We start from the raw sequence: 72,089 nt of genomic DNA on the forward strand, positions 1-72,089 counted from the left end.
CAAATAAGGCTGGGAACCGAACCCACGTCGTCGAACGTAGCAGCGCGGTGACTTACGTGCTTAGCTACCAAGGTGGGAGAATTCGATCGCAGACAGTAGTAGCGCACTATATCGATTCCAAAGCGGGGGATTGATCGAGGGCTCGTTTCTAATGGAACCAACAGAATGAAGCTAAGGAGGGTATAGGGGACTAAAATTGTATGTTTTAACTGTGGTATAGTAATTATGAAGTAAAAGGAAATGAACGAAAGTGATGGAGAAATCAACTGCCGCAGCTAGGGATCGAACCTTCAGCCTTCGGATGACGCGTCCCATGCTCTACCAATTGAACTACAGCGGCGGTCGCTTTCCCATTCACTTTATCTATTAGGTATGTCACTGTAATCGTCGGAGTGTTAGCCAGAGCTGTTCGCAGCCAATACGGCGAACGATGTGCGGCAGAACTTCGACAGCTTCGGCCACGTGCGTCACTAAGAATGGCATGTGGAATATAAACGCTTGGTCACTACAAAAAGCTTGGAAAGTGGAGGTTGTGAAAACGTGTTAAGTGTGAAGACGTTTGCAATAGAGTGTTGCAAATGAAAACCTACCTGGCCTGCTGGCACAGGGTGTTCAGGATGGTATCCCGCCAGCAGGCCGGTCGCCTCGTGCCACACGTACAGCAAATCTGCGTTTTTTTACAGAAAACAGCAGTTGTCAAGCTTGTGAACACCAAGGCACTGGCTGGTCAGCACTGCAAATATATACCCCTCAGAGTGCATCCAAACGACAGAGCAAAACGTGTAGTGGTAGAATGCCTACTTAGGGCTACAATGCCGTTGATTTGCTTTTACCAGCAAAGAGCCTGTGTTTTGTGACTTGAGTAAAAAGTGCGGTTCCAATAGTCACCAGAAGATATTTTCGCTGACAAGCACATTGCGAATTTAAAAAAATTGTAACAGTTTTATGTAGCTGGTTGAGACATACTAGCGCAAGGAATAAAACGACGGACACAAGAAAGAAGACAAAGACAAGCGCTTTCATTGTGTTCGTCGTTTCATTCCTTGTGCTCTTATATCTCAGCCAGTTATGTCTAATATGTCTCAGCCAACTAGCCCAACATTTAATTCTTTTATAGTAATATGTACCTCTGGGCAAACAGTCTTAAAAGCTTTTCTTTACTAGCGGGTACTTGGCTACCAACAACTGACGACCGTCTAGACAAAGACAACTGGCACACCAATCCGCCTTTGTCACGATGCCACAGCGCACGCGCCCTTCCCCTAGCGGTAAAGTCGCGAAACGCCTCTTGATCTGGGAGGCTTTCGTTCTGGTGATACCAGTTGTCCCGGCCCCTAACAAAAGCCTACCAAAACGGCAGAGGGCAGCACAGGGAAACGTAAATGGTGGATCCCACGAAGTCTGTTTTGCTAGTTTTCTTTAAAGTCATGCATACGTCCACCCAATAGATTTTCCGATTTATGGACATGTCTTTTCAGAACGGCTTATTATTTATGACTTAACATGGAACGGTCAAGCTCTGGCATGTTTGCATTTTGCATTTCACACTAAGGACTAATAGAATAGTAAATCTATCTGGGTTTTTTCAATCTGATGCTAGACACTACTGCGACCAAGGCGCATAAGCAAGCTTGCGAATGTTCCTCATCTGGCTTTCAACCTTTCAATTAAAAACCGCGAATGATGGCCACTTATGTTTTCTATGGCTTCATAAGGTTGTTCCTAACAAAGCAGGCGCCTCGAACCATTCCCTTTCTTTAGTTTACCTTATCTTAAGAAGTTAGATATGACCTCGTACTCGTACGCTGCCGTTCTTGCAGCATAGCGAAGCGACGATGACTGGGCATAATTGGCGAGGCCAGGTAATGTTGAAGGTGCGCCAAGATTGTTGCTATTGTAAAGCGAGCGGCTACTGGAAATACATAATTAATCTTTATATATAAGCATACGGATATTTACATATATATGTCACTGCATCCTGAAAGGTCTGCCTATCATACTTCGATTTTCAATATTCCCTTTCGTCAACTCCAATAAAAAAATATTCACAACGCTTGATCAGTTACCAAACCGGACCATTTTATGATGCAATAAAAGTTAATGTTTTATAAAGGCGTTTATTGACGGCACTAGTCGACGAAGCACAACGGCGACAGTCAAGACAGAGCGCGGACTCCGAGCGCGAGGAGCGTGCTGTCAGAGAAGAGCCGAAGGGGACGACCCACTAGAAAGCGCTCGAAGGGCGACCCATTACAATCTTCCAACGCTTCGCTACAGTTTATAAGATACTGGATTTCGCCATATACATTTGAAAATTCATCCTGCGTATATCACAAATTCTGGCACCAATCAACACTGGCTGTCCCACCCACACAGTGTCTTAGAATTACCTACAAGGAAAATTGGTGCGGGACGCTGTTGTCCAACGACAATTCTTCGACACAATCAGCGAAGTGGCACCGTTCTCGGAGAGCGTCAACACCTTAAAAGTATTTAGTCTACCATAGTGGTTTAATCAAGATCTTGAAGTTTGAGTTCCAGCCGTGCCGAGCGTCCGCGAAATTGGCGAAGCGGGTGAGGGCAAAGCGAAGAGAGTGGGAAAGCAGAGCAGAGCAGAGCAAGGCATTACTAAGAGAGGGAGCAGAGGAGCAGCCGAGCAGGGCCGCCTGCCAGTCCTCTCGGGTTGGGTTGGGGTTTGGGGGGGGGTAAAGGATTGAGCTGGCATGCCCATACCATGTGGCAGGTGTCAGCCATCTCACAATACTGGCAGAGATCGGAAAAGGAAGAGTCAAATTGTTTGAGCTCTGCCGGGCACAGTAGCGTATATTGAATAGCCGGAGAATTCTCTCGTCCGCCTTCTTGAACCCTTGCAGGACGCAGGAAAGCGGTGGTGGGTGTCCCAATAATGTGTTGCTACAAATTTAAAAGTGAGGAGAGGAGAGTTTTCTTCTGAATCAGAAAGGTCACCGGTGGGCGAGGCAGGGGCCTGGGGAATGGCGGCAGCGTGCGCTGCCTCTTTGCCTGCCAGGCCCTGATGGCCGGTAGTCCAGATTAGTGTGCGGGGAGAGGGGTAACGTAGCCGCGGACATGGTCGAATAATATTGCTCGAGTGAGTCTCTCTCGAGTTAGTGAGCAGTTCGTTGAAATTAAAACGAGTGTATCTAGAGTGCTGAATGTTAGTTCTGGTGTGCGACAGGGAAATGTGTTGGGGCCACTATTATTCATTATATATGTAAATGATTTGGTACAAGCAATCCCTGACTCAGTGTCTTTTAAACATTTTGCGGATGATTGTGTTGTGTTTAAAAACATAACCTGCTCTATTAGGCCATAATCTATTACAGCAAACTCTACGCAACATTCAATGCTGGTGCGCAGCGTGGGACATGGAATTAAACGCTGATCAAAACAGTGCTCATAAATATAACACAGAAAACTAATCCTAGTGTGTTTACCTACAATATCAATGGCTCCCCCATTCAATCAGTAACACAGTATAAGTATTTAGGGACAAAGGCGTGCGCAGAGGGGGGCGGTAAGAGGGGGGGCGCAAAATCTGCCCCAAACATTGACTTAGTAGGGTGGGGGGGCGCTGTGATGAACCTTTGCCCCCCCCCCCCCCTGTTGGGTAATCGTGCGCATGGCTATGTTTAGGGATCACTCTTTCTAGTGATATGACGTGGCGGGCACAGATTTCGCCCATTTGCACTTAAGCTTTTCGGAAACTGCGCTTTTTTTTAAAAAGGGAAGCTTCCAAAGGCAACTGCGCATGTTAAACGTCCAGTGTATAATGCTATTTTTAGACCTAAATTGGAGTATGCATCCGTTTTCTGAGATCCGTACAATATATATAATACAAAAGATTAGATTCACCGACTAAACTCATGAAAGCTCATAAGACCCCCGCCCCATTGTTCGTTTGCGAAGCAGACAATTTTCATGAAGCCCTTGAACACCATTTGTCGTGTTGAATATTGCATCACTGAAACTTATATTACTTGTCGTGCGAGTGTTGTTGTAAATTATGTGTGCTGTTTTTCCTTTCTTTGTTAAATATCGTACTAGCGAAACGGACGTATTGCATGTAGTGCCGGTATTGTTATAAATTATTTCTGCGCTGTTCTCCTTTCTTTGTAATTCCACTCCTGGCCTGCAGTATTGTGAAATAAATAAAATAAAATAAACACGGGTAGTGGATATTCTAGTTGGCATTAAGCCTGGACCGGAAATGTGATGCGTAGGATAGGCAACCATGCGTTAGAGCAAAGGAATGGTTGCCAGCGAATGGGAGACTCAGCCAAGGGCAGCAGCGAGATAGATGGAGAAGAAATTCGCAGAGATAAACTGCAACAAGCTCGCACTAGGTATGGTAAATAGGAGATCGTGAGGAGAGGCCTTCGTCCTGCAGTGGAGATAAAATGGGCTGAAAAAAAATGGGCTAAAAAAGGCTGTGTGCCAGCTCATACCAACTTACCTATAATATTCCAGGCGATCATTCTCAAACCCAGGAACGCGTATTTTTAATAAACTTCCTCTAAGTAAGATGATGATGATATCTGTTGCCATCCCCTTTGGCGGCGCCATGTAGCGAACTAGCTCGTTTACGCCAGAGGCCCTTGACGAGAACTCTTGTCAGTTTTTCGCCATACACCATGCGCTGACGTGAGGTTAGACATCGTACGTTAAATGCCGCATTCAGCTACACTTCTTTTTTTAAGCAATTAGTTGAATTTTGTAACGCTGTGCCCGAAGTGTAAGAATCAACTCTTTCCAAACAACAATGAAAGCGGTAGTGGAAGCGGCAGCTTACAGGGGCTCGCGAACGCAGTCTCCCAATGGAAGTGCATATGCAGGCAATGGTTGTGCTTGCATCAGCCCCGAGTCTTTGTGCTCGGCCAGCGGTACACACGGCTGTATGTGCTGGGGCAAGTGTGCAGCCTGGTGGCGAGTGATTCCTTCGGCTTGGAGGTCGGCGATTCGCTGCCGGCAGTGGTCTGACAAAGGACTGGCAGGAAGACTTTGTGGAAGCGCCCGCATCTGCTCAGATTCATTATTGGTGGTCGCCAGCAGACGCGGTTTGAAGTAACCGGCACTGTACAAAGGGAGTACTGTCAAATGGCAGTTTTCTGAACTTACCTCTAACTCGCCAAAAGAGCAAATGCAATTTGATGGGGCAAAATGTAGGCTTGGTCCCCGTATCCGTATTCCGGCGGAGTCTTCACCTTGCAGTCCTGCGGCATCCGATTCATTCAGGTTGAGTTGCTGAGAGACCCTTGTATCTTTGTATAAACACATTACCCAAGCTTTACTTTCAGTTACCCTGCATCCCGTGTTCAGTGGCTTTCACAAGTAGCGCTTGGTCGTGAAACCTGCGCGTTCTTTCACGCATGTCCTTCTCGCGCTGTAATAACAATGAAAAGCTGCATATGGTTGAGCACGCATCTTTACAAATGGAATATTATACAATTTACAGCTAATACCCTACATCCTCAGTTTATGCCGAGAAATCTGGAGCCCCCTAGCATGCTTCTGTATGCCGCACAATATTGAAGCGCACGCTTGTAAAAATCTTTCACAGTGATCATGTCTGACTGCATAAAACTCTCGCGTGCTATCATTCGGCACGATCCCCCACTTTCTGTTATTGCAATATTTAGATTGTATTCGACGCTTCTAAAAACACTGAATGCGTGACGCGAATAGCCATCTACATTCCAGAATTATTTACGAGAGCTACAGCGATTACGGTTGAAAGTACACAGTTGACACAGGTATGAAATACAAAGCGTTCCACTATAAAGCAATCATTTATTAATACCCGGAGTTTCAAGTGCCAAAACCACGATATGCTTATGAGGCAAGCCGTAGTCGAAGGTTCCGGAAATTTAGACAATCTGGTGTTCTTTAACGTGCACCTAAATGTAAGGACCTCTAGCAATTCGCCTCCCTCAAAATTCCACCTCCGCGGCTGGGTTCAAAACCAGCCGTATCGTATTTCTGGTCAGCAGCAGAGCACCGTACAACCACTGTACTGCCGCGACAGCCAGCTGTGCGCAAGTTCACCCACCAAATTGTTCAATCTTATAGGTGGTGCCTCGGCTAATGAATTCTGCACCACCACAAGAACGTGACTATCTCCGTAGAACCAACAGTGAATGATGCAAGTTGACAATAAATGTTAAGAGAACAACACAGCCAAGAATCGAGATAGCGAGAATCTTTTCCAGAAAATTATTTGTGCCCTGTGATCACACACAGATAAAACTACCTTAGTTACCAGTCCTGCGAAATACATGCCCATGAACGATGTACATGCTTTTGCATTACACAAATTTCTTAATTTATTCGACGTGTGCGACAAATACTGGCACCAAGCTAAGGGTCCAACAACGGCTTGGCTAGTCGTTGTACCCACACATTTTAATGCAGAATAACCAGTAAAACTAGACGCTAGATGCTGATCTAAATATATTGACTTGACTAGCAACGGTACAGGAGAGCTCGACCACCTTGAAAATATGGAGATAGGACGGATAAATTGGCGTGTTGGCTGAACGTACGTGCTGAGCTGAAAGGCGCGAGGTTGGCAAAAAACAAGGCGCGCGTTTGTGCGCGATTGTATGTGCGTGCGTGTGCGTGTGTGTTCAACTTCATTAATAAATGATTTAGAAGTGACTAAAAACCTTTCAAAATGTGTTATTTTCAGGAAGTTTTATTTGCTGAATGAAATCTTCGTCTTCGTTTAAGCCTTGACCAAAGCCAACCAACACAATAATCGCGGACCGGTATATAGTATATAATCTGACTTTCTTTATGCGGGAACTATGGATGCATTTTTCGATGATGGCATGACACGGTTTCGTAAACTCGCATAGACGGTGGTATCAGAATGCAATATTGCAGCAATTTCTACGATCGCATCAGCGTATTCACAGACATGTGATAATTAATCTCCCGCAAACGCGTTGTCGAATTACAGCAACCTGCGACAGCGTGCTTCTGCTTTGTTCTTCCTGCTTCCGATTAAACGGATTGATAATAGCCGTTGCACGTTAAACGCAAGCACACGTTTGCGAGACGTTGCAGTGGGCTTCACACAAAGACTTAGTTTAATGCACGTCAACGCAAACGTCGACAAGATCGATTAATAGTTGGATGCTATGAGCGTTGCATTAATAATGACGCTGTGACCTGTGAACAACCAAGCTCAATTTCAAATTGCACACAATTCCTTGCCTACCGGCAATAATTATCTGCTCCCACAGAAAAAAAAAATATCTTCAAATAACCCTCTGCATTTTACGGCCGTGCAACCTTGCTTTTACGCTATTTTGCTTTCCCCCTTTCTCCCTACATTTCCGCCACCAACCCGCGCACCGTGCCGTATCGACCTCTATTGAGGTCACGTTTACCTTCCTCGTGCTGTCCTTAAAACCCAGGGTTTCACTTGGGCTTCTGCCAAAACGTACACCTGAGTGGATGTCTTCAGAGTCAAAACATGCTCCGTCGTCTCCATAGCTTTCACACAAGTACAGTCTCAATGGAAAAAGATTAGCACAAGTGACCGGTGGCCGGAGCCACAAAATCGCGACACGCGGCGCTGTTGTTCACGAGCACGCCGATAGCGAGATTGCCAAGCACTTTCCATTTTCCGAAGCAGGGGTGGCCTGTCAACCGGCGGAAAGCAGCCCATCTTGCTGTTGGCCCAGCCGTGTTCATATGCCTAGCCACCATTGCTTATCGGCAGAGGTGACTACGCAGTTGCTTTTTTCGCTGGAGCTGCGAGCAGCCGTATGTCTCTATCGCAGTTGCCCCGAAAATCTGTTTGTTGGAGTGCTGTCTGCCGGCCACCCCTGCTTTCGAAAATGGAATGTGCTTGGCACTCTCGATGTCGGCGTGCTCGGGAAAAACAGCGCCGCGTGTCGCAATCTTGCCGCTCCGGCAACCAGTCACCTGTGTCAGTCTTTTTCCGTTGAGATTGTAGTACATGTGTCGTCTTTTTTATGAACATCGCTTTAAAGAAACGCGTTCTAAGGTAGTCCGTCGTCGTTGGAAATACAATATTGCGCTTCCGTCGAAATTATGTCAATATACATAAAGACAAGCGCCTCCAACAGGTGCATTGTGACAAACATCTCCACGCCTGTACAATTGATCATACCAACCATTCGTAGTTTCTATTACGACATGTATCGTTAGCCCTACGTACGCCGCAATCACAGAACGATCTCGGAATCTGGATGCGCTTATAAGTAACGTTTCGCGCTACAAATGAACAAATTTCAAAATAGAGGCCCCAGATGTTTTGGGGCCCTAAAGGATGTCCACATCACTGTGCGAGCGCGAGACGATATCTGCGTTTGGTTTATGCGTCAGGTATGCTTTAGTTCTCCAATTTAGGGGCGGTATTCAATATCATATATTGAATACAGAAGATAATATTGAAAATTAAAAGACAGAACAAAGAAATAAAGTCTGCTCATGTCCTCGAGCACATAACGCGGTGAGTGACTGCTACCGAGAGACTACAAACTGTCATGCAGAAACAAGCTGTTCCACATGACCTGGCTTCAGGCTCTCTCGCCGGGATGTTACGGCGTTTCCTGCAGTTGAAAGCATGCGCTCATTGGGCTGCCCTTATTTGTCATTTACCCGAAACGTGCACCGCCAGTTACGGCAAGACAAGGAATAATCAGGGACGCTACGGCGAGGAGACAGCTTTATTGCGCGCTTGTTCAGGAGGGTCTTTTTTTTTCAGCTTTTATGGGCGCGGGCGTGTTGATAGAAGAGCCGCCATTCCCAGCAGAGGCACTCCTAACAGCTAACAGAGCGTGGTACGGTAGCTAGCTTTTTTTTGCTTCATGTTGTGCTTCATCGTCATGAGTGCACCGGGCCCAAAAATCTTCGGGCGCTCGTTCACAGCAGCGTTTTAACTGCGTGCCGGAACGATGGGAGTTTCTGAACGAGTGGTGCGGTGCGGCATTGGCGACTGCACGTCGTGAACAAATTTTCACATGTGAAGCCAATCAACGACCGTTTCGCGCGGGCCAGAGTCGGGAAGTTTTACGGCGCTTGTGGCATACGCGACAGAACTACGCAATATCTTCGTGCCTTCGTTTCTAAAGTTTGACAGTTTTCTTATTTCTTTTTTACGTGCAGAAGTGACAATCTCCTTTGAAATAAAACATGCGCTCGCTTTTGAACCAGAATATCGGCGAAAGTTTCAACGAAAGGCCTACTGTAACGATGTCAGCGTTTGATTTACCTAGCCCACCCTAACCAAGTTGCACCATTGGCATTTGTCGCGTTTGAGATTCGCCGGGTCGAATGATTCTAAACATCGATTACGTATTATTCGATTCGAATTCGAAACTCATATATTCGCACATCGCTAATTATTCATCGTAGCGAGCCTTTCCAGTCACCGTAGTGCTGCGAGCGCAGAACGCGAACGGTGAGCGCAAAACCCTATTCTAATTCTTGTGAAAGCAAGCACAAGCAAAGCGTCTTGATGCCCGAAACTTTTAGGACCATTATAAACTCTGATAAAGGAAGGAAAAACGCCGTCACCATAACTGGCGCTGAAGCGGGAGACATAGGCGCCGCCATGTTTAGCAGCGCTAATTATTAGGGTATGTAAACATCACACGTTAAAATACCTAACGCACACACTAACGTAACGTACACACACCAAAGAAACTTGTACACATCAGTGCTTAGGGTATGAAGTCATCCAAGCCGCAGCAATAGCATCGCTCCGAATTGCCACGAAAACGCGTTTCCGCATATTTTTCTTGCGAAGTGTTTTGAACTGGGATCAAAACAAATGATGAAGTACGCAGCCGATTCCATAAAAGCGCTAACTACCCATCGTGCTGTACATACTCATTGCACTCACGTGACGCTCAGCGCGTCAAACAGTTCTGATAGCTCTGATGTGCCAATGCGACAAATGCTCGATAAGACCATTTCCACGATATTCTAACCACGCGACATCCTGTGCTGGTTTTGCACAATCGTGCGCGATACTCGGAACCGCGCGCATGAGCTCTAATAGACGAGGAATCGATTTATTGTGCCACGAGCTACGACAGCCTGCAAAAGCTATACCAATGAACGCTGTCGCCTCATTTATCGCATTAGACGAAAGAAAAATGTGGAACCCACCTTTGTTGTCGTCAGTGATGCCGTCAGTCGGCCCTCTCATGTCGGCAACGGGTACCTGAAGAAGCGTTCGGGCTGCTATGAGCTGTGATCCACGCCTCGCGGCTCGGAATAATCGAATGCCGAATGCGCGCAGGCGCTGGCCCGAGCCGCACCAGCGCATGCGCTCGAGCCAGCGCGTGTCTCCGCGAGCGCTGGCACGAGCGCTGGCCCGAGCCAGCGTGTGGCTCGGGCCAGCGCGTCTCTACTTGACGATGATGATAATGGTCACTCAATACTGCTACGAACAATGGTAGAGGATGTGAAGGGTCCAATAATTATATTACCGACAAATAATTCTTCCATAAACGAAGTGCTAGCTGCCCGCGTCTGCAGTTTGTGCATCGAATGATTCGATGGGTATCAATTAGAACTAACAGACAGCAATGCCAAGCAGTCTTGGGCAGTAACTAGTTACTAGTAACGCGTTACCGGTAACTAGTTACTTTTTTCAGTAACTTTTAACTGTAACTAGTTACTTTTAAGTTAGGGGAACTTGTAACTGTAACACTGTTACTTTTTTCGCAGTAACTGCAACGGAAAATACCGTTACACTTACTTCTGTCTTAATGAAAAATTATCCAACAGCAACACTTTTTCGAACTTTCTTCTTTACCATATATCCTCTCCACCCCTCAACTTTCCAGAATAGGGCTCCCCTCGCAGTTTAGGAGAGGAGGTGACTAAGCGTATTATCTTCCCTGCAGAAGACCGAGGTTGGAGGTCTCTCATTAACGCAACATGTAAATCAATCGTGGTTCAACTGAACAGCCTGCTAAGTTCGCGTCCGTTTTTTTTTTTCAGCATATATATCCTTTTCATCACTTGAGCATCTAGCTATGTTCTTGGTGTACAGGTGGAGGAGCATTAGGATGCCATGTTTATAGTCTCCCTCGTCTGAGGCTCCGAGCTAATCGTGTTTGACAGGTGGCTAGAAAACAGCAGAACGCGAAATGGCTAAGGCCAGAAAATTCCGCGAACTAGCGAAGCGATATTTTAAAACTTCTTTGTAATTGGTTGTAAAATGTTTACTCCGACTTAATGCAACAATTATTAACAAAATGACAGACGTTTCACCCCCAATGCAGGTGGCATCCTAAAAAAGAAAAAAAAAATGAGCCGAGGTCAACCAGTCCACTAGTCACATGTCCTTGTAAATGTCCAGTGGGGGGCCGCGGCTGTTTTTGCAAGCCGCGGCGAATGAACCACGATTCCAGGAGTTGCTTTTCCCCCGCCTTCGTTCACAAACCGGCGTCGTCGCATTGTTTAGGTCAAAGCTATGACCTGTCATCCAGCAGTGCTCAACAAGCTCGGTCTTAGAACGCGTTGCATGGGTTGCTTTAGCGACATTCTGCTTGAGTTCTTTAGGCCTCGTTGATCATTTCCTGCCCGTTTCGCCGATCCCCGCATCGCACTTTTAGATACCGCCATGATCATCCGCAGGTGTGCAGTCTTAGGATTTCGTGAACACACGTTGTCATGTTCCAAGGTATAATAACGGGACTTAAAAACGGTTTGTATGCCCAGCGGACCGGAAGCTCTCCGAACAGAGTCTGACATACATTAAACATATGGAGCAGACACAATGGACGTCGTAACCACTCGTGATGCACTCCCCGCTGCTCTTCGCATGCGCTTCTGGGTATAGTTAATAAACGTCTTAGGATATACTGCCGTCGTTCCAGTACATCAACCACGTTTTCCACTTCAAGTGAGAGACGTTCAAAGTGATTGCTGGTGTTGGGCCCCCTTTTATGTTTCCTTCGTCTAGGATTTTACGGCGTGCAACCCTTATTAAATAAATTCTATAATTTGATTTGTGATCTATTATTTTATACAGTAACGGAAAAGTAACGACGTTACTTTTGCACAGTAACTGTAACTGTAACAAGTTACTTTCGGAAACTCTGTAACTGTAACTGTAACAGAGTTACTTTTTTGGCTTAGGTAACTGTAACTGTAACACTGTTACTTTTTACTGGTAACGTGCCCATGACTGATGCCAAGGAAAGTATAGGGGTGTTATTTGTAGTAATTAGAATACAAATGTGAAGAAAGTAAAGTGGACGAAAAGATAACTTGCCGCCGGCAGGGACCGAACCTGCGACCTTCGAATAACGCGTCCGATGCTCTACCACTGAGTTACGGCGACGGTCATCTCCCCGTCCACTTTATAGGGTATATATGTGGATTGAAACTTAGGAGTGTCAGTCAGCGCCAGTCGCAGCCATGGCGGCGAGTGTCACGTAGCACGTGATCTATTTACGAGCAGGCAGCTGACCAATAATCCTTCGCATACTACCTGAAGGCATCATGTCTGCCAGAACGAGACCCTCGCTAAGAATGAAGGAAAGATTACTTTTAAGGGCTCGTTTTTCTTTGTTAGATACAATATTAATTAGGGGTGTGCGAATATTCGAGTTTCGAATTCGAATCGAATAATACCTAATCGAATAATTCGATTCGATTTTCGAATAGCTAGTATTCGAAGTTTCGAATAATTCGACAGGACGAATATCTAAAACGTGACAAAGGCCAATGGTGCAACTTGGTTAGGGTGGTGTGCCTAAAACTAATGCTAACGTCGTTACAGTAGGCCTTTCGTTAAAACTTTCGCTGGTACCCTGGCTCAAAAGCGAGCGCATATTTATAATAAAGGAGATTATGCAATTTCCACACGTCAAAAAAACATGAGAAAACTGTCAAGCCATTCAGAAATTCACTTCCGAAACGAAGACACGGACTTCTTGCGTAGTTCGGTCGCGTATGCCGCAAGCGCCGTAAAACACTTTTACACAAATCTAAATCTTCCTTCACACCCTGTCTGCACAACCGTCGCCGCGCGCTTATATTGGGTTGCACCTGGGTTCAGGAATCAATATGACCGATCTGCTCACAGCACAGTGAAGGCTTGCGGAAAGGGCGAGTACCTCCTCGCACATTCGTCTGGCCGGCGTCGACGGGCAGACGCGTCCGTGGTAGCCGAGTTGATTTCTGGATATTTCCAGACATTGCACGGGAGTTAGCTGTCTCGGCGGCTACCAGGCCAAGCGAGTTGCTCGAGCAAGTGGGGCCCTGAAAAAGGGGCTCTAGCCACGGGAACCTCAGTTTGCTGTTCTTATAAAATGTTTGTTTCTCCTCAGCTCCGGAGAGGGTGAGGGGGCGTGCTCTCGGCACCTTTTGGTAATTGTTTTTTTTTTTTTCGATGCGCACGTTCTGTCGAGGCAATCCGTTGGCGCCGTGATAACGCGCTGTCGTTTGAAGGCGGTAGCTTGTGTGCGGTTAAGTGCTCATTTGTGACTGCAGCTGTCAGCAGCACGCTTTTAGTCATCAAGCGTTTATGTGCCGCGTTCTGCAACATGGATTGCCGTGGCGAAAAAAGAAGTTTCATTTGGAATTTTTTCGACAAGGCAACTCCGTGCTCTGCTATTTGCAAGAAGTGCGGTTCGACTCTGAGGACACCGTCAAGCACTACAAGCCCGCTCGTGAATCATCTGAGGAGCAAGCATCACATGCAGTATTTGGAACTCCAGAAGTTGACTAAGGAAAAACCGAAGCCTAAGGAGAAAAGCCAGCAAACATTGCTGGATCTGACTAAAGCGAAAGGTGCGCTGTCCGAAAGCGCGAAAAAGGAAACGACGATTTTCATTGCGCGCATGATCGCTCGAGACCTCCAGCCGTACGAGTTCGTGGAGAATAAAGGATTTCAGGACTTGATCCGCGACCTCCAGCCCCAGTACAAGATCCCGCACAGAACTACGTTTTCAAGAACAGTAATTCCTGAGCTGTACCGACGCACAGTCGACTCACTCAAGACACAAATCGCGTCGGACATAGCAAAGGGATTAGAGTCGCTCGCATTCACAACCGACATGTGGACATCCAGGGCAAATCAAGGATACATCTCCTTGACCTGCCACTATATGACCCAAGATTTCGCAGTCAAGGCCTTCACCCTGGCGTGTTGTCACCTGCAAGAAAGCCACACAGCTGTGAATATCCAAGCCTGCTTAACCGAAATCGTCAAGGAGTGGTCTCTTGACCTCAGCACTGTGCCTGTGTATGTGGTGACAGACAATGGTCGGAATATCCGTGCCGCCGTGCGTCAGATGGAATGGATCCCACTTCAGTGCCTGGGACATACGTTGCAACTGGCAATAAAGGACGCAAAAGAAGAAACGCCGGTGGTTTCATCACTGTGCAAGAAGGCACGAGCGTTAGTGGGGCACTATAAACACAGCGCTCAGGCAACTCGCCGGCTCAAGGACTGCCAGAAGCGCATGGAGCTGCCAAGTATAGGTCTCATTCAAGATGTGGACACGCGTTGGAATAGTGAACACGCAATGCTGAGCCGCTTGGTGCAGCTAAGAGACGCTGTCTCACTCGAAATAGCAACATCAGAAACAAGTGTGAGCTGCCCGTCCCCAAGTGAGTGGAATGTTGTTGCAAGCTTAGTGCAGATCCTGCAGCCTATTGCAGATGCGACTGCAGATCTTAGCGGCCAGAAGTATGGAACTATATCATCTATTGTGCCATTTCTTTACGGGACAGAACAGGTCCTTAAAAGGCACGGTAACATTGAAAACGAAGCAGCTTTGTTTGCTAAGAACTTGCTGAAGAGCTTGGAATCACGGTTCCCTCTTTATACAGAACGCAAGGAACTGATGCTCGCAACACTATGCGATCCGAGGTTTAAATCTATTTTCTGCACAAGTTCATGCAGTCAGTCACAGGCTGCTGAGCTGCTGGAAGCCGAAATTACTGCTCGACACGCTCGCATGAACTCTCCATCGCAGAACTTTCAAAATCCGAAGCCATCGACAAGTCATGCCGCAAGCAAAGAAGGCCAGGGAACAGACTGGGAGACTGTCGAACAGCTGGCGTCAGAGAAGAACCAGCACAATGAGCTGACACCTTATAGTCAAGAAGTTCAAAAATATTTCACTGAGCCGCTGATCCCAAGGAAGGAGGACCCTCTGAAATATTGGAAAGTGCACGGAGCTTCACTGTATCCAGGAATCGCCAAGATTGCTTTGCGATACCTACCCATTCCTGCTACGGAGGTGCCAAGTGAGCGCATGTTTTCGACTGCGGGAAACACGGTGACATCGCGGCGAGAGAGCCCGAGGCCAGGTCATGTGGAGCAGCTTGTGTTTCTGCACGACAATTTGTAGCCTTGCGGTAACAGTCACTGACCGCTTTGTGTGCTCAAAGACATGAGCAGAATTTAATTTCTCTGTTCTTTCTTTAAATTTTGAATAAAATCTTTAGTATTCGATATTCGATTCGATATTCGATATTTTTGGCCACTATTCGGCACTATTCGATTCGAATTCGATTCGAGGTAAAATTTCACTATTCGCACACCCCTAATATTAATGAGATCTAACAGACAGCAATGCCAAGGAAAGTATAGGGGTGTTATTTGTAGTAATTAGAATATAAACGTGAAGAAAGTAAAGTGGACGAAAAGGTAACTTGCCGCCCGCAGGGACCGAACCTGCGAACTTCGAATAACGCGTCCGATGCTCTACCACTGAGCTACGGCGGCGGTCATCTCCCCGTCCACTTTACAGGGTATATATGTGGATATATACATGTGGTATATATGTGGAAATCTCTCTCGATAACTCGGAAAATATGCCATGAACAGCGCCACTGTACAACCTTGCAAAGCACGAGGCCACGCGCCCGCGTGATGTAGCTCATACTGAGCGCGATGGTACGTCTGTTTTCCCAGTTTCATGTCATGTATATATTCGCCCAATTAACTCTTTTCATTTGTGGAATGTTCAGCACAGCTTATTCTGCCTTGGCACACAAGGACTGGCAGTTCATAGTCAGGATTAAGAGAATTGTAAAGCTCTCTGAGATTTTCAGTCTGATGCAAGGCACTACTGCGTCCAAGCACCATGAGCAAGCATGTAAATGTTCCTTGATAAGGCTTGTCCAATGTAATTTGTTTCCTTAATATCACAATGACAACCTTTCTAATTTGATATTTTCTATGGGTGCACAAGGGTGTGGCTAAGAAAGAAGTGGGCCCCTCGACGCAGTCTCTTTTAGCCTACCTTATTTTAAGCGAAGTTAAATATGTATTCGCGCTCGTACGTTCGCGCTGTTGTGGTGTTGCAGGTTTTTTTTGTTTTTTAAAGCGACGGTGACTGGGCATGTTTGGCGAGGCAAGCTAATCTCGATGGCGTAAAGCGAGCGACTACTGCAAATACACGATTACACTTTACGTATAAGTATAAGGTTATTTACAGATATATACATGGCTTCATCCTGAAACGCAGGGACATCTTTTTGTATTAAAAAGCCATTTTGCTAACTCCAATATAAAATGTTCACAACGATTGAGCAGTTACCAAAGCTGCGTATTTTATGATCCACTAAAAATTAATGATTGCTTAACCTAAAGGCTTTCGCCATGTACATTTGAAAATTCAATATTCGCGAGTCGCAAATTCTGCAACTAAGCAACACTGGCCGTCGCGCCTAGAGTGTCTTGCAATCACCTAGAAAGAAAATTGGTACTGGCCGCTTTTCTATTATGAAAATACTTCGACGTGGTGACCGAATCGGCAACGTTGTCGGTGAGCCTCAACTTCTTGAAACGCCTAAACACGATACTGACGACCTATCCTGCCGTGAATATTGACTACTTGCACTTGGTGCTTGAATGCACCAGCCAAGGGCATATTTCTAATGTGTTTATGCGACATCTGCTTAATACGATTATTTATACGAGTGAGTGCCAGGCGAAATCCGGTCCTAGCTCCACATAAACGCGACCCAGCCTCGGGACCGCGCGCACGCGATCAAATCATGCAGAGCCTATCTACTAAGCCGGCCGCTATACGACTCCATGCACAAGCTCTGAATAAGCGCTCTCACCTAAATTATCGTACTAAGCAATAGAAGCACTGGGAACTCACCCTTTCTTTTTTCCTTTTCTCAAGTGGCCTTTAATTGACCCGGATAGGTACCTGAAAAAGCGTTCGGTTGCTCTGAGCCTATAGTATAGACAGCATGGGTATGAAGTTAATACAGTGTAATACAGGGGGTGATTGTATGGGTAACTGCGACTAGTGAAGCATGCATAATGGACGCATACTGAACAAGTTGTGTAATGATAAGAAAAAAGACAAAACCTGAGTATGCGTGAGGGCTTTAGGAGACGACGAAGAAGAATCAAGCACGAGAAAACACGGCGCAAGCAATGATTGAAAGGGGGAAAGAATGTTGAGATTCCACCTTAGCCAACAAAGTGCCTTCGCAGTTCCTTCTCGCTATTGTGTTTCTATTCATATTGGAAACAAGTGATATTTAGAAATAGCTTATTGTATTACAAGAAGATATGGTGGCTATCACGTGAGCACTCTAACTGACGATCACTTCACATTTCCATTCATCACTTGGAAGTAAAAAGTATCTCCGCAGTGCCCTATAGGAGCGAAAAGGAACGAGTGATACCACAGTGTACGCGTGAGCGCATAAACCGCACTCCAGGGGAGCTATTTTAACGCGATAGTGTTAAAGAGCTAGTTTCGCAGAAATTCCGGTGTCGGCGTCGGAGTCGCTGGTCGTGAGCGAAAAATCATGTTGTCCGTGACCGAAAAAATCAGAAAGATCCACATAAAATAAATAGAAAAAAAAACTTCAGTCCGAGTGAGAATCGAACCCATGCCGCGTGGCAAGCAGGTGTACTACCAAAGAGCCATGATATTGCTTGAAATAGCTTCGGAAAAAAAAACTATACGAATGTCACGTGTTGCAAGGAGTTTTCTTAAAGCACGTAATATTGCGTGGCAGAAGCGTAGAATCTCGCCAAGCCTCAAAATATGTTAACTGTGAAACGAGTGAGTGTTTTGAAGGCCCACCCACTACAAAGTGTTCAGACATATTTAATCATCAGCTGCAAAAGCATAAACAAAGTGAGCAGCTGCGTAGGTTCGCGTGTTGCCTTACAGACGCGTAGTGGGCTTTTCGCCGATTCGCAAAAGAAAGAATTATGACGTAGTGGGCACTTAACAACTGCATTTGCAGTAGGCATTCTAGGATAGTTTGAAGCAGCCAATGTTAAGGGCACAGTCGCTCGTTTCCTCACGGCACGGTTGAGGCATGCTCCGAAAACCGAAGCCAGAGAGGGCGATGCGCACGGGTCCCGATTACGCTATCGCGTTCTACTCTTGAAGGCGAAGCACAAGCGTCCTCCAAGTTTTTGTACGCGTTCTGTGATAGAACGGAAGGAACGAAACGTAACGAAAGGACGACATGGAGCCGCACGGGATTGATCGAGGCTCGTCTGACGGTCAGACGTGGGAATAGCAAACGGAAACGGCAGTGCTGTCAATCATTTCTAAAGGAACGGGCACAGAACGGACGGAGGCACCGTTCCGTCTGATAGTGACTTGGACTGAATCAAAACGTAAGCGCTAGGATCGGAGAATCGAATTAGCCTGCTTTGTGTTTGGCTTACTCCAATCCCGCGCCAAAAGTTTGCGAAAGTCCCAACCAGCCCCCCACCACCGACTGTGGATGGATGGATGGATGGATGGATGGATGCTATGAACATCCCCTTTATAACGAAGCCGTTATTTCTCGAGCGTGGTGGCGCACATGCCACCACGCTCGGCAAAAAAAAAGAAAAAAAAGCTCGCTTCTTTTTAAGTTGGTCCATTGCCCTGCCAACTTCGATTATATGAATGCTACCATAAAAAAAAAAAAAACATTCACAGCCCAGCTTTCTGCCCCTTCCGGCAGAGGCCATTCTATGGCCACCAATACTCCAACAGTCTCTTACTTATTTCTATTGCGAAAGTGTTCTGCTTACCATGGTTGTGCGTAAAGCCCAAGGTTTTGCGTAGGCTCGTTCCCAAACATACACCTGGGTGGATATCTCCACATTCAATCAAAACATGCTCCGTCGTTTCCTTAGCTTCCTCACAACATATACATTTTCCTTCTTTACTGAATCTCGCTTTATAACTACGCGTGCTAGGCGTTCTAAGGTACGTCTCGTGAGCTTGCCACACCATTTAGCGGCCAGTGAAGACTAACACAAATTGTTAAAGTCACGGCGCTTTTGAATTTCGACCTTTGAAAAACAATTCCTGCTAATATTGATGTTCAGCTATAATACTGCATTTCTTCATGCCTTGAAAACATTTATGAATTCCCTCATCTCGCCTATTGGCTGTTCCCTCACGTCCTCTCGTGACGTTTCGTTCCGTTCTATCACATAACGCGTACAAGATGGCTGCTTAGAACCAATGTCCTACACATGCTGCCTTTGTTATCTTTAAGGCCTCGTTAAAGCTCGCACGTTTCTTTACACGCCCTGTATTTATTTGAAATTCTTAACAACGTTCTGGCATCATAACATTAAAGGGGTCGTGAACCACTTTTCCAAGTAATGATCCAATGACCTCAGTATCGGAGTTTACTGCCCCCCGAATAAATTGCCGCAAAAAATTTTTCGAATCCGTCAAGAATGAGCGGAGTTATGGGGGTTCGGCGCACGCTTTGAGCGCTTTCTCTTTTCTCGTACCGACGAGCGCACTGGAAGCTACGCAGGGATGGATGGCACGGAGTAAAGAAGTTACGTCAGCGCGCGTCATGAAACGCGATCGCTCTCCCGCTGTGATTCGCATGCGCGAGTGCGGCTACCGTGTACTGAGGAGTGCGGCGCTGGCAAGTGGCGGCACCCCGTGGCAAGAAGCGCATCTGACCTGAACGCCGCACTCGACTTACGTCGGCTATCGGCCAATCAGGATGCTATGCCTTTTGGGACGCGGCGATGCAGATCGCGACGTCAACCGGCAGACGCCCCGCCCACTGACGAGAGTGACAACCGGCCTCTGTTTGAAAAGAGGGCACCTGAGGAAACGGCAACTTCGCGCTCCGCTTGTGGCCTTTACGCGGCGCCCACGACTGTAATATTTGGCAGAACAGTTCATAGCCGTGACAGCTTTCCACAGGATGTGTTTTTTCAACAAGCCGAAGGGGTGCTTCATGACCCCTTTAAAGAGACTGTCTACCGTCCGTCATTGCTTTTCTGCTTTGTACAACAATAGAAAGCGTACCGTCTGAAGTGTCCAACCTTGCAGCTGTTGCTCTAAAAAGCGAGTGGAAATTTTTAAAACAGAATTTTTCGATCTACGTTCCGTCTTCTTGCATTGGCGTGAAACATGCCCACAACACTGATTAGTGGACGCGATTATGATTGTAGTGCCGGTAAAAGTTAAAACCAAAAATACATGTGATTTCGATAGGATTACTTCATTTTTGCCGAACCCTATTGTAAAGAATGTAACAGTCGTTTTCAGCGCGCTACCGGTTAAATGAAGCCTTACTATACGATTACAGAACATTTGTTTTGCCGTAATCGCAGTCTCTGCGCTTATTTTAGCACTGCTGCCGCAATCCAAGCCAAGTCGATTTATCAAAAAGTGACAAATGCACGCCTTCACAGCGCAGCACATATGAGACATCCTTACAACAATAGAGCGGCACAGTACGGCCAGCGCGGAGAGCCGCATGACATAGCGCATGAGTTGAAGCAGACAAAATCGAAGGCGGCGCCGCAAGCTGCGCCATCGGGCGCCTTTTTGTATGCGCGAGAAAAAGAAAAGCAAAAAATTACTCTCTGACGCAATCGAAAGGTGTCTAAAGTGCGTAAAATACATGTTTGTTTTTAAGCAAAATGAGTCTACCTGCGAGAATCTCTTGTCCTACCAGTAGATTGAACCATATCGGCGTTGGGTGACGCTACTGTAATTTTTTCACGATTTTCAACATCAAATTAAAAATATAATTCCTTTATGGGGCAAAAGCATGCTCGTTGCCGCCGATGTGACGAGCGATCTTCTCATTTTCACCACAATGAGAAAAATTTTTCCGGGCGGTAGACAGTCCCTTTAATTCCATTTTCCACATAGCAGTGAAAGCGTCAGTACGAAGCAACCGGCATCATACATCGTTAGGGTCTGCTGTCGAACCACACCAAACGGTGTGTAGAATGACAGTTTTCTGTACGTAGCGAAGTCGCAGTCGTTCACGCCGCTGTCGTCTACTGTCTCAAGCGCATTAAAAATGACTCGTAAAAGCAAATATAATAGGATGGAGTATCGGGCTGTGGTCCTGGTCCCAGTACCCCTACTCCAGTGTTCTTTCACGCATCTACTTTCTAGCGCTAAAATTGTCTCGTAATAACCCCATGGTGTTAAGTTTCGCGCAAACGCTGCGACAAGAATTTATAATAGCTTTATTAAGGTGAGCTACATGGCTGAGAAAACATCAATGTGCAATATCATTTAACGTTACAAATAAAATCTTGCGTATCTTCTGTTTATACGTAAAACTCATAAGCACTTAAGAGCTGCTTCTGCATGTTACAGGTACAATACAGACACGCATACTTGTACATGTTTTTCACAGCGACTATGTAGGACCCCCTAAAACTGCCGCAGGTTTTATCGCACTGCTCAAGCCGCGTGTTGATATATTGGAACCGCTTCAATGTTAGCTACGCTTTTAAGCACAGCGCATGCGCGACGGGGAAGGTTGATTCATGAGATTTGTCGCACCAAATAAGCCAAAGGCTACGAGGGACGCCGAGCAGTGACGGGCTCCGGACAGCTTTGACTGACGTGCTTGCTCGCCAAGCTTCTTACGCTCGCGCCTTCTCCGTTGTCGGTGGCGTGTACACTAGTTCTCATTGGTCCCGCCATAGGCGCAGCTGCGATCTCCGGTGATTTCAAGAATGCTCACTAGATGGCGCGCACCGCTTAAGGCAGGGCACACCACCCTAGGCGCGTGCGCTAGTTAGATAGGTGACCGCTAGAGGGCGCGCCTCTCGTTGTGCGTAGAGTCACTGGAAAATTTCAGAGTACCGAAAGGTAGGCTGCACGCGGGCAACATTGGGCGGTGGCGCCATTTCCCTTCCGGACCGTGCAGCGCGTTGGTAGCATGTGTTGAGAAGTGACCGATCTTTTCGCCTCGATGCCGTGTTACGGTCGGCGTAACTTCAATATGTGTGTGTGTCTGTTTCTCCAAAGGGATATCAGAAGTGATTTCGAGTCATCGACAGTCATGAATCGACTGCGCGGTAAGAGGTGTAGCTAATGGAACGTGCGGCGAATGTTGCCATGTGCTCGCGAACTCTCTTCGTGGCTACATCGGTCTCTTTTCGTTTCACGGCCGGGTGTGTTCGCAAGGTCCGGAGGTGTATAGTTGCATTAGCGTAATGACCGTGCGAGATGCCATTTACTTCGACACTTGGTGAATGTTGACTGTTTGCGCTAGCTTTGCAGTCGGTGTTCAGGTTCACTTCATAACACATTCCAGAACATTATCGAACATCCCGAACATTCAGCATTGCGTCCTTCGACTGATCGCTGACGCATACCTTACTTGCGCACCATGCTTGCTGTTCAGCTGGGTGTTATCTGTAATAGAAGTGGTGTGTGTACGGTAAGTGGAAATTGTGCGTGAAGTATATGTCTCGGTTCGGAACGCCAGCAGCCGAACGCACGGGCGAATCGGCGTGCGGTAGGTAAGGTGCATCTTATTTTGCCAATACATTGTCATTTCTTAACAGATAGGTAGAAAATAGGCCATCGAAAATGATTGACGTCACAACTCAGTTGTTTGATTTCCTATTTATTGTCGCCTTAATATTCCCAACGTTGCAGTGCATTTGGAAATATTTTGCTGTGTTCCGACAAAGTTTTTTTTTTCTTTTTTTGCGTTGCCAGCGCGTAAACAGCTGGGGTTCGGCTTCTGCGCCACTAAACAGTATTGCAAGGATACGCTCGGCGCAATGCAGCATTACCAACATTTTTTAAAAAAGAAAGTACGCTAAATAACATTGCCTTGTAGCAACTTTATCAACAGAGTTCCACGCTTCACTTTTGCGCAGTGGCAAATGATCATGCGACAACTGCGTTCAAGGTAAACAGTAAACAGTTATTTTAATAAGTTTCGATTTCGCTGTCGTGCGCGACACGCTTATAACTCGAAATGCATGCAGAATCTGTTCAACAGATCAAGATATAAACAGCCGAGCAAATAGAAAGGTACGTAGTATGCTGAACATAGCAAACAGAAAAGGTGAAGTATCCTGTTGCATGAGAGCTTTTCCAGCAAAGTTTGTGTAGTTCACTACAGAAAGGAGTGTTCTTCGAGGGGGGCGAATTCATTTCGCGGCCAACTATGCAGCCACGTACAACGACGCTCTTTGACGTTAATGTTTCCCACACGAAATGCAAAAATATACGAAATTCCCGGAGTAGCTCCAGCAACGTTCGGTTACTGGTGAGCTACTCTCTGGCATCTGCATGACGCGTTTAAAAAAGCGACGAAGCACTTCTAGGGACCGTGGTACTGCTAAATGTCCGGCCGCGCTCTGCATTCAACGCGCCTGCACCCAAAGCGCTTGGAAGGGATATGGCGGTGAGAGGTCACGTGATGCGAGTAAGCCAATCGCGTCGGCGGCGGCGCGCGGAAAACAGATGCGATACTTTGAAATTTTTCTAGTGATTCTAGTTGGGCGCTCGCGTTTGGCGCGCTTTTCTCTTCGACCGCAGCTCACTCAGTGAGCAAGCGAAGAGGGCTCGCCGTCAAGTCGCTGACTGGAGCCGCTTGAACACACACAGTCAAGCCAGCGCATGTCTATTTGACGATGATAACGAGTTATTAAATAGTGGCACGAACAGCGGTCGAGGATGTCAAAAGTATAATAATCATATTACAAGGTAATAATTTGTCTAAGGACGATGTATCGACTGCAGGGGTCTGTACTGTATACATCGGGCGATTGTACGGGTATTTGGTGAGTGGACCGTGCACAATCAACAAGCGGTGTCAAGAGAACACGGATGAGACGTGCATGTGCGCTTTAGGCGGCGATGAAGAATAACCAAGCACGACAACAGGCAGCGCAAGAAATAAATGAAAGGGGAAAAATTCCGGAATATCCCACTCATTGTGGGAATCGGTTTCCTGCAAAGCAACCAGCGAGGAGCTGCCTATGCCGCATTTTTGGCATTCAATGCAGACATTTCCTGTACGGGGTGGCCAGTTTTCCTAAAACAATTTGTCCACCGTTTTCAGGAGATCAGCTGTTACATCATCCTCATCAGCTTTTTTCACTATTTACATTCCCTCCAATGCTTTCCTTACTTCCTTTGTCATTACTGGCTGGATGTATAATACTTCAGCACTACTGCCATTATCGTCGTGGCTGTCCAGGCTAATGTACAGATGTCTGTAGAACTCCTCAGCTACCTTAACCATCTTATCCCTATTGGGCGTGACATTGCCTTCGTTCTATTTCAGTGTATATATCTGGTTTTCTGTCTGTGCCCATTTGTCTCTACACCGCTTTTCGGCTTCGTCCGCTCTTCAGAGCATGTTCAATTCTATCCGTATTATGCCTTTTTATATCGGACACTTTACGCCAGTTGATTAGCTTTGAAGGCTCTACGAGTTCTATTCTGTCAGGCTAGATGCTTTCATGCATTGCTTTTTCATAATGACGTCTATCGTGTCCTGGGAGAGCTCACTAGTGTCTTGTCTGACGACCGTGCCTCCCACTTCTGTTGCACGCTGTGTAGTGATACTGGTAATGTTATCATTCATTCCGTGAATGTTCAGGCCAGCTTCCTGGGTTACAACCGTCTATGGGTTCTGTAGCCAGATCCTGTATTCTGTACTTTCCGTTTGAGCGCAGGATCATTCAATAGTATCACGCAGTTACCCTTAGAAATGAAAGGCCGGATAGACATCACTCTTAGTGATCGCAAGAAACGCAAAGAGCCTGCGAGACGAAACCACACTTACCGCCGCGCGCCCACGCACGTGCAGATGTGTGAGCGATAGCCTAAAAAAATCTTGGAAGGAAACTAAAGGGTAATGACACTTCGGGCATCCGCGCAGGGTGGCAGCACTTGCTGGGCACAAGAAAAAGTTTGAAAACTGGCGCAATTTCCAAACATGCAGACGCGGCACCGTACATGTACGGTATCCACCATTTGGGGACGTGTTTGCGGAACTCACGCAACACCCGAGTAATTGTAAATGCAATTACACGGGTGTCCTTGCATTTCACCATCATCCAGACGTGGCCAAATAAGGCTGGGAACCGAACCCACGTCCTCGAGCTTGGCAGCGCGGTGACTTACGTGCTTAGCTACCAAGGTGGGAGAATTTGAACACAGACATTAGTATCGCACTAACTCGATTCTAAAGCGGGGGATTTATCGAGAGCTCGTTTCTAATGGAACCAACAGAATGAAGCTAAAGAGGGTATAGGGGACTATAATTGTATGTTTTAACTGTCGTATAGTAATTATGAAGTAAAATGAAATGAATTAAAGCGAGTGAGAAATCAACTTGCCGCAGCTAGGGATCGAACCTACAGCCTTCGGATGACGCCTCCCATGCTCTACCAATTGAACTACAGCGGCTCTCGCTTTCCCATTCACTTGATCGGGTAGGTATGTCAGTGTAATCCTCGGAGTGTTAGCCAGAGCTGTTCGCAGCCAATACAGCGAACAATGTGTGACAGAACTCTGACAGCTTCGGCCACGTGCGTCACAAAGAATGGCAAGTGGAATATAAACCCCTAGTCACTACAAAAAGCTTGGAAAGTGGAGGTTGTGAAAACATGTAAAGTGTGAAGACGTTTTCAATAGAGTGTTGTAAATGAAAACCTACCTGGCCTGCTGGCACAGGGTGTTCAGGAAGGCTCACAGATAGATAGCCCGCCAGCAGGCCGGTCGCCTCGTGCCACACCTACAGCAAGTCTGCGTTTTTTTTACAGAAAACAGCAGTTGTCAAGCTTGTGAACACGACGGCACTGGTTGGTCAGCACTGAAATATATACCCCCAGAGTGCATCCAAACGACAGAGCAAAACGTGTAGTGGTAGAATGCCTGCTTAGGGCTACAATACCATTGATTTGTTTTTACCAGCTAAGAGCCCGTGTTTTGTGAGTTGAGTAAAAAGTGTGGTTCCAATAGTCACCAGAAGATATTTTCGTTGACAAGCACATTGCGAATTAAAAAAAATATAACAGTATTATGTAGCTGGTTGAGACATACTAGTTTAAGGAATAAAACGACGGACACAAGAAAGAAGACGAAGACAAGCGCTTTCTTTGTGTTTGTCGTTTCATTACTTGTGCTATTATATCTCAGCCAGTTATGTCTAATATGTCTCAGCCAACTAGCCCAACATTTAATTCTTTTATAGTAATATGTACCTCTGGGCAAATATCCTTAAAAATTCTCGAGCTTTCCTTACTAGCGAGTACTTGGCTAACAACAACCCACAACCGTCTGGTACACCAATCCCCCTTTTTCGCGATGCCACAGCGCACCACAGTGCTGCCTTGTATGTTTTAACTGTCGTATAGTAATTATGAAGTAAAATGAAATGAATTAAAGCGAGTGAGAAATCAACTTGCCGCAGCTAGGGATCGAACCTACAGCCTTCGGATGACGCCTCCCATGCTCTACCAATTGAACTACAGCGGCTCTCGCTTTCCCATTCACTTGATCGGGTAGGTATGTCAGTGTAATCCTCGGAGTGTTAGCCAGAGCTGTTCGCAGCCAATACAGCGAACAATGTGTGGCAGAACTCTGACAGCTTCGGCCACGTGCGTCACAAAGAATGGCAAGTGGAATATAAACCCCTAGTCACTACAAAAAGCTTGGAAAGTGGAGGTTGTGAAAACATGTAAAGTGTGAAGACGTTTTCAATAGAGTGTTGTAAATGAAAACCTACCTGGCCTGCTGGCACAGGGTGTTCAGGAAGGCTCACAGATAGATAGCCCGCCAGCAGGCCGGTCGCCTCGTGCCACACGTACAGCAAGTCTGCGTTTTTTTTACAGAAAACAGCAGTTGTCAAGCTTGTGAACACGACGGCACTGGTTGGTCAGCACTGAAATATATACCCCCAGAGTGCATCCAAACGACAGAGCAAAACGTGTAGTGGTAGAGTGCCTGCTTAGGGCTACAATACCATTGATTTGTTTTTACCAGCTAAGAGCCCGTGTTTTGTGAGTTGAGTAAAAAGTGTGGTTCCAATAGTCACCAGAAGATATTTTCGTTGACAAGCACATTGCGAATTAAAAAAAAAATATAACAGTATTATGTAGCTGGTTGAGACATACTAGTTTAAGGAATAAACGACGGACACAAGAAAGAAGACGAAGACAAGCGCTTTCTTTGTGTTTGTCGTTTCATTACTTGTGCTATTATATCTCAGCCAGTTATGTCTAATATGTCTCAGCCAACTAGCCCAACATTTAATTCTTTTATAGTAATATGTACCTCTGGGCAAATATCCTTAAAAATTCTCGAGCTTTCCTTACTAGCGAGTACTTGGCTAACAACAACCCACAACCGTCTGGTACACCAATCCCCCTTTTTCGCGATGCCACAGCGCACCACAGTGCTGCCTTGTATGTTTTAACTGTCGTATAGTAATTATGAAGTAAAAGGAAATGAATTAAAGTGGGTGAGAAATCAACTTGCCGCAACTAGGGATCGAACCTACAGCGGCGGTCGCTTTCCCATTCACTTTATCTATTAGGTATGTCAGTGTAATCCTCGGAGTGTTAGCCAGAGCGGTTCGCAGCCAATACGGCAAACGATGTGCGGCAGAACTCTGACAGCTTCGGCCACGTGCGTCACTAAGAATGACAAGAGGAACCTAACCCTTAGTCACTACCACGGGCGTGGCCAGAAATTTTTTTTCGGGGGGGGGGTGGTTCAGGCATACTTGATGTATATTCGTGCGTGCGTTTGTATGTGTGCGTGTATATATACGCAAGCAAAATTGAAAAATTTCAGGGGTGGTTTGAACGCCCCCCCAACTCCACCCTTGGCTACGCCCTTGGTCACTACAGAAAGCTTGGAAAGTGGAGGTTGGGAAAACGTGTAAAGTGTGAAGACGTTTGCAATAGAGTGTTGTAAATAAGTACCTACCTGGCCTGCTGGCACAGGGTGTTCAGGATGATAGCCCGCCAGCAGGCCGGTCACCTCGTGCCACACGTACAGCAAGTCTGCGCTTTTTTTACAGAAAAGAGCAGTTGTCAAGCTTCTGAACACCAAGGCACTGGTTGGTCAGCACTGAAATATATACCCCCCAGAGTGCAGCCAAACGACAGAGCAAAACGTGTAGTGGTAGAATGCCTGCTTAGGGCTACCATGCTGTTGATTTGTTTTTACCAGCAAAGAGCCTGTGTTTTGTGACTTGAGTAAAAAGTGTAGTTCCAATAGTCACTAGAAGATATTTCCGTTCACAAGCACATTGCGACTTTTAAAAAATTGTAACAGTATTGGAAAGTTTTGAACACAAAAAAAAGAAATGAAAGAGTGTGTTAGACAGATCGAAATGCAAATGTGACTGGCTGAGACATATTAGCGCAAGGAATAAAACGACGGACACAAGAAAGAAGACGAAGACAAGCGCTTTCATTGTGTTCGTCGTTTCATTCCTTGTGCTCTTATATCTCAGCCACTTATGCCTAATATGTCTCAGCCAACTAGCCCAACATTTAATTCTTTTATAGTACTATGTACCTCTGGGCAAACAGTCTTAAACATTCTCGAGCTTTTCCTTACTAGCGGGTACTTGGCTACCACAACTGACGACCGTCTAGCCAAAGACAACTGGCACACCAGTCCGCCTTTTTCACGATGCCACAGGGCACGCGCCAATCCCCTAGCGGTAAAGTCGCGAAACGCCTCTTGATCTCGGAGGCTTTCTTTCTGGCGATACCAGTTGTACCGGCCCTAACAAAATCCTTCCAAAAGGGCAGAGGGCAGCAGAGGAAAACGTAAAAGGTGGATTCCTCGATGTCTGTTTTGCTAGTTATCTTTAAAGTCATGCATACGTCCACCGAATAGGTTCTCCCATTTATGGACATGTCTTTTCAGCACGGCTTATTATTTCTGATTTGACATGATACGGGCAAGCTCTGGCATGTTTGCGCTTTGCATTTCGCACTAAGGACTAATAGAATAGTAAATCTATCAGGGCTTTTTCAATCTGATGCTAGACACTACTGCGTCCAAGCCGCATAAGCAAGCATGCGAAAGTTCCTCATCAGGCTTTTAACATTTCAATTAAAAACTGCGAATGATGGCCACTTATGTTTTCTATGGCTTCATAAGGTTGTACCTAACAAAGCGGGCCCCTCGAACCATTACCCTTCTTTAGTTTACCTTATTTTAAGAAGTTAGATATGACCTCGTACTCGTACGCTGCCGCTCTTGCAGCATAGAGAAGCGACGGTGACTGGGTATAATTGGCGAGGCCAGCTAATCTAGAAAATGACCAAGATGGTTGCTATTGTAAAGCGAGTGGCTACTGGAAATACATAATTAAACTTTACGTATTAGTATACGGTTATTTACATGTATATGTCGCTGCATCCTGAAAGGTCTGTGTATCATAAAACCCCTTTCGTCAACTCCAATATAAAATGTTCGCAACGCTCGATCAGTTACCAAACCTGACCATTTTATGATGCCGTAAATGTTAACGTTATTTTATTACAGGATTTCGCCATATACATTTCAGCATCCATTCTACCTCTGGTACCAAGCAACACTGGCTGTCACACCCACACAGGGTCTTAGAATTTCCTACAAGGAAAATTGGTGCGGGACGCTGTCGAAATTATTCCACACAATCAGCGAATTGGCACTGTTCTCGGAGAGCACCAACGTTTTGAAAGTGCTTCGTCTGTCATAGTGGTTCGCTCAAGCTGTTAAAGCTTGAGTTCCAGCCGTGCGGAGCGTCTGCGAAATTGGCGAAGCGGGTGAGGGCAAAGCAAAGAGAGTGGGAAAGCATAGGAGAGCAGAGCAAGGCATTGCTAAGAGAGGGAGAGGAGCAGCCGAGCAGGGCCGCCTCCCAGTCCACTCGGGTTGGATTGGGGCTGGGGGGTAAAGAAGAATTGAGCTGGCATGCCCATACTATGTGGCAGGCGTCAGCCACCTCACAGTACTGGCAGAAGGCGGAAGAGTCAAAATGTTTGAGCACTGCCGGGCACAGTAGCGCATTAGTGAATATTCGGAGAATTCTCCCGTCCGCCTTCTTGAAACTCTTGCAGAACGCAGGGAAGCGGTGGTGGTAGTGCCAATAATGAGCTATTACATCTTTAATAAAAACTGAGGATAGTTTTCTTGTGAATCAGGAGGGTCATCGGTGGGCGAGTGAGTGGCCCGGAGAATGAGAGCGCGGGCGGCAGCCTGCGCTGCCTGCCAGTCAACGAGGCTGCGACTTGATCTTTCCCCTCCCTCCGCACACTCTTACACGGGAAGGTTTTGATAAAAATATCTCGTCAGTCGTGTCTTTCAATGAAGATGTCCTTACTGGATTGCAACCAATGATAACACGTATTTGAAAGTACGAGATCAAAAGGTGCCTCGTAGATCAATTGTGCGAGATATTGGCGTTTAATAGCATCGACACCGTGGTCAAAGAAGCTAATTAGAGGCTAACAGACTCACTCGGACTCAGATCGAGCCGTGAGTATGAGTGAGTGAGTCCGCGTGAGTAATATTTTGGTGAGTTTGAGTCCGAGTGAGGCTGGGTGAGAAAATTTTTAGTTAGTCTGGGTCCAAGTGAGTCCGCCTGAGGAAAATTTTGGTGGGTATGAATCCAAGAGAGCCTTAAGAGCAAAATATTTCTTGAGTGAGTCTGGGTGAGCTCCAGCTTTTCTGCCACGCGAAACGCGCCTTTGGTGGTCTTGTGAACAACCAACCGCCACCTGCATCACGAGTTCGCGTCGGCTGCCACGACTGTTGCGGGCGCTCTCTCCCACTCTCTCCTAGCAGACCCTTTCAACGGAAAGAAGGGGAAACTTGCACGGGGGTACAAAGGCTGGTGTTCTCGCCTCGGCAGTGCATCGCGGGGGGGTCACGCATATTTACGTCTCAGGGGGCATTGTTGCAGCACCCCGGAAGCCTTCGCTGAGAAGAGTCGACGCGGTGCTCATGTGCACGCGGTTTTGTGTGCTCACGCTGCCATCTATCTTTACATAGCCCCCACTCTGGGTCCCGCCTCCCTCGGCGCTCTCTGAAACCGAAACTGCGACAGGGCGCTATAAAACCGTCTCCAATTAATTAACGGTCGCGCGCTCGAGCAAACGAGCTTTCCAGCCGCGATAACTGGGTCGTTGACTACTTATCGCAACAGAAAAAACAAGATGCATAATTTGGGTGTCCGTGCTCCTTTAAGCAGAGTGGAAAGCGCGTAAACTCTTACGTTTAACGTGACTGACTACGAGACAGACAGGTTTGTCGGAGCTGTAGCGAAGCGTTGGAAGTCTCGCCCTCTCGGGCGCTCTCTAGTGGGTCGTCCCCTTCGGCTCTTCGGCCCTCGCGCTCAGAGTCCGCGCTCTGTCTTGACTGTCGCCGTTGTGCTTCGTCGACTAGTGCCGTCAATAAACGCCTTTATAATTTGGTGGAGAGTGCTACGCCGTCCAACCAGCTTCGGTCCGTTCGATGCCCCTGGCGCTTCGATCCCGTACCGTGCCCTCTACCATGCCTCAAGACGCCGCCCAGCAAACGCTTCCCCCTGTACCGACACCATGCTCCGGTTCCCCCCGCATCCGCGACCCTCCTATATTCACCGGCGCGGATGGCACTGACGTGGAGGACTGGCTCGCGATATACGAGCGCGTGAGCGTACCCAACAAATGGGATGAGGCAGGAAAGCTGAGCAACCTGGTTTTCTACCTCGCGGGTGTGGCCAGCCTGTGGTACAACAACCACGCAACCGATTTCCTTACGTGGCCTGATTTCAAGACCGCCATCATCAACGTGTTTGGCCGACCTGCCGTACGTAAACTGCAAGCCGAACAGCGTTTACGTGAACGAGCTCAGCAGACCGGTGAGTCGTTTACCAGCTACATCGAAGACGTCCTCAACTTGTGCAAGAAGGCCGACGTAACCATGTCTGAGTCTGACAAGATCCGACACGTTATGAAAGGCATCGACGACGATGCCTTCACCATGCTGCTCGCCAAGAACCCTCGTACCGTGACAGAGGTGATCACGCTCTGTCAAAGCTACGAGGAGCTGCGCCGGCAGCGGTTGCTGACCCGTGACCTCCATCACGCGACGCCGACCTCGCTGGCTTGTCGGCCATTTCTGATCACTCGGGCTTGCTCGCCGAGGTCAAGTCATTTGTACGCGAGGAAATTGCCCGCGAGCTTTCTCTACTGACCTTGCCTCAGTCGCAGCATGTTGAACAGCCGTCGACCACACTGCTGCCTCCCTTACGCCGCGCTATTCAACAGGAAATCGCGGAGGTCATGCCGGAATACCACCAGCCACCTCCGGCGCTTGCGCCACTCAGTTACGCGCAAGTTGTAGCCAGGCCACCCCCAGCGATCCCCGTGTCTGCCCCACATCCTTACGCCGAAGTCGTCGCCAGACCACAGGCCTTCCAGGCGAGTGTGCCGGCTGCGTACGCCGACGTCATTCCTAGGCCACGACTGCAGCCCACCATGCAGTCCTATCAGCCGCCGCCCCGTCCATCGCGTCTTGGGCCATGGATGGGACCCACCCCGGCGAACCGATGGCGCACTTCCGACAACCGCCCCATCTGCTTTGCGTGCGGTTGCGCCGGTCACGTCGCCCGCTATTGCAATCGCGTGCAGTCGCCTCAAGTCGCCTTAACCATGCCAAGCCAGTCGAGCCGCCCGTATTACGATTCACCGCAGCCTATGTCACCGCCGTCTCGCCCAGCGCCCTCTACCCGCCGTTCACCGTCACCACGACGCCGCTCACTGTCCCCGATGCGGCCACGTCTGGTCCCACGTGACCAGGAAAACTAGTCGTCGCAGTCCACGAGGCAAGGGCTGCGACGCGATCGAACTGTGAAAGCCCTCAGCGAAGCCCATCGAACGTGATAGACGTGTTTGTAGAAGGTGTTCGTGCATCTGCCCTTATCGACACTAGAGCCGCTGTATCCGTTATGGACGCAAAGCTTAGCCGAATACTGCGCAAAGTGACGACGCCACTTTCCGGGCTCTCCCTCCGTACAGCCAGCGCCCAACGTATTCACCCTACAGTGGTGTGCACAGCCCGCGTCATGATTAAGGACGCTATGTACGCCGTCGAACTGATCATAATTCCTGCCTGCTCTCACGACGTCATCCTCGGATGGGATTTTCTCTCCCGCCACGACGCCGTCATTCATTGCGCACCAGCCGAAATAGAGCTGTCACCATTCTCTAATTTGACGCCGGAAGACAGTCCATCGGCTGCGAGCAAGGTACTCGTCAAAGAGGACATCAAATTGCCTGCAAACTCGTCAACGGCGGTGTCCGTCTACTGCGCCAGTCTATCCGACACCGTTGCACTCCTCTCGCCATATGACCGTATTTGCACGAGGAAAGGCTTGCTGGTGCCTTTCGCGACCGTTCAAATCACTCAGGGAAGAAACTCTATTTTTGTAATCAACCCCTCCCCGTACAGTGTTACGTTGGTGCGAGGGGAATGTCTCGGCAGCGTGGAACTCCTCGAAGACGCACAAGTTATGGACGAACCCGATGACACGCACGGCCGCAGTTCCAGTACGCTCAGTGCTGTTTCGATGTCTGGTTCATCACCCGCTGACGTGTTTGGTTCCACCATAGCTGACAACCTTACGCAGGTCCAGCGTTCCCAGCTTCTGGACCTGTTGGAAGAATTTCGCTCTTCTTTCGATGTCGCCAAAAACGCCTCTCGGCCGCACATCGGCCGTTACGCACGGCATCGATACTGGCGCCCACCTGCCACTGCGGCAACGTCCATGTCGCGTATCTCCCACAGAACGCCGTGTAATCACCGAGCAAGTCGACGACATGCTTCGACGCGATGTTATTCGACCCTTGAACAGCCCCTGGGCGTCTCCTGTCGTTCTTGTTGCGAAGAAGGACGGTTCTGTGCGGTTCTGTGTCGACTACAGACGACTCAACAAGATCACTCGTAAGGACGTGTATCCACTGCCGCGAATAGACGATGCGATTGACAGCCTGCAAGGCGCCGAATTCTTTTCATCTCTCGATTTGCGCTCAGGGTACTGGCAAGTACCTATGGCTGACGACGCTCGACCGAAGACCGCCTTTGTCACGCCCGACGGCCTGTACGAATTCAACGTCATGCCGTTTGGGCTCTGTAATGCGCCCGCCACCTTTGAGCGCATGATGGATACCGTTCTGCGCAACCTGAAATGGCACACGTGCTTGTGCTACCTCGACGACGTCGTCGTTTTTGCTCCGGACTTTTCCACCCATCTTCAACGCCTACGGCATGTTTTGACGCGTTTGAGCGACGCCGGTCTGCAACTGAACCTAAAGAAGTGCCGATTTGCAGCACGGCAGCTGACAATCCTCGGCTACGTCGTGTCCAAGGACGGAATTCTCCCCGATCCAGGCAAACTTCGCGCCGTGACCGAGTTCCCGAAACCTATGTCCGTCAAAGAACTGCGCAGTTTCGTAAGACTGTGTTCCTACTTTCGGCGCTTGATTCGAAATTTCGCGACTATCATATCGCCTCTGACGAAGCTCCTCGGAAGTAACGGGCCTCTCCATTCATGGTCGTCCGAGTGCGACGACGCTTTCGAAAAGCTCCGCCGTTTGTTGACGTCGCCTCCCATACTACGCCACTACGACCCTACGGCTCCTACAGAGGTACACACAGACGCTAGTGGTGTTGGCCTTGGCGCTGTCCTTGCGCAGCGCAAACCAGGGTTCCCTGAATACGTCGTGGCGTATGCAAGTCGTACGCTTACTAAAGCCGAGGCGAATTACACCGTCACCGAAAAGGAATGCCTGGCGATCATCTGGGCCCTTACGAAATTCCGACCTTATTTGTATGGTCGCCCATTTGATGTGATCACCGACCACCATGCACTATGCTGGTTGTCGTCACTGAAGGATCCCTCAGGCCGCCTCGCCCGCTGGGCACTTCGCCTACAGGACTACGATATCCGCGTGCTGTACCGCAATGGACGCCAGCATGCTGACGCCGACGCACTCTCGCGCTCCCCCTTGCCTGACGACAATACTCATAGCTCAGTGTCTCACAATGCCGTTTCTTCTATCGACATTCACACCATCGCTACTGAACAGCGCAAGGATCACTGGATCGCCTCATTGATAGACTTGCTGACTGATCCATCGGCAACACCATTCACTCGCGCGTTGCGTCGTCAAGCCCACCATTTCGCCGTTCGCGACGACCTCCTCCACCGACGCAATTACGGCGACGGCCGCCAGTGGCTACTCGTAATACCCCGCGGTCTGCGTTCTGACATATGCGAATCGTTCCACTCTGATCCGCAGTGCGCACACTCTGGGGTATCGAAAACCTACCACCGCATTCGCCAACGGTACTTTTGGCGAGGGATGTACCGCTACGTGCAGAAGTTCGTTCGCTCCTGCATCGATTGTCAGCGCCACAAAACATCAACGCACCTGTCGCCGGCAGTTCTGCAACCTCTGCCTTGCCCTGACCGTCCGTTCGGGCGCGTTGGCATAGACTTGTATGGACCACTTCCTCTAACGTCGGCTGGTAACCGCTGGGCCATCGTCGCTGTTGACCACCTTACGCGATACGCCGAAACTGCCGCCCTCCCATCGGCTACAGCGCGCGATGTTGCTTCCTTCCTGCTGCACCGATTCATGCTGCGCCACGGGCCACCCCAGGAGCTGCTCAGCGATCGAGGTCGTGTCTTCTCGTCGGAAGTCGTCGAAGCCATCCTGAAAGAGTGCAGCGTTGTTCACCGGAAAACTACTGCCTACCACCCGCAGACGAATGGCCTCACCGAACGCTTTAACCGCACGCTCGGCGACATGCTCTCCATGTACGTCGCCGCCGATCACACCAATTGGGATGCCATTCTGCCTTTCGTCACCTACGCCTATAATACCGCCCCTCAGAGCACTACTGGTTTCTCCCCCTTTCTCTTATTGTACGGCAGACACCCGTCGCACACAATCGACACAATCCTTCCATACAAGCCGGATCCGTCTGAGTGTGCGCCTATTTCTGCCACAGCCAGACTTGCTGAGGAGTGTCGGGAGCTTGCCAAGACGTTTACTACGCATGACCAAGAGCGGCAAAAGAGCATTCGCAGTGACACCACCACTTCTGCGCCCACGTTCCGCTCTGGAGCACTCGTATGGCTCTCAGTCCCTACCAATGCACCTGGCCTCTCTTCCAAACTGCTGCCCAAGTACGACGGCCCCTACCGTGTCGTCGAACGCACATCCCCGGTCAACTACCTGATCGAGCCCATTGAACCATCTTCGCACATGCGCCGTCGAGGGCGCGACATTGTCAACGTGGAGCGCCTGAAGCCCTATCATGACCCGCTCATAGTCACAAGCAGTTAGGTCGCCAGGCGGCTCCCTTTTTCGTACCCGGGGTAATTGTAGCGAAGCGTTGGAAGTCTATGTAATGGGTCGCCCTCTCGGGCGCTCTCTAGTGGGTCGTCCCCTTCGGCTCTTCTCTGACAGCACGCTCCTCGCGCTCAGAGTCCGCGCTCTGTCTTGACTGTCGCCGTTGTGCTTCGTCGACTAGTGCCGTCAATAAACGCCTTTATAGAGCAAATAAATTTGCATGCAATGTGGTACTAATGCAGGAACCTAATGTGTATCGTTGTCCGCCTTTTGATATCTCCTTTATACATTCATGAAAGTTCTCAAAACTCAAACGTAGAAAATTGCACACTGCGATCATACAAATGCCTGCAGTTCTACTTGATGCAGGTACTCCAGGACCGGACGAAGCCATCTTCATTCATAACTGTTAGTTCGGGTATCGATATGCACACTGACAGCAACGAAAAAAAGATCATGAAAGACTGCGTGAAACAGTTCGTTGAAGCGCTGAGACTAGAACTGGAGTAAATAATTTGCACCACAGTTTAACCCATATATGCCTAGTGCCCTACATATAGGACGCTTCTTTGATGCACTCCAACATCGCCATTTCTTTAGCTGATGACTAGCGCCACGTACAGCACATCAAGCAGGCCTCAAAGAGGCCTGCTTGATTTGCTGTACGTGGCGCAACTGGTGCAATATTGTCACGTGGGTCGTGACGTCGACGAGGTGAGGTGTCCAAGATGAAACTCTTTATTTGGCCGAACTTGTAGCCGAGAAACGGAAATTTAATTTACAGCAATACTCACGGTATGTACTGATAGCGGCGAACAGAGCGTGGACCGTCGATGAACTGACAAGCGGTCAAGCGCGTCGGCTTTTATACAGGCGCTATCGAATTTTCCAGCAATATAGCTTTTGGCGGCTTTATCTCTCGACAAAGCTGGAACATTCGCGTGCGGCGCGCAATTTTAACAAAACGATCTACAATAGTCGCGAAGTTTCTCGAACACTGCTTCGCTTAGAGCGTCGAGCGTTGATAACCGTCCTCATCGGTCACGTTTGGTAACAAGGCGTCGAGCGTCGTTGCCGCGCTCCGTCCGTAGACCAACTTGTATGGGGTCATCTGCGTCGTTTCCTGTACGGCCGTGTTGTACGCGAAGGTCACGTACGGAAGGATGGCGTCCCACGTCTTGTTCGACGTCGACGTACATGGCCAGCATGTAGGCGATGGTCTTATTTAGACGCTCGGTGAGGCCGTTGGTCTGTGGGTGGTACGCGGTTGTTCGGCGGTGGCTTGTGTGGCTGTATTCCAAGATCACCTGAGTTAGGTCAGCCGTAAACGCCATACCTCTGTCGGTGATGACAACTTCTGGGGCGCCGTGTCGAGGGACGATGCTCTCAACGAAGAACTTGGCTACCACAGCGGCACTGCCTTTGGGCAGGGCTTTTGTTTCGGCATAGCGGGTGAGGTAGTTGGTAGCCACGACGATCCAATTATTTCCGCAAGTCGACGTTGGGAACGGCCCCAGGAGGTCCATCCCGATATGCTGGAATGGTCGCCGAGGCGGCTCGATTGGCTGAAGGAAGCCTGCTCGTCTTGTGGGCGGTGTCTTCCGTCGCTGACAGCCTCGGCACGTTCTTACGTAGCGAGTGACGTCGGCGGCAAGGGGCGGCGAGTAGTACTTTTCCTGTACTCGTGCGAGCGTGCGCGAAAGTCCGAGGTGTCCAGCCGTCGGGTCGTCGTGCACAGCATGGAGAATATCTCGTCTCAGTCCCGAAGGTACAACGATAAGTTAGCTGGTTCGGGCCGGAGAGAAGTTCTTTACGAGGACGTTGTTTTTCAAGGAAAATGATGCCAATCCTCGCCTGAATACTTTTGGGACAACGATGGTCCTGCCCTCCAGGTATTCCACTAGACCCTTCAGTTCCGGGTCGGCTCGCTGTCGTTTGGCGAAGTCGTCGGCACTTATGGCTCCCAAGAAGCTGTCATCCTGGTCGTCGGGCGGTGGTGGGTCGACGGGGGCACGAGACAAGCAGACGGCGTCGGAGTGTTTCCTTCCGGACTTGTACACGACAGTAATGTCAAATTCTTGAAATCTTAGGCTCCACCGCGCGAGGCGAACTGAAGGATCCTTCAAGTTAGCTAGCCAACACAAGGCGTGATGGTCGCTGACAACATTGAATGGCCTGCCGTAGAGGTAGGCCCGAAACTTTGACGTAGCCCAGATGATGGCGAGGCACTCCTTTTCTGTTGTGGAATAGTTGACCTCTGCTTTAGACAGCGACCGGCTAGCATAACTGATAACCCTTTCCAGTCCGCCCGTCCGCTGCACAAGGACGGCGCCCGAGTCCTACGCTGCTTGCATCGGTGTGAATCTCCCTATCGGCGTATTCGTCGAAATGCGCAAGTATCGGAGGCGCCTGAAGGCGTCGTTTCAGTTCATGAAATGCTTCGACTTGCGCTGTTTGTCACCTGAATTCGACGTCGGTCTTCGTGAGCTGCGTTAGAAGCTCGGCGATCCTTGAAAAGTCTTTGACAAAACGTCTGTATTAGGCACACAAGCCGAAAAATAGGCGCACGGCCCTCTTGTCGGTTGGTGGCTAGGCGACCGGCGCCGGTTTGGGCTAGTTAGTGTACGGCCGGCGGTGCGCTGACATATAGCGGCCGAGCGACGGCGAGCGGGAAGGTCGTCGTTCATGCCACTGTGTTCCGGTGAGGTAGTCTTCAATTTTTCGAGGCCGTTCGCCTGGCTACGGTCGCGGCGCATTCACGGCGAATCCGCGTAGCCCCATCTGTCGGTACTGGCAGCGGCGGTACGTGTGGCCGGCCTCCCCGTAGTGGTAGCACAGCGGGCGGTTGTCAGGGGCACGTCAAACGTCGGTCTTTCGGGGGGCGCAGCGGGCGGTTGTCAGGGGCACGTCAAACGTCGGTCTTTCGGGGGGCGCATCGTTGTCCTGTCGGCGGGCGGTATGGCGTCGGTGGTGGTGGCGGCGGTGCCTGGCGGCAGAACTGCTGCGGCGGCGCGGCGTCTTCACGCGGGCGTGGTGGGGGGGGGGGGGGTGGGCGTTGCGTTGGGCTGCAGCAGCATAGCTCATGGCTTCCGCCTGAGCCTGCGGTGCTTCGGGAATTCCAAGCGATTGCCGGACTTCCTCACGAACAATGTCTGTGATCGAGTCCACTCGAGGCTGCGATTCCGGAAACATCTTACGCAGCTCTTCCCGCACGACCGCTCGGATGGTCTCGCGCAGGTTGTCGGTGGTGAGGGCTTGAACTTGGCGTAGTCGGTTATTGGTGAGCGGCGGTTGTACTGTCTTGTCCGCATCTCAAGCGCCTTTTCTATTGTTGTGGCCTCTGTAAGGAATTTGTTGACACTTCTTGGCGGGTTGCGAACAAGGTCCGCAAACAGCTCTTGCTTGAATCGTCGCATTATGAATCATAGATTCTCCTCAGACATGGCAGGGTCGGCGTCACGGAACAAGCGGGTCATTTCTTCTCTGTATATTCCGACGTTCTCGTTTGGGAGCTGTATAAGGCTTTCCAGCATGGCCTCGGCCCTTTCCTTACGCACGACACTTGCGGAGGTTCCAAGGAATGCGGTGCGAAATAGGTCCCAGGTCGTCAAGGTGGCCTCTCTGTTTTCGAATCAGGTCCTGGCGCTATCTTCAAGGGCGAAGTAAACTTGGCGAAGTTTCTCGTCACAGTCCCAGTTGTTGAAGTGAGCAACTCGGTCGTATTTCTCCCACCAGCTTTACGGGTCTTCACATGGTGATCCTCGGAAAGTCGGCGGCTCCCTGGGCTGATTCATGACGACTCGTTGAGGTGACACAGCAGCGGTCATGGTGCCTGTCGTCTTCGTCGTCGAGGTCTTGTTCTTGTGGGGTAGTGGTCCGAACTCGGGTTGTAGTCCTAGCTGCCTGCGGCTAGCTCGACGATCCGGGATGTCTTCCGGGCCTTCTTGGTGCACAAGGTCTTCGACGTCTTCACGCTCTGGGCTTGGTTCCCGGCTATTCGTAGGTGCCCGGAACATCAAGGAAGCAGCACCTCTACCAGATGTCACGTGGGTCGTGACGTCGACGAAGACCGCAGGTGAGGTGCTCAAGATGAAACTTTATTTGGCCCCGCCACGGTGGTCTAGTGGTTATGGCACTCGACTGCTGACCCGAAGGTCGCGGGATCGAATCCCGGCCGCGGCGGCTGCATTTTCGGTGGAGGCGAAAATGTTTGAGGCCCGTGTAGTTAGATTTAGGTGCACGTTAAAGAACCCCAGGTGGTCGAAATTTCCGGAGCCCTCCACTACGGCGTCTCTCATAATCATATGGTGGTTTTGGGACGTTAAACCCCAGATTTGGCCGAAATCGTGGCCGAGAAACGGAAATTTACAGCAATACACACGCTATGCACTGATAGCGGCGAACGGAGCGTCGACCGTCGATGAACTGACAAGCGGTCAAGCGCGTCGGCTTTTATACAGGCGCTATTTTATATAGCTGGTGGCGGCTTTATCTCTCGACAAAGCTGGAACATTCGCGTGCGGCGCGAAATCTTAACAAAACCATGTACTACAGTCACGATGTTTCTCGAGCATTGCTTCGCGGACAGCGTCGAGCGTTGATAACCGTCCTTGCTTGTCAAACCCGAATCCATTAAAATAAAACAAGAAGTGGGTGTGGCAATATGGTGTAACTGTGAATGTTAAACTTCAAGCGTATAATGCTATTAGATATAAATTGAAGTATGCATTCGTTGTATCGGATACACTAAAAAAGATATACAGATCCTAGAACGGCTGCAGAAGAAATCCATCATATTTATATTTAATAAATACAAAAGATTAGATTCAACAAATCAACTCTTGAATTCTCATAACATCGCCACATTGCCTGTCCGCATAAAAATCAGTCGACTGCAATTGTCGCGCAACATTTTGAACGGAAAATTTAGTACTTCTGCACCTTCATATTTAAAGCCCACTGAAGAAAGAGCGACGTCCAACAGTCGCAAACACACCCTACAACACATTTTTGCCAAAACAGAGGCATTCACACAGAGTTCTTTTCCCCGCACTGTTTCGGGCTGGAACAGTCTACCCGAGTTCGTTTGCGAGGCAGACAATTTTGATGAAGCCCTTGAAGAGCATTTCTCGTGTTGAATATTGTATCACTGGAACTGTTATACTAGTTGTAGTGCCAGTGTTTGTAAACTCTTGGTGCTGTTTCTTATTTCTTTGTTAAAAATAGTCCTAGCGAAACTGACGTATTGCACGTGGTGGCGGTATTGTTATAAATTCTGTGCTGTTCTTTCTTTGTAATTCCACTCCTGCCTGGGTCATGCTGGCCTGCAGTATTGTGAAATGAATAAAATAAACACGGGTAGTGGATATTCTAGTTGGCATTAAGCCTGGGCCGGCAGCGTAATGCGTAGGATAGGCAACCATTCGTCTAAAGCAAAGGAATGGTTGTCAACGAACGGGAAACCCAGCCGAGGACTGGGCGCGCCACCGCTCAAGGCGGCGCACACCACCCTAGGCGCGTGCGCTAGTTAGATAGGCGACCGCTTGAGGGCCGCGCCTCTCGTTGGGCGATAGCGTTTGGCGCGCTTTTCTCTTCGCCGGCAGCTTACTTAGTGAACAAGAAGCGAAGAGGGCTCGCCGTCAAGCAAACCCGGAGGTGCGGGCCAGCGAAGCAGTAGGTAAGCGGGCGTGCCGTCAAGCGGACCCTGCGGTGGGAGGTCGCGAAGCAAAAGCAGCACGGAAGCGGTGGCAAGAGAACCCCGAAGAAGTGCGGGTGCGGGATGCCGCAGCAGAGCGCCAAAAGCGGTCGCTACTTGAGGTTGGCGCCGCCGGCGCCGACGCTTCAAGCGCGACCTCTTCGATCACACGTTCGGCCGCAGCTGCAACGTAGTCACGTCTATATATGATAGTAGAGGAATGTGTACGGAGGATTCGCGGGTTACCCGATCATCTCCGAGCAAGCTCCTCTAACATTCACTTTGTGGATATGGCGGTGATTTTTTTAACCTGCACCGACATCGCAGAGTACATTTGCGGTGTAAGTTCAATAGGGAAAACGCTGTTCCGTTGCATCTGGCGGTATTCCTTTGTGGGTAAGCATTTGTGTTTACAATTTTAGATTTTCCAAGCCAAAACAATAGGCCTCACCAAAAAACCACCATTAAGGTTTAGTGCGCAATATTCTTACGCTACGCTTTTATGAAAGTGAAAAAGAAATGAGAAGCTAACACACCCGACTCGATGAGAGCACTGACCACCTATCGTGCCGCGAATATTGATGACTTGAATTTCGCGCTTTCTCACGCGTAAGCTCTAACGTGCCAATGTGACATCTGTTTAATGCGACCATTTCTACGAAAGCAATTCGAAATGCTGGTCTGGCTCCGCACTATTGTGCGTCGGCCTCGAAACCGCGTACACACGCTTTGAGTGTGCGGAACCTACATTCACTTAGGCGTGCACTATATATATGAATGCCTGCACAATCTCTAAGTGAATGCTGTCACCTCATTTATCGCACTAGACGAAGGCAAGAAGAGGAACACACCTTTTCTCTCTCAAGAGGCAGTTTAATGTCCAAAATGGATATCTGAAAAGCGTTCACTCTGTACAATCTAGTGCAGAATGCGCGCAGGCGCTGACTGGAGCCGCTCGAACGCACACAGTCAAGCCAGCGCGTATCTAGTTGATGATGATGATAGCGAGTTATTATATACTGGCACGAACAGTGGTCGTGAAAAGAACAATACTGATATTACAAGCTAATAATTATTATAAGAACGATGTATCTACTGCAGGGGTCTGCACTGAATACATCGGGGGATTGTACGGGGATCTGATGAGTGGACCGTGCACAATGAAAAAGCGGTGTCAAGAGAAGACGGATGAGACGCGCGTTTGCGCTTTAGGCGGCGACGAAGAATAACCAAGAACGACAACAAGCAGCGCAAGAAATAAATGAAAGGGGAAAAATTCCGGAATATCCCACTCATTGTGGGAATCGGTTTCTTGTAAATCAACCAGTGAGGATCTGCCTATGCAGCATTTTTGGCTTTCAGTTGAGACATTTCCTGTACAGGGTGGCCAGTTTTCCTACAACAATTTGTCCACCGTTTTCAAGAGATCAACTGTTACATCATCCTCACCAGCTTTTTTTGACTATTTGCATTCCCTCCAATGCTTTCCTTATATCGTCTGCGATTACTGGCTGGATGTATAATACTTGAGTACCACTGTCGTTATCGTCCCGGTTGTCCAGGCTACTGTACAGATGTCTCCTCAGCTACCTGAACTATCTTATTCCTATTGGTCGTGACATTGCCTTCATTCTATCTCAGTATATATATCTGGTTTTCTGCCCGTGCCCAAAGATTCTCTTCACCGCTTTTCGGCTTCGTCCGCTCTTCAGAGCATGTTCAATTCTATCTGTATTATGCCTTTTTATGTCGGACACTTTACGCCTGTTGATTAGCTTTGAAAGCTCTACCAGTTCTATTCTGTCAGGCTAGATGCTTTCATGTTTGCTTTTTCATAATGACGTCTATAGTCTCCTGGGAGAGCTCAACAGTGTCTTGTCCGACGACCGTGCCTCCCAATTCTGTTGCACGCTGTGCAGTTATACTGGTAAGGTTATCATTCATTCCGTGAATGTTCAGGCAAGCTTCCTGGGTTACAGCCGACTATGGGATCTGCAGCCAGATCCTGTATTCTGTACTTCGCGTTTGAGTGCAGAATGATTCACTAGTATCACGCAGTTGCCCTTAGAAATTAAAGACCGGATAGACATCAGTCTTAGTGAGCGCAACAAACGCAATGAGCCTGCGAGACGAAACCACACTTACCGCCGCGCGATGTGTGAGCGATAGCCTAAAAAAATTTTGGAAGGAAACTAAAGGTTAATGGCACTTCGGGTATCGGCCCAGGGTGGCAGCACTTGCTGGGCACAAAAAAAAGTTTGAAAACTGGCGCAATTTCCAAACATGCAGACGCGGCACCGTACATGTACGGTATCGACAATTTGGGGACTTGTTTGCGGAACTCACGCAACACCCGAGTAATTGTAAATGCAATTACGCGGGTGTCCTTGCATTTCACCATCATCCAGACGTGGCCAAATAAGGCTGGGAACCGAACCCACGTCCTCGAGCTTAGCAGCGCCGTGACTGACGTGATTAGTTACCAAGGTGGGAGATTTTGAACACAGACAGTAGTATCGCACTAGATCGATTCTAAAGCGGGGGATTGATCGAGGGCTCGTTTCTAATGGAACCAACAGAATGAAGCTAAGGAGGGTATAGGGAACTATAATTGTGTGTTTTAACAGTCGTATAGTAATTATGAAGTAAAAGGAAATGAATGAAAGTGAGTGAGAAATCAACTTGCCGCAGCTAGGGATCGAACCTACAGGCTTCGGATGACGCGTGCCATGCTCTACCAATTGAACTATAGAGGCGGTCGCTTTCCCATTCACTTTATCGGGTAGGTATGTCAGTGTAACCCTCGGAGTGTTAGCCAGAGCTGCTCGCAACCAATACGGCGAACGATGTGCGGCAGAACTCTGACAGCTTCGGCCACGTGCGTCACTAAGAATGACAAGTGGAATATAAACCCTTAGTCACTACCAGGGGCGTAGCCAGATATTTTTTCGGGGGAGGGGGGGGGTGGTTCAACCATACTTTATGTACATATATTCGTGCATGCGTTTGTATGTGTGCGTGTATATATACGCAAGCAAAATTGAAAAATTTGGGGGGGGGGGTTTGAACGCCCCCCCCAACTCCCCCCTTGGCTACGCCCTTGGTCACTTCAGAAAGCTTGGAAAGTGGAGGTTGGGAAAACGTGTAAAGTGTGAAGACGTTTGCAATAGAGTGTTGTAAATAAAAACCTACCTGGCCTGCTGGCACAGGGTGTTCAGGATGGTAGTCTGCCAGCAGGCCGGTCACCTCGTGCCACACGTACAGCAAGTCTGCGTTTTTTTTACAGAAAAGAGCAGTTGTCAAGCTTGTGAACACCAAGGCACTGCTTGGTCAACACTGAAATATATACCCCCCAGAGTGCAGCCAAACGACAGAGCAAAACGTGTAGTGGTAGAATGCCTGCTTAGGGCTACAATGCCGTTGATATGTTTTTACCAGCAAAGAGCCTGTGTTCTGTGACTTCATTAAAAAGTGTAGTTCCAATATTCACCAGAAGATATTTTCGTTCACAAGCACATTGCGAATTTAAAAAAAATTGTAACAGTATTATGTGGATGGCTGAGACATACTAGCGCACGGAATAAAACGACGGACACAAGAAAGAAGACGAAGACAAGCGCTTTCGTTGTGTTTGTCATTTCATTCCTTGTGCTATTATATCTCAGCCACTTATGTCTAATATGTCTCAGCCAACTAGCCCAACATTTAATTCTTTTATAGTAATATGTACCTCTGGGCAAACAGTCCTAAAATTCTGGAGCTTTTCCTTACTAGCGGGTACTTGGCTACCAACAACTGACGACCGTCTAGACAAAGACAACTGGCACACCATTCCGCCTTTTTCACGATGCCACAGCGCACGCGCCCTTACCCTAGCAGTAAAGTCGCGAAACGCCTCTTGATCTGGGAGGCTTTCTTTCTGGCGATACCACTTCTACCGGCCCTTAACAAGAGCCTACCAAAACGGCAGGGGGCAGCACAGGGACACGTAAATGGTGGATCCCACGAAATCTGTTTTGCTAGTTTTCTTTAAAGTCATGCATACGTCCACCCAATAGATTTTCCGATTTATGGACATGTCTTTTCAGCACGGCTTATTATTGCTGACTTGTTTGCATGTTTGCATTTGCATTTCACTGTCAGGACTAATAGAATAGGAAATCTATCTGGGCCTTTTCAATCTGATGCTACACTACTGCGTCCAAGCCGCATAAGCAAGCATGTATATGTTCCTCATCAGGCTTTCAACATTTCAATTAAAAACTACGAATGATGGCCACTTATGCTTTCTATGGCTTCATAAGGTTGTGCCTAACAAAGCGGGCCCCTCGAACCATTACCCTTCTTTAGTTTACCTTATCTTAAGAAGTTAGAGATGACCTCGTACTCGTACGATGCCGCTCTTGTAGTTGCTAAGCATAGTGAAGCGACGGTGACTGGGCATAATTGACTGATGCCAGCTAATCTAGAAGGTGCGCCAGGATTGTTGCTATTGTAAAGCGAGCGGTTCGTGGAAATACATAACTAATCTTTATATAATAGCATACGGTTATTTACAATATATATGCCACTGCATCCTGAAAGGTCTGCGTATCATACTTCGAGTTTGAATAACCCCTTTCATCAGCTCCAATAAAAAATATTCACAACGCTTGATCAGTTACCAAACCGGACCATTTTATGATGCAATAAAAGTTGATGTTATTTTATGACATAGAGGATTTCGCCATATACATTTGAAAATTCATTCTTCGTGTGTCGCAAATTCTGGCACCAAGCAACACTGGCTGTCCCACCCGCACAGTGTCTTAGAATTACCTGCAAGGAAAATTGGTGCGGGACGCTGTTGTCGAAAGACAATTCTTCGACACAATCAGCGAAGTGGCACCGTTCTCGGAGAGCATCTACACCTTAAAAGTGTTTAGTCTACCATAGTGGTTCAATCAAGCTGTTGAAGTTCGAGTTCCAGCCGTGCCGAGCGTCCGCGAAATTGGCGAAGCGGGTGAGGGCAAAGCGAAGAGAGTGGGAAAGCATAGCAGAGCAGAGCAAGGCATTGCTAAGAGAGGGAGAGGAGCAGCCGGGCAGGGCCGCCTTTCAGTCCTCTCGGGTTAGGTTGGGGTTGGGGGGGGGGGGGTTAAATATGGATTGAGCTGGCACGCCCGTCCCATGTGGCAGGTGTCAGCCATCTCACAATACTGGCAGAAATCATGTTTGAGCACTGCCGGGCACAGTAGCGTATTAGTGAATAGCCGGAGAATTCTCTCGTCCGCCTTCTTGAACTCTTGCAGGGCGCAGGAAAGCGGTGGTGGGAGTCCCAATAATGGGTTGTGTCAAGACGTTTATTAACGGGCATTCAGCGACGGCGCACGGCAGCGACATTCAAAGCGGGGCCGACTCTCTACACGAGGGGCGTGCTCTCATGGAAGAGAACGACCCACTGAAAGGCGCTCGAGAGGACGACCCATTACTGAGGAGGAACGCTTCGCTACAATTACCCCGGCTACGAAAAGGGAGCCGCCTGGCGACCTAGCAACTTGTCACTATGAGCGGGTCATGGTAGGGCTTCAGGCGCGCCACGTTGACAATGTCGCCCTCTCGACGGCGCACGTCCGAAGATGGGTCGATGGGTTCGATCAGGTAGTTCACCGGGGATGTGCGTTCGACGACACGGTAGGGGCCTTCGTATTTGGGCAGTAGTTTGGAAGAGAGGCCAGGTGCAGTGGTAGGAACCGAGAGCCATACGAGCGCTCCAGGAAGGAACGTGGACGCAGAACTGGTGGTGTCACCGCGAATGCTTTTCTGCCGCTCTTGGCTACGCGTAGTAAAGGTTTTGGAGAGCTCGCGACACTCCTCAGCAAGTCTGGCTGTGGCAGAAATAGGCGCACATTCAGATCGATCCGGCTTGTAGGGAAGGATTGTGTCAATGGTGTGCGACGGGTGCCTGCCATACAATAAGAAAAACGGTGAGAAACCAGTAGTGCTCTGAGGAGCGGTATTGTAGGCGTACGTGACGAAGAGCAGAATCACATCCCAATTCGTGTGGTCGGCGGCGACGTACATCGAGAGCATGTCGCCTAGCGTGCGGTTGAAGCGCTCGGTGAGGCCATTCGTCTGCGGGTGGTAAGCAGTAGTTTTGCGGTGAACAACGGTGGACTCTTTGAGAATGGCTTCGACCACTTCCGACAAGAAGATACGGCCTCGATCACTGAGCAGCTCCTGGGGTGGACAGTGACGCAGCATGAATCGGTGGAGCAGGAAGGAGGCCACATCGCTCGCTGTAGCCGCAGGGAGGGCAGCAGTTTCAGCGTATATCGCGTGAGATGGTCTACAGCGACGATGGCCCAGCGGTTACCAGCGGACGTCAGGGGAGGTGGCCCATATAAATCGATCCCAACGCGCCGAAACGGTCGGTCAGGGCAAGGTAGACGTTGCAGGCCTACTGGCGACAGGTGCGTTGAAGTTTTGCGGCGCTGATAATCGATGCAGGAGCGAACGAACTTCTCCACATAGCGGTACATTCCTCGCCAAAAGAAACGTTGGCGAATGCGGTGGTAGGTTTTCGATACCCCAGACTGTGCACACTGCGGATCAGAGTGGAACGACTCGAATATGTTATAACGCAGACTGCGGGGTATTACTAGTAGCCACTGGCGGCCGTCACCGTTGTAATTGCGTCGGTGGAGCGGGTCGTCGCGAACGGCGAAATGGTGGGCTTGACGACGCAACACGCGAGTCGATGGTGTGGGCGATGGATAAGTCAGGAAGTCTATTAGTGAGGCAATCCATTGATCCTTGCGCTGCTCGGTAGCGATTGTGTGAATATCGATGGAAGAAACGACAAAGTGAGATGCTGAGTTGTGGGCATTGTCGTCAGGCAAGGGAGAGCGCGACAGGGCGTCGGCGTCAGCATGCTGACGTCCGTTGCGGTACAGCACGCGGATGTCGTAGTCTTGCAGGCGAAGTGCCCAACGGGCAAGACGGCCTGAGGGATCCTTCAATGACTACAACCAGCACAGTGCATGATGGTCGGTGACGACATCAAATGGGCGATAATACAAATGAGGTCGGAACTTTGTAAGGGCCCAAATGATTGCCAGGCATTCTTTCTCCGTGACGGTGTAGTTGGTCTCTGCTTTAGTAAGCGTGCGACTTGCATATGCGACGACATATTCCGGGAACCGAGGTTTGCGCTGCGCAAGGACAGCACCGAGGCCAACACCGCTGGCGTCCGTGTGTACCTCTGTAGGGGCCGTAGGGTCGTAGTGGCGTAAAATGGGAGGAGACGTCAACAAACGACGGAGCTTTGCGAAAGCGTCGTCGCACTCTGACGACCACGAATTGAGGGGCCCGTTACTTCCAAGGAGATTCGTCAGCGGTGATATAATAATTGCGAAGTTTCGGATGAAGCGCCGAAAGTAGGAGCAGAGTCTTACGAAACTGCGCAGTTCTTTGACGGACGTAGGTTTGGGGAACTCTGTCACGGCCCGAAGCTTGGCTGGATCTGGAAGGATGCCGTCCTTGGAGACCACGTATCCTAGTATCGTCAGCTGCCGTGCTGCAAATCGGGACTTCTTGAGATTCAGTTGTAGCCCGGCGTCGCTCAAGCGCGTCAAAACCTGCCGCAGGCGTTGAAGGTGTGTTGAGAAGTCCGCGGCGAAAACGACGACGTCGTCGAGGTAGCATAGGCACGTGTGCCATTTCAAGTTGCGCAGAACGGTATCCATCATGCGCTCAAAGGTCGCGGGCGCATTGCACAGCCCAAACGGCATGACGTTGAATTCGTACAAGCCGTCGGGTGTGACAAACACTGTCTTCAGTCGAGCGTCATCAGCCATGGGGACTTGGCAGTACCCTGAGCGCAAATCGAGCGATGAAAAGAACTCTGCTCCTTGCAGGCTGTCAATGGCATCGTCTATTCGAGGTAGGGGATAATGTCCTTACGGGTGATCTTATTGAGTCGTCGGTAGTCCACACAGAACCGCACAGAGTCGTCCTTCTTCGCAACGAGAACGACAGGAGACGCCCACGGGCTGTTTGAGGGTCGAATAACATCGCGGCGAAGCATGTCTTCGACTTGCTCGGTAATTACACGACGCTCTGTTGGCGACACGCGATATGGACGTTGCCGCAGTGGTGGTTGGGCGCCAGTGTCGATGCGATGCGTGACAGCAGACGTGCGGCCGAGAGAAGTTTGCGCTACATCGAACGAAGAACGAAATTCTTCGAACAGGCATAGAAGCTGGGAACGCTCGACCGGCGTAAGGTGTTCAGCAATCGAGGCACCAAATAAATCAGCGGGTGACAAATCAGATGTGGAAACAGCACTGAGCGAATGGGAGCTGGCGCAGTGCGTGTCACCCGGTGCGTCATAACTTGTGCATCTTCGAGGGCTGAAGCCCTCGAAGATGCACAACAAAAATATCGGTGTCGCCCTGAATGACTTGCACGGTCGCAAATGGCACCAACAAGCCTTTTCTAGTGAAGACGCGGTCAGATGGATAGAGGAGTGCAAGGGCGTCAGCGAGACCGGTACAGCAGGCTGACACAGCCGTTGACGAGTTTGCAGGAAGTGTGGTGTCGTCTTTGACGAGTACCTTGGTCGCAGCCGGTGGACTGTCCGCCGGCGTCAAATCTGAGAATGGTGAGAGTTCTATTTCGGCTGGTGCGCAACGAATTACGGTGGCGTTACGGGCGAGGAAATCCCATCCCAGGATGACGTCGTGAGAGCATGAGGAAATTATGAATTCGACGGCGTACAGAGCGTTCTGAATCATGACACGGGCTGTGCACACCGCTGTCGGGTGAATACTGGAGCGCTGGCTGTACGGAGGGAGAGCCCGGAAAGTGGCGTCGTCACTTTTCGTAGTAGTCGGCTAAATTTAGCGTCCATAACGGAAACGGCAGCTCCAGTGTCTACAAGGGCCGATGTGCGCACACCATCTACAAACACGTCTACTACGTTTGATGGGCTTTGCTGAGGGCTTTGGCTGTTCGATAGCGTTGCAGCCCTTGCCTCTTGGACTGCGACGACTAGTTTTCCTGGTCTCGTGCGACCACAAGAGGCCGCATCGGTGACAGTGAGCGGCGTCGTGGGGACGGCGAACGACGGGTATATGGACCTGGGCGTGACGTCGGTGACATAGGCGGCAGCGGGTCATAATACGGGCGGCTTGACTGGTTGGTGACGGCTCAACCGACTCGAAGCGGCTGCACGCGGTTGCAATAGCGGGCGACGTGACCGGCGCAACCGCACGCAAAGCAGATCGGCGGTTGACGGAAGTGCGCCATCGGTTTGCCGGGCTAGGTCCCATCCACGTGGCAGGACGCGAGGGACGGGGCGGCTGCTGATATAACGACTGCATGGTGGGCTGGAGTCAGGGCGTATGGATGATGCCGGCGTATGCTGCCGGCACACTTGCTTCGAAGGCCTGAAGCCTGGTGACGGCTCCAGCGTATGTTAGCGGGGGCACCACAGGGAGCGCTGGGGGCGTCCTGGCTGCAACTTGTGCGTAACTGAGCGGCGCAGACGCCGGAGGGGGCTGGTGGTATTCCGGCATAACCTCCGCGATTTGCTGCTCAATAGCCCGGCGTAGGGGAGGCAGCAGTGTGGTCGACGACTGTACAACATCCTGCTGGTGAGAGAAGGCCAGTAAGGAGAACTGGCGGGCAATTTCCTCCCGCACGAATGACTTGATTTCGGCGAGTAAGACGGAGTGGTCCGACACGGCCGACAAGCCAGCGAGATCGGCGTCGCGTGATGGAGGTCGACGCGTCATCAGCCGCTGCCGGCGCAGCTCCTCGTAGCTTTGGCACAGCGTGATGACCTCTGCCACAGTGCGAGGGTTTTTGGCGAGTAACATGGTGAAGGCATTGTCGTCATGACGTTCATGACGTTCCGGATCTTGTCGGCTTCAGACATGGTTGTGTTGGCTTTCTTGCACAAGTCGAGCACGTCTTCAATGTAGCTCGTGAAAGACCCGCGGGACTGTAGGGCTCGTTCACGTAAACGCTGTTCGGCTTGCAGCTTGCGAACGGCAGGGCGGCCGAACACGTCGATGATGGCGGTCTTGAAAGCGGACCACGTAGCGAAATCGGATGCGTGGTTGTACCATAGACTTGCCACACCCGCGAGGTAGAAAACGAGGTTGCTCAGTTTACCTGGCTCGTCCCATTTATTGGGGACGCTACACGCTCGTAGATCGCGAGCCAGTCCTCGACGTCGGTGCCATCCGCGCCGGTGAAGATAGGAGGGTCGCGGATGCGGGGGACACCCGGACATGGCGTCGGTGCAAGAGGAGGCGTTTGCTGGGCGGCGTCTTGAGTCATGGTAGCAGGCACGGTACGGGATCGACGCTTCAAGGGCATCGAATGCGGACCGTAGTTGTTTAAAGGGCACAGCACTCTCCACCAAATTGTCAAGACGTTTATTAACGGGCACTCAGCGACGGCGTACGGCAGCGACAGTCAAAGCGGGGCCGACTCTCTGCACGAGGGGCGTGATCTCAGAGAAGAGAACGACCCACTGGAAGGCGCTCGAGAGGACGACCCATTACTGAGTAGGAACGCTTCGCTACAGATGTTACATATTTAAAAGTAAGGAGAAGAGGGTTTGAATCAGATGGGTCATCGGTGGGCGAGGCAGGGGCCCGTGGAATGAGTGCGCGGGCGGCAGCGTGCGCTGCCTCTGTCTGCCAGGCCCTGATGGCCGGTAGTCCAGATTAGTGAACGGGGAGAAGGGTATCCTACCCTGGGACAGGGTCGAAGAATATTTCTCGAGTGAGGGAGCAGTTCGTTGAAATTAAAACGAGTGCATCTCGAATGTTCAATGTTAGTTCTCGTGTGCGACAAGGAAATGTGTTGGGGCCACTGTTATTCCTTATATATGTAAATGATTTAGTACAAGCAATCCCTGATTCAGTGTCTTTTAATTTTCTTGCGGATGATTGTGTTGTGTTTAAAAACATAACCTGCTCTGAAGACCATATCTATTACAGCAAACTCTACGCAACATTCAATGCTGGTGCGTAGCATGGGACATGGAATTAAACGCTGATCAAAAGAGTGCTCATAAATATAACACGGAAAACTAATCCTAGTGTGTTTACCTACAATATCAATGGCTCCCCATACAGTCAGTAACAGAGTATAAGTATTTAGGGACATAGGCGTGCGCAGAGGGGGGCGCTAATAACCCAAGAGGAGGGGGCGCAAAATCTGCCCTATACATTGATTTAGTAGGGGGGGGGGGCGCTCTGATGAACCTTTGCCCCCCGCCTGGTGGGGAACCCTGCGCACGCCTATGTTTAGGGATCACTCTTTCTGGTGATATGACGTGGCGGGCACACATTTCGCCCATTTGCACTTAAGCTTTTCGGAAGCTGCGCTTTTTTTAAAAAGGGGAAGCTTGCAAAGGCAACTGCGCATGTTAAACGTCTAGTGTATAATGCTATTATTAGACCTAAATTGGAGTATACATCCGTTTTCTGAGATCCGTACAATATATATAATACAAAAGATTAGATTCACCAACTAAACTCATGAAAGCTCATAAGACCCCCCCCCCCCATTGTTCGTTTGCGAAGCAGACAATTTTCATGAAGCCCTTGAACACCATTTGTCGTGTTGAATATTGCATCACTGAAACTTATATTACTTGTCGTGCGAGTGTTGTAAACTATGTCTGCTGTTTTCAGTTCTTTGTTAAAAAATATCGTACTAGCGAAACTGACGTATGGGATATAGTGCCGGTATTGTTATAAATTATTTCTGTGCTGTTCTCCTTTGTAATTCCATTCCTGGCCAATGCGACAGCTGTTTAATGCGACCACTTCTAAGTATGCGATTCGAAATCCTGGTCTAGCTCCGCACTATTGTGCGTCGGATGCGTGTGCGGAACCTATATTCGCTTAGGCGTGCACTATATATATATGAATGCCTGCACACGCTCTAAAGGAATGCTGTCACCTCATTTATCGCACTAGACGAAGGTAGCAAGAGGAACACACCTTTTCTCTCTCAAAATGGATAGCTGAAAAGCGTTTGGTTGCTATGAGCAGCGCTCCACATCTCGTCACTCTGTACAATCTAATGCAGAATGCGCGCAGGCGCTGACTGAAGCTGCTCGAACGCACACAGTCAAGCCAGCGCGTGTCTATTTGAAGATGATGATAACGAGTTATTCAATACTGGCACGAACAGCGGCCGAGGATGTGAAAAGCACAATAATGATATTAGAAGCTAATAATTATTGTGAGAACGATGTATCGAATGCAGGGGTCTGCACTGAATACATCGGGGGATTGTACGGGTATCTGATTAGTGGACTGTGCACAATGAACAAGCGATGTCAAGAGAAGACGGATGAGACGTGCACTTGTGCTTTAGGCGGCGACGAATAATAACCAAGCACGACAACAGGCAGCGCAAGAAACAAATGAAAGGGGAAAAATTCCGAAATATCCCACTCATTGTGGGTTCTGTTTCTTGCAAAGCAACCAGCGAGGAGGTGCCTATGCAGCATTTTTGGCTTTCAATTGAGACATTTCCTGTACAGGGTGGCCAGTTTTCCTAAAACAATTTGTCCACCGTTTTCAAGAGATCAGCTGTTGCATCATTCTCACCAGCTTTTTTCACTATTTGCATTCCCTACAATGCGTTCCTTACTTCCTCTGTCATTACTGGCTGGATGTATAATACTTCAGTAGTAGTGCCATTATCGCCCTGATTGTCCAGGCCACGGTGTTAGAAGTCAAGGTGGAACGACGCAGCACCGGCGCCATGCGCTCGCTGCGTCGAACTTCGGTTCCTCCGCGCCGTCACGCCGCGAGATGGCAGGAGAAGTCAAGAGGCTCACAGCGGCGCGCGCCGGCCTCTCTTCGGACAAAGCCACGGTGACGAAGCAGTTGTCACCACATTGCTTCCTCGTTTAATTCTTTTTGTGCGATGGCAGGTCATGCTATTCGAGTGAGAAAGCCGTGAAATGGGCAAAAAGTGTTTTGTGCCGCGGTGCAACTCTGTGTACAAAACCTGCACTGAAAAGTCGATTTTTCCTCACCCCGAGATGCGGAACGCCTGAATGTTTGGCGCCATGCGATTCCGCGCAAGGACCGCGTGCTGCAGTCGACTGAATACATGTGCGAGAAGCACTTCGAGCCGAGGTACATAACGAAGACGTGGGAAGCAGTGTACAAAGGGCACGTTCTTGTGAGCACATCACGAAAGGCGGCTCTGGTTTATGACGCCGTGCCGACGAAGTATTGAGTTCATCGTCTTGAGTTCATCCACGCCGTGAGTTGGCCCGTTTTTTTTAACACTTACGTTCGTGTGCAGTCTTTCTCTCTCCGTGCGAAAGCTACGCTTGTTAACAATGAGAATATCTGGGGTTTTACGTGCTGAGACCACGTTATGATTATGAGGCACGCCGTAGCAGAGCTCCACAAACTTCGGCAATGTGGTGTTATTTAACATGCACTTACATCGTAGAGTACACGGGTCTCTAACATGCCGCCTCCATCAAAATGCGACCGCCGCGGCTGGGATCGAACTAGGGAACTTCGGTCAGCAGCCGAATACCGTAACCGGTGTACCATTGCGGTTGACTGGCTACGCCCGTAAAGACTCCGCACAGCGCGATCGACGTGTTCCTTGAAAGACGAAGTAGTAACGCTGTCTTCGGGTGACTATGCGAGACATAAACAGTGAAATATATTCCTCAGTTGGCAACAGGGAATAATCGGAAACATATCCACCATTCATAATGTCTCCCCTTCTCGCAGTGCCAAACCAGGATGCTTTTTCATATCCTTCGTCGGTGCCTCAAACTTAGCTGCTGGCATTCGCTAAAATTCAGTATTTTATGCACGGCCAGCTAAAAAGTCGTATTCGTGACACATTTTTTTATCCGCGATCAACGACCGCAAATTACTTCGAATGTTCGCGACAGCAAAGACGGTTTGCATTTTCTGTTGTAATACTACGGCTAATGCGGTATTTTTTCTAACTATCTAAACTATATACTTCTACAAATAGAACTAATTTTTGTCATATTTCAGCGTGACATCACTGTCACATCTTTAATTGTCCGAATGAGGAAAGCATATGTTGAATTTGCCACCGCGAAGGTTGGCGGTGGCAAATTCAACATATTCAACAGGTAGCGGCTGTATCGTCCAAATTTCGATTTATTCGAAGCTATTATTTATTTATTTATTTATGCGCTCGTTATAGCGCGAAGGCACAGTTTTTTATTCATTTCGAGGGGCGGTCGCGGCTCCGAAGTGACCACGCCTGATACCGCTCTTGAGCCACCAGTAGTGTAGCGCCATCTAGGGCCCTGTGAACAAGACGCCACAAACCGCGGACAGAAGTTCGCCGCTTCCGGAGGCGTCGTCGGTCCACCTATAATACTTCTAACACCGTGGCAAAAGCGTTTGTGCGAGGTGTTCGAAGCTCAATAAAACTGCAATTTTTCTGCCATTTACGCCTCAAGAAATTCCGACAAAATGTTCTGTTTGTACTTTTTCCCTCATAATACTGCGCTATGTATGAATATCTGAGTAATGAATTCTTATTCTACAGAGGGTATACTTTGTGCTAAAAATATTTTAAGACCACTGATGTTTCGAAATCTTACGAGAAAGAGAAAATCGTCATTTTGATCCACATTGAAATGCAATTTACACCGCCTGGTGCTCCAATTAAAGTCAGCTTTATACCTCAATCGAAAGCAAATGAATAGTTCTTACATGGCAAGTTTTATTACGATTTGTTTTAGGGAAGAAAATATTTTGAAATTCCACATTCACGGCTATCTTCCCATTTGATCATACGGCAGCTTCCGCGTTGGAGTTCATCATTGCCGTCAATGGTGAACCAGACACCGGAAGCCAGACACAGGAACAATATAATTAGCCTGAAGGAGTGGAGAAGCATTAGAATAAAAAGAACTTTTGGTAATAACGCGAATGGCCTGATTCTGAATGTGCTGTGTGGACAAAAGGTGTGCGTTATACGTATTTCCTCATGAAGTAATGCAATAGGTGACGCGACGATATATGAAGGCAAAGTACAAAGACAATAAGGCATCGAGTGAAAAAAATGCACGAGATTTAATGAGGGCTCTTACACCGAAGGCAGTTTTCTGTTTAACGTAAGCAATACGAATTGTAAACTTCAAATAAGGGTCTAATTTTATGACAAGAAAACTTACACAGTCACCTGCAGGAATGAAATGATGGTCAATGGGCACTTGCGGTATACAAGGGAGCCCTTTTGGGGAGTTTTAAAAACCATGAACCGAATTCCAAGTGGGTTTAAAATTAAGTTGTTTAAAAGTTACTTTCACGATCAACAACAGATGGTAATTAATAATATTACTTGACCTCTCTAGTCCATACAAACAGGTGTGCCGCAAGGTCTTATTAGGTTCTTTACCTACTATACAGAAGTGAGTGCCCACTAGGGCTAACAACTGAAGAGATGCTTATGTATGCTGACAACACCGCCCTATTTATAACTGGTAAAAATCTTTCAGAGATAGAAGACCAAATAAATACTGAACTAGCCAAACTTGCTGATTGGTTTGCTGCTAACAGGTTTCCGATTAATGCCCCCCCCCCAAAAAAAATACATGTTCTTCCACTTCTGTACAAATCAGACTCCCCATTTTTTCACTGAGAATTCCTTCGAGAGAAAAAGAAAAAGTCACAAGATTGAATTTCACTTCTTTATTAATGGGAATAATTATTGTAGCTGCAAAGTGCCCAGTTTTTTTTGGTTTTTTTTTGCGCCAGCTGTGCACGAAGTTCACGAATCGCGAAATTGGCGGGAAGTTTTTTTGCAGACAAAAGTTGTATATTTCTTTTTCAGACAAACTTTTTGCGAAACTTAAGACATCGTTCTTTGTCTAAAACCTACGCGTTGAGTAAACTTCATCGAAATGAGGAATGGTGACCGGGACACTCACCGGAAGCTGCACCGTACATCTTCGGTGGGAATAGTACCTACTACTGAAAACAGCCTCCGATTCCATTATTGCGAATTAGCAACTCTTATTGTTAACCACTACTGTTGCATAATTTCTTTTCTGTTTCATTTGTCACTTTCCTCCCCTCACACAATACTACTTCGGGAACCCGTGAGGTAACACATAAAGAAACTAAGTGTGCTACTTACTGCAGCCAGAGTTGACGGTGTGAGGCCGGTGCTGGAGCTGCGGATGCGGTCTTTCTCCTCTGGCGCGATGTCGAGTACGTCTGTAAAAGAACAATGCCAGCTGGTCCAGCAGGGCAGCTAGCTCTTGACGACGAGCCTCTTCGAGTAGCTTGAGCTGACCATGCAATCATAGGCACAACAGTTCACACACAAGGCCACCAGGAAAATGGTGGTAGCAGTTTACAAGAGCAAGGTTGGCCCCATCCAGAACACCACGAGCACAGTTATACAGGCTACCTCGCCCTCACTGAAATCTACAGACCTTTGAAGAGACAAGGTTAAGTTTAGAGATGCCTTTGGGCAAAACGAGATACCCCTTTCACATTGAGAAAAGGCCTAATAAGCACTCTTCAAGCTCTGAAACCAGTCACCGCAACCTTTGGACTGCTGTCTGCTAAGCTTTTATTAATATCTGATAACTAAGCCACATCTAAAAGATCCCAAGAGCCTTTAGCAAGATTTAGAACTTGTGCTGCACCATGATGACATTAGCATGAGAATGTACTTCTAAATCAGTGACAGGGGCGAAACAGTGCTGAAGATTGAAAATACATTGCCAGCTTGCTTAAGCTTCCCACAGTGCTAAAATGGGAAGAAAAGGACAACGGGGCAAAAGCACTCTTTGATCCTCTTCTTTAGTCCTAATAGTTTTTTTTCCTATTCCTCGCCACACTAAAACAAGTGAAAAAATGACATGGCACTGACATGGGGAGAGTTGCATAAGTGATGCCGATAGAAGAAGAGTGGAAATGTGCCTCAACAATTTCTCAGTTGTACCATACTAAACGAAGTGGACATTGCCCTCTACTGTCTACATCGTCCACTGCACGACGACGAGGACCTCTCCCAATGATTTCGGACGCAGCCTCTCCTGTGCAAGCCGATTCCATTTTATGCCTGCAAATTTCTTAATTTTGTCGCTCTACGTAACCCTTTTCCGCCCCCTGAACCTGTTCAGGTTCATTTTTCCTCTTAACGATAACTAGGATATCTGCCGCCACTCTGATCTCTAATCCATTGTCTTTCTGTCTCTCAGTGTTCTGTCTGTCAGGTTTTTGTACCACTGCAGGCGGCGTGGTTCTCAACTTGTTCTCCCAGTTCAGACCACGCATGGTAGCCTTCTAAGAAAAATACCAAGAGGTCCTGGTCAAGAACTTCAGTGTACTATTGATACTAGTAGGCTTTTCTTGTGTTTAAAAAAATTCATCCGGTTTGAGAAATTTGAAGGTTGTGGCGGTGGCATGGCGGCCACACAGCAAGTTGGGGGCACAGTTAACCCTGCCTGAGAACAAGAGTGTGACAGACAAGGACGAAGTGAGTAACACGTGAGCTAGTTTGTTGATCATCAGAAGGCAAGAACAGCACTCACTGCACAAGGACAAAAAAAGGAACGTGAAGCACGGGTGCCTGGCATTTCTTTTCTCTGTCCTCGTCATAACATGTCATAACAAGTCATAACATGAAAATCATGACACGCATGTCATGTACAGCATGATTTACATGCTACGCTCATGGTGCGCTGGCGGCCGTTTCGCTAGCTTGATATGCACCAAAATTGGTATCTTGCGACGTGACTGTGTGACGAACATAAATAACACGAGTTAACATGAAAATCATGACACGCATGTCATCTACAGCATGACTTCCGTGCCACGCTCATGGAGCGCTGGCGGCAGTTTCGCTAGCTTGATATACACCAAAATTGGTATCTTGTGACGTGACTGTGTGAACGAACATAAAAACACGAGTTAACATGAAAATCATGACACGCATGTCATGTACAGCATGACTTACGTACCACGCTCATGGGGCGCTGGCGGCGGTTTCGCTAGATTTATATACACCAAAATTGGTACTGCGCGACGTGACTGTGTGACGAACATAAAAACACGAGTTAACATGAAAATCATGACACGCATGTCATGTACAGCATGACTTACGTGACACGCTCATGGGGCGCTGGCGGCGGTTTCGCTAGCTTGACCTACCCCGAAATTGTTATTGCGTGACGTGACTGTGTAACAAACCAAATAACACGAGTTAACATGAAAATCATGACACGCATGTCATGTACAGCATGACTTACGTGACACGCTCATGGGGCGCTGGCGGCGGTTTCGCTAGATTTATATACACCAAAATTGGTATCTTGTGACGTGACTGTGTGACGAACATAAAAACACGAGTTAACATGACAATCATGACTCGCATTTCATGCACAGCATGACTTACGTGCCACGCTCATGGGGCGCTGGCGGCGGCTTCGCTAGCTTGATCTACCCCGAAATTGGTATTGCGCGACGAGACTGTGTAGCGAACATAAATAACACGAGTTAACATGAAAATCACGACACGCATGTCATGTACAGCATGACTTGCGTGCCACGCTCATGGGGCGCTGGCGGCCGTTTCGCTAGCTTGATATACACCAAAATTGGTATCTTGTGACGTGACCGTGTGAGGAACATAAATAACACGAGTTAACATGAAAGTCATGACACGTATGTCATGTACAGCATGACTTGCGTGCCACGCTCATGGGGCGCTGGCGGCCGTTTCTCTAGCTTGATCGACCCCGAAGTTAGCATTGCGCGACGTTACTATGTGAGGAACATAAATAATAGGAGTTAACATGAAAACCATGACACGCATTTTCCTCAATGACATACAAGACGATGTATGCAGCTCTTTGCTGGCTGCTTCGCATTACATCGATTCCCACAATGCGTGGGATCTGCCGGCTTTTTTCTAAACTGGTCGCAATCGCCTGAAATAGGAAATAAAACGCGAATACTATCAAACTCGAATGCAGGTATAAAACCGGCAGCACGGCCTGCCGGGCCGTGCCTGCGGAATACGTACATTGGGCATGGAAAGAAACATGAACATGCGGCATCTACATTCTTTGCTGTTTCGCATTTATTTTTAACCGGTTGTAGCCTGGATGATTGATAAAAAGTCATTCATTATACAATCAAAGACTATCTGGCATCTTGTTATTGCCACCACGATCAGAGCGTGAAGAAAACAGCGCGCGGTAATGTTCGCGTTTCTTTTCGTCCCTCCTGTACCTGTGAAAGCCTGCGAGAAGCACGAATGCAATTAAGCTCTGATGCAAACACAAATTCGTGAGGTTCGTAATACGGGTGGCCGTTCAGCGCCAACTTCCCGTGGATGGATGGATGGATGCTATGAGCGTCCCCTTTATAACGGGGCGATGACATGTCTGCCACCATGCTCGAAGAAAAAAGAAAAAACTTCCCTGTCTCATGCTGGCCTAATACCTTATCTATATTGATTAAAACTATGTTATTATACCAAAAAAATTATAAATTCACGGTCTATCTCTCGGCCTCTTAAGGCAGAATGACCTTATTTTTCCCCATTATTTTTGTACTTTATCTCTACTTTTCAGCCACCAATACTCTAACCGTCTCTTACTTATTTCTATCGCGGACGTATTCAGCTTTCCATTGTTGTCCCTAAAACCCAAGGCTTCATGTAGACTTGTGCGCACACGTATACCTGGGTGAATATCGCCACATTCAATCAGTACATGTTCCATCGTTTCCTTAGTTCCCCCGCAGCATGTACACTGTTCTTCGTTACTGAATCTCGCTTTATAACTACGCGTTCTAAGGCAGCCCGACCTTGCTTCAAACAGTAAAGCGCTTCCCCTTGAATTATCATAAAACCCTTCCCTCCTTATTTCGTTTTTTCCCTTTCGGTAGTTACTCAGAGCCGGCTTCTTTTCCATCGCTGTCATCCAATAAGTCCTCTCCGCCTCTCTGACCTTCCGCTTAATGCTCCTTGTTGCCATATCGCCCGCACTGCTAGCCGTGTATTTACTAGTGAGCCTCCTAGTTCTTTTTCTCCATTGTGTGTCAACGCTTTTTCTATACAAATATCTGAAAACCTTCTCTGCCCATGTACTCTTCTTCATTTTCCTCAGCCTCTCTTCGAATCGGGCGTGACAAAGGCTGTCTTCGGTCGAGCGTCGTCCGCTATGGGTACTTGCCAGTACCCCGAGCGCAAATCAAGAGATGAAAAGAATTCGGCTTCTTGCAGGCTGTCAATCGCGTCGTCGATTCGAGGCAGCGGATAAACATCCTTGCGAGTGATCTTGTTGAGCCGTCGGTAGTCCACACAGAACCGCACGGAACCGTCCTTCGCAACGAGAACAACGGGAGACGCCCATGGGCAGTCCGAGGGCCGAATAACGTCGCGTCGAAGCATATCGTCGACTTGCTCATTAATGACCCGCCGTTCTGCGGGAGACACGCGATATGGACGTTGCCGCAGTGGTGGTTGGGCGCCGGTGTCGATGCGATGCGTAACAGCGGAAGTGCGGCCGAGAAAAAATTGCCCGACATCGAAAGAAGAACGAAATTCTTCCAGCAGCCACAGAAGTTGGGGACACTGGACCGATGTGAGGTTGTCAACAATGGAGGACCTAAACACATCAGCAGGTGACGAATCGGACGCGGAAACAGCACTGAGCACCCCCGAACTGGGACAGTGCGTGTCATCGGGTGCGTCCATAACTTGTACGTCTTCGAGTGGTTCCACTCTGCCAAGACATTCCCCTCGCACCCACGTAACAATGTATGGAGATGGGTTGTTAACAAAAATAGCGGTGCTGCCCTGAGTGACATGGAGGGTCGGGAAAGGTACCAGCAAGCCTCTCCTTGTGCAAACGTGGTCAGATGGCGAAATGAGTGCAATGGTGTCGGAGAGACCGGCGCAGTCGACTGACACAGCCGTCGACGAGTTTGGAGGCACTTTGGTATCGTCTTTGACGAGGATCTTGCTCGATACCGATGAAGTGTCTGCCGGCGTCAGATCTGAGAACGGGGAGAGTTCGATTTCGGCTTGTGCGCAATGAATTACGGCGTCGTGGCGGGAGAGAAAATCCCATCCCAGGATGACGTCATGAGAGCATGCAGCAATTATAAGTAACTCGACGTCGTACAGAACGTCCTGAATGACGACGCGAGCTGTACATATTGCTGTAGGATGAATACTCTGGGATCTGGCTGCACGGAGAGACGTCCCAGAAAGTGGCGTCCTCACTTTTCGTAGTATTCGGCTCAAGTCTTGGTCCATAACGGATCCGGCGGCTCCAGTGTCGACAAGGGCAGAGGCGGGAACACCGACGACAAACACGTCTATCACGTGCGATGGGCTTCGCTGAAAGCTTTCGCAGTTCGATAGCGTCGCAGCCCTTGCCTCCTGGACTGCGACGACTAGTTTTCCTGGTCGCGTGCGACCGGACGCGGGCGCATCGGCGACAGTAAGCGACGTCGTGGAGACGGAGAGCGCCGAGTAGATGGAGCTTGGCGTGACGTCGGTGACAGAGGCGTAGGTGGGGCTTAAAATGTGCGGTTTGACTGGCTGGTGGCGTGGGACACCACTTGAGGCGGCTGGACGCGATTGCAATAACGCGCCACGTGGCCGGCGTAACCGCAAGCATATTGGGCGGTTGTCAGGTGTGCGCCATGGGTTTGCTGGAGCAGGGCCCGCCCATGGAGCAGGATGTGATTGACGAGGTGGCGACTGATATGACAGCATCATGGGCTGCAGTCGTGGCCTCTGCATGACGTCGGCGTAGGTAGCCGGCACAGCCGCTTCGAAGGACTGATGTCTAGCGGCGGCTTCGGCGTAACTGTGTGGGGCTGCCGTAGGTATTACTGGGGACGTCCTGGCGACAACTTGGGCGTAACTTGAGTGGTGCAGGAGCCGGATGGTGCTGGTGGTACTCAGGCATGACTTTCGCGATTTCCTGCTCAATCGCTCGACGGAGGGGAGGGAGAAGAGTGGTTGACGGCTGTTGAACGTACTAAGTTGAGCAAAGTCCAGCAGAGAGAACTGACGCGCGATTTCCTCGCGCACGAATGACTTCACCTCTGCGATCAAGGCGGAGTGGTCGGATATGGTCGACAAGCCAACGAGCTCGGCGTCACGGGATGGAGAGCGACGGGTCATCGACCACTGCCGGCGCAGCTCCTCGTAGCTCTGGCAGAGCGTGATGACCTCGGCCACTGTGCTGGGGTTTTTGGCGAGCAGCATCGTGAAGGCATCGTGGTCGATGCCTTTCATAATGTGCCTCATCTTGTCAGATTCCGACATTGTGGCGTCGGCTTTCTTACACAAATCGAGGATGTCTTCAACGTAGCTGGTAAAGGTTTCGCCGGCCTGCTGAGCTCGTTCTCGCAAACGCTGTTCGGCCTGCAGCTTACGAACGGCAGGGCGGCCAAACACGTTGATAATGGCGGTTTTGAAGTCGGACCACGTCATAAAATCGGATGCGTGGTTGTTGTACCACAGGCCGGCCACAACCGCGAGGTAGAAAACCAAGTTGGTCAATTTTCCTGCTTCGTCCCATTTATTGGGGACACTCACGCGTTCATAGATCGCGAGCCAGTCCTTCACGTCGGTCCCATCTGCGCCAGTGAAGACTGGGGCGTCGCGGATACGAGGGACACCGGGACATGAGGTCGGTGTAGGCGAAGGCGTCTGCTGGGCGCCGTCTTGAGGCATGGTAGCTGGTAGGGTACGGGATCGAAGCTCCAGAGGCATCGAATAGGAGCACAGCACTCCACCAATTTGTTAAGCTGTTTATTGGACGGCACTCGGCGACAATTCGCTATGGTGACAGTCAAGGCCAAAGGACGGGCTCCTAGAGCGAGCGGCGTTTATAAGAGGACGGCCCACTAGGAGCCGCTGGAGAACGAAACCGTTAAACAGTACCAATTGCTTCGCCACAACGTATCTATTTTCTAGCGCTAACATTGTCTCGTAATAACCCCATGGTTCTAAGTTTCACGTAAACGCTGCGACAGGAATGTATGTAGTTGAAACCCGCAATAACGAAATCGGCGGGGAAAGCACAAAATTTCGCTCTTGCGGGAATTTCGTTGGCGCGAGAATGCGGCAGAAAAGACATGGAATTTACAAAAACACATTTCCAAAAGTCAGTATGTTTGCTTTGGCGGGCCTTACCATACAGCAGTTTCATGCCTCTCGATAGGGAATCTCGTTTGCTACGGCACAAATTTCGCCCCATGCACTGGTCAGTGACGGCGGCACTGCGCTGTCACCAGTACCGTCATCAAGTGCGCCTACAGGCAAACCTTCTGGCTCCGCTGGATCAGCGCGGATCAGCGCAGAATCGTGGACAGCGAGCTGCACGCAACACCGAATTCATCGGCGATGTCAATTTTTTTCCTGCCCTTTTCCACCTCACTGATGATTGCAGCCTTATCTTCCAGCGGGATGAACTTTCGCTTTTTCGTTGGAGGCGGCATCTTCGCAGGCAGCGAAATCGGACGAAGCATTCGCAACACAGTTCACGTTGCACCAAGCACCAGGCAAACGCTCCACACACGCGACCATGTGCGCGCAAAGCCGAGAAGGCCAAGCACAGAGCCAAGCCAACGAACGAAACTCCATGGGGAATGTAGATTTGGCTACGTAGTCCGCGTTAACGAGCAGGTGTTTCGGCAAGCCATCATCATCATCTTTGTCGCCAGTTTGTGTTTTTTTGTAAACAATAATGACGGCTGCTTCTTAAGTGCGCTGTAGCCATAGCTTTGCACAATTTAAGTGTAGCATGAATGCATTTCAGCAGTTTTCGAATGTAGTTAAAGGGGCCTTCCAACACTATTCAACCCCCCATTTTTTACTTGCGGGTTGCGTAGACGGATGGCTGGGGATAATTTTAGCATAAGTTTAAGCACCGATATCAAATTATTTAGTATTTTAATCACGCGTTGAAGTCGCTACATCGCTGCTGACCGCATCAGCGCGTAGTGGCGCTTGCCAGAACTATTGCGGGCGGAAATGACGAAGATGGGCGCTGGAATATGATTGGATAAATGTAACGTTAGAAGTAATAACGGCGTTGCATCAAAGTTGAGATTACTATTCTGTTTCGTTTTTCTTTTCTGTGCTTTTTCAATGAACTCCAAATAGCCGCCGTCGCAACAAAAAATATCACTACAACCACAAAGTACGACAGAGGCGCCGGTTGCCATTTCGCCTCTGGTTGCTCTGGCCTTTTTTTTTGCCTGCGCCGGTCGGATGTCCATATGAAACGCTTGCCCCTCTTCCTTCTTTTTGCGTCTGTACGTTTGCGAGCTGCCTCTTTCCGCATGTGCGGTAGGCTCATGGTTGTTGTTGAAACGGTGCAAGTAATCCTCTTCGTTGAATTGTTGTCGCTGCACACTTGTAACTCGTCGGGCTGCTCACCGAACAACCCGCGTAGGGGCGACCGTGTTTAACCGCCCATGCCGCTCCACAAATTCCCTTCTCAGAATGAGAAGTGGGAATGACATGGAATGTCGTTGTAAGGAACAGCAGACAAAGCCTCCCCAGCCTCGCTACGAAGCAGTAGCGCCCGCTCAAGTTCTGACAAGTCAGGAGGAACCACGTTTGTTACTATGGCAACGAGGTCAACAATACGTTGGAAAGGAGAAGCAACAATGGAGTGCGAGCTTCCCCTACGTAAGAGCTTTCAGCCCATTTCATTGGAGCGCCATCCGACGTCACAGCAGAGAGTGAAATGTGGTCACCTGACCCCGCGAAAATCGAGTTGAGGGCAGGCATTTTTTTTCTTGTATTTTGAATTTTCTAATTTGAATAACTTCGTACTGCGTGCCGCTATCGCTGCCGTTCTTGCTGCACTAGTTCGTCCGTACTTCAGTCTACGCAATCCACGAGTAAAAAATGGGGGTTGAAGAGTGTTAGAGGGCCCCTTTAATGTTGCGAGAGTAGATTATTTGTGCACTCGTGTTTCAAAAATTTCGTTAATGAGGGACTGCGGTATAAATATCTTTCGTAGTCGCCAGTTACGAAATCCATTGACTCCTATGGGCGTTCGCCGATGCTCCGAAAATATTTCGTTGCGGTGAGAATTTCGATCCCTCGGAATTTCGTTATCGCGGGTTTCGACTGTAATGGCTTTATTAAGGTGCGCTACATGGCTGAGAAAACATCGATGTGCAATATCATTTAACGTCAGAAATAAAATGGTGCGCATTTTCTAGTTTATACAAAAAAACTCATAAGCACTTAAGAGCTACTTCTGCATGTTACACGTACTATACCGACACGCATAGTTGTATATGTTTTTCACAGCGACTATGTAGGACCCCCTAAAACTGCTGCCGGTTTTATCGCACTGCTCAAGCCACGTGTTGATATATTGGAACCGCTGCAATGTTAGCTACGCTTTTAAGCACAGCGCATGCGCGACGGGGAAGGTTGATTCATGGGGTTTGTCGCACCAAATAAGCCAAAGGCTACGAGGGACGCCGAACAGTTAAGGGCTCCGGACAGCTTCGACTGCCTCACGTTTTAGGAGATCGCTCGCAGAACTTCGTACGCTCGCGCCTTGTCCTTTGTCGGCGGCGTGTAGAGTAGTTCTCAGTAGTTCTCACTGGAGAGCACAGCTGCGCCCACCAGAGGCGCAGCTGTGCTCTCCAGTGATTTCAAGAATGCTCACTAGATGGCGCTCCGCCGCTCAATGCGGCGCACACCACCCTTGGCGCGTGCGCTAGTTAGATAGGTGACCGCTAGAGGGCTCGCATTTGGCCCGCTTCTTTTCTCTTCGCCGGGAGCTCACTCAGGGAACCAGAAGCGAAGAGGGAGGTGCAGAAGCAAACCGGCGGTGCAGACCACCGAAGCAGTAGATAAGTGGGCACGCCATCAAGCGGACCCTGCGGTGAGAGGTCACGAAGCAGAAGCAGCACGGAAGCGGCGACAAGAGAACCCCGAAGAAGTGCGGTCGCGGGATGCCGCGGTGAAGCCCAAAAGCGGTCGCTACCTGAGGATGGAGGCGCCGGCGCCAACGCTTCAAACGCGACTTCCTCAACCACACGTTAGGCCGCAGCTGCAACGTTTTCACGTCTATATATGATGGTAGAGGAATGTGTACGGAGGATTCGCGGGTCACTCGATCATGTTCGAGCAAGCTCCTCTAACATCATTCACTTTGTGGTTATGGCGGTGATTTTTTTTAACCTGCATCGACATCGCAGAATACGCTTACGGTGCAAGTTCAATAGGGAAAAGGCTGTTCCGTTGCATCTGGAGGTATTCCTTTGTGAGTAAGCATTTATGCATACAGATGTATTTACGATTTTAGATTTTCCAAGCCAAAACAATAGGCCTCACCAAAAAATGCCACCATTAAGGTTTAGTGCGTAATATTCTTACGCTATGCTTTTATGAAAGTGAAAAACAAATGAGAAGCTAACACACTCGACTCTATGAGAGCACCAACCATCTATCGTGCGGCGAATATTGATGACTTGAACTAGGCGCTTTCTCACGCGTAAGCTCTGTGCCAATGGTACATCTGTGTAATGCGACCATTTCTACGAATGCGATTCGAAATCCTGGTCCTGCTCTGCACTATTGTGCGTCGGACTCGGAACCGCGTACACACGCTTTTAGTGTGCGAAACCATTATTCACTTAGGCGTGCACTGTATATATAAATGCCTGCACAATCTCTAAATGAATGCTGTCACCTCATTTATCGCACTAGACGAAGGCAACAAGAGGAACACACCTTTTCTCCCTCAAGAGGCACTTTAATGTCCAGAATGGATAGCTGAAAAAGCGTTTGGTTGCTATGAGCAGCGCTCCACATGTCGTCACTCGGTACAATCTAATGCAGAATTCGCATAGGCGCTGACTGGAGCCGCTCGAACGCACACAGTCAAGCCAGCGCGTGTCTATTTGACGATGATAACGAGTTGTTCAATACTGGCACGAACAGCGATATATCGACTGCAGGGGTCTGCATTGAATACATCGGGAGGTTGTACAGGTATATGATGAGTGGACTGTGCACAATGAACAAGCGGTGTCAAGAGAAGATGGATGAGACATGCATTTCCGCTTTAGGCGGCGGCGAAGAATAACCAAGCACGACAACTGGTAGCGCAAGAAATAAATTAAAGGGGAAAATTCCGGAAAATCCCACTCATTGTGGGAATTTGTTTCCTACAAAGCAACCAGCGAGGAGCTGCCTGTGCAGCATTTCTGGCTTTCAATTGAGACATTTCCTGTACAGCGTGGGCAGATTCGCTAAAGCAATTTGTCCACCGTTTTCAAGAGATCAGCTGTTACATAATCCTCACCACCTTTTTTCACTATTTTCATTCCCTCCAATGCTTTACTTACTTCCTCTGTCATTACTGGCTGGATGTAAAATATTTCAGTACTACTGCCATTATCGTCCTGGTTGTCCAGGCTACTGTACAGATGTGTTTAGAACTCCTCAGCTACCGTAACTATGTTATCCCTATTGGTCGTGACATCGCCTTCATTCAATCTTAGTATTGTAGCGAAGCGTTGGAAGCCTCTAATGGGTCGCCCTCTCGAGCGCTTACTAGTGGGTCGTCCTCTTCCGCTCTTCTGGGACAGCACGCTCCTCGCGCTCAGAGTCGGCACCCCGCCTTGACTGTCGCAGTCGTTTTTCGTTGCCGAGTGCCCGCTAATAAACGTCTTTATAATTTGGTGGAGGGTGCCGGGCTTTCACAACAACTTCGGCCCTCATTCGATGCCCCTGGCTCTTCGATCCCGTACCCTGCCGCCTACGATGCCTCAAGACGCCTCCCAGCAAACGGCCCCGCCTACACCGACCTCCTGCCCAGGTGTGCCTCGTATCCGCGACCCTCCGGTCTTCACTGGCGCAGATGGCACCGACGTGGAGGACTGGCTCGCGATTTACGAGCGCGTGAGTGTCCCCAATAAATGGGACGAGGCAGGAAAGCTGACTAACCTCGTTTTCTACGTCGCGGGTGTGGCGGGCTTGTGGTACAACAACCACGCATCAGATTTTACAACGTGGTCCGACTTCAAGACCGCCATTATCAATGTGTTTGGCCGCCCTGCCGTTCGTAAGCTGCAGGCCGAACAGCGCTTACGTGAACGCGCTCAGCAGGCCGGTGAATCATTCACCAGTTACATTGAAGACGTCCTCGATTTCTGTAAGAAAGCCGACGCCACCATGTCCGAATCAGACAAGATCCGGCACATCATGAAAGGCATCGACGACGACGCCTTCACCGGTCTGCAACTGAATCTAAAGAAGTGCCGGTTTGCAGCACGGCAGCTGACAATCCTCGGCTACGTCGTGTCCAAGGACGGAATTCTTCCTGATCCCGCCAAGCTTCGGGCCGTGACTGAGTTCCCCAAACCTACGTCCGTCAAAGAACTGCGCAGTTTCGTAGGACTGTGTTCCTACTTTCGGCGCTTCATTCGAAATTTCGCGACTATCATATCGCCACTGACGAAGCTTCTCGGAAGTAACGGGCCCCTCCATTCGTGGTCGTCGGAGTGCGACGACGCTTTCGCAAAGCTCCGTCGTTTGTTGACGTCGCCTCCCATACTACGCCACTACGACCCTGCGGCCCCTACAGAGGTACACACAGACGCTAGCGGTGTTGGCCTTGGCGCTGTCCTTGCGCAGCGCAAACCAGGGTTCCCTGAATATGTCGTGGCATATGCAAGTCGTACGCTTACTAAAGCCGAGACCAATTACACCGTCACCGAAAAGGAATGCCTGGCGATCATCTGGGCCCTTACGAAATTCCGACCTTATTTGTATGGTCGCCCATTTGATGTCATCACCGACCATCATGCACTATGCTGGTTGTCGTCATTGAAGGATCCCTCAGGCCGCCTCGCCCGCTGGGCACTTCGCCTACAGGACTACGATATCCGCGTGCTGTACCGCAACGGACGCCAGCATGCTGACGCCGACGCACTCTCGCGCTCCCCCTTGCCTGACGACAATACTTCCAGCTCAGTGTCTCCCAATGCCGTTTCGTCTATCGACATTCAAACCATCGCCACTGAACAGCGCAAGGATCACTGGATTGCCTCACTGATAGCCTTGCTGAGTGATCCATCGGCGACACCATCCACTCGCGCATTGCGTCGTCAAGCGCACCATTTCGCCGTTCGCGACGACCTCCTCCACCGACGCAATTACGGCGACTGCCGCCAGTGGCTACTCGTAATACCCCGCAGTCTGCGTTCTGACATATGCGAGTCGTTCCACTCTGACCCGCAGTGTGCACACTCTGGGGTATCGAAAACCTACCACCGCATTCGCCAACGGTACTTTTGGCGAGGGATGTACCGCTACGTGCAGAAGTTCGTTCGCTCCTGCATCGATTGTCAGCGCCGCAAAACTTCAACGCACCTGTCGCCGGCAGGTCTGCAACCTCTACCTTGCCCTGACCGGCCGTTTGGGCGCGTTGGCATCGATTTGTATGGACCACTTCCTCTAACGTCGGCTGGTAACCGCTGGGCCATCGTCGCTGTTGACCACCTTACGCGATACGCCGAAACTGCCGCCCTCCCAGCGGCTACAGCGCGCGATGTTGCCTCCTTCCTGCTGCACCGATTCATGCTGCGCCACGGTCCACCCCAGGAGCTGCTCAGCGATCGAGGTCGTGTCTTCTTGTCCGAAGTCGTCGAAGCCATTCTCACAGAGTGCAACGTTGTTCACCGGAAAACTACTGCTTACCACCCGCAGACGAAT

The 72,089-nt window shown here is 49.2% G+C and overlaps 1 protein-coding gene and 1 long non-coding RNA gene across 2 annotated transcripts; one reads left to right on the forward strand and one right to left on the reverse strand.

Annotated features, from left to right (window-relative positions):
• Positions 1–13,859: 13,859 nt before the first annotated feature.
• LOC125760363 (zinc finger BED domain-containing protein 4-like) lies at positions 13,860–15,109 on the forward strand. The gene is made up of 2 exons (XM_049420354.1): positions 13,860–14,631; positions 15,000–15,109. Exons 1-2 carry the CDS (start codon positions 13,860–13,862, stop codon positions 15,107–15,109), a joined length of 882 nt encoding a protein of 293 aa, XP_049276311.1.
• Positions 15,110–28,240: 13,131 nt separating this feature from the next.
• LOC119393526 (uncharacterized) lies at positions 28,241–58,536 on the reverse strand. The gene is made up of 3 exons (XR_005183922.2): positions 58,488–58,536; positions 45,507–45,583; positions 28,241–28,279 (listed from the first exon to the last, which is right to left on the reverse strand). It is a non-coding gene; the product is annotated as an uncharacterized LOC119393526 (long non-coding RNA).
• Between the last annotated feature and the right edge of the window lie 13,553 nt (positions 58,537–72,089).

The sequence above is a fragment of the Rhipicephalus sanguineus genome, chromosome 1 (assembly GCF_013339695.2).
Source record: "Rhipicephalus sanguineus isolate Rsan-2018 chromosome 1, BIME_Rsan_1.4, whole genome shotgun sequence".
Classification (NCBI taxonomy): Eukaryota; Metazoa; Arthropoda; class Arachnida; order Ixodida; family Ixodidae; genus Rhipicephalus; species Rhipicephalus sanguineus.

Bases quoted from the DNA above. Each gene is read 5' to 3' on its own strand.
- LOC125760363 (XM_049420354.1), top strand. From the start codon at position 13,860: ATGATCGCTCGAGACCTCCAGCCGTACGAGTTCGTGGAGAATAAAGGA. The intron at 14,632-14,999 runs GTGAGTGGAATG...TCTCCATCGCAG, and splicing joins TGTGAGCTGCCCGTCCCCAA to AACTTTCAAAATCCGAAGCC.